The sequence below is a fragment of the Phragmites australis genome, chromosome 18 (genome assembly GCF_958298935.1).
Source record: "Phragmites australis chromosome 18, lpPhrAust1.1, whole genome shotgun sequence".
NCBI classification, from domain to species: domain Eukaryota; kingdom Viridiplantae; phylum Streptophyta; class Magnoliopsida; order Poales; family Poaceae; genus Phragmites; species Phragmites australis.
This window is the reverse complement of record NC_084938.1, coordinates 26,730,844-26,801,159: the sequence shown is the minus strand read 5'-3', so window position 1 is coordinate 26,801,159 and position 70,316 is coordinate 26,730,844. Positions and strand designations below refer to the sequence as shown.

General features: G+C 42.2%; 5 protein-coding genes, 2 long non-coding RNA genes and 1 pseudogene across 12 annotated transcripts; 2 read left to right on the top strand and 6 right to left on the bottom strand.

Moving 5' to 3' along the window:
- Positions 1-11,358: 11,358 nt before the first annotated feature.
- On the bottom strand, positions 11,359-11,832 carry LOC133899563 (uncharacterized). The gene is made up of 2 exons (XR_009906372.1): positions 11,712-11,832; positions 11,359-11,604 (listed from the first exon to the last, which is right to left on the bottom strand). It is a non-coding gene; the product is annotated as an uncharacterized LOC133899563 (long non-coding RNA).
- Positions 11,833-19,689: 7,857 nt separating this feature from the next.
- LOC133899719 (uncharacterized) lies at positions 19,690-24,502 on the bottom strand. Of its 6 annotated transcripts, XM_062340763.1 has the most exons (7): positions 24,256-24,502; positions 24,007-24,128; positions 23,127-23,151; positions 22,917-23,039; positions 22,746-22,832; positions 20,400-20,498; positions 19,690-19,974 (listed from the first exon to the last, which is right to left on the bottom strand). In XM_062340763.1, exons 2-7 carry the CDS (start codon positions 24,111-24,113, stop codon positions 19,897-19,899), a joined length of 519 nt encoding a protein of 172 aa, XP_062196747.1. In that variant the 5' UTR covers positions 24,114-24,128; positions 24,256-24,502; the 3' UTR covers positions 19,690-19,896. The 6 variants fall into 6 exon arrangements, with proteins under 6 accessions (XP_062196747.1, XP_062196746.1, XP_062196752.1 ...); XM_062340762.1 differs by having other exon boundaries at positions 24,007-24,502; XM_062340765.1 differs by having other exon boundaries at positions 19,939-19,974; positions 22,669-22,832; positions 24,007-24,502.
- A 3,922-nt stretch (positions 24,503-28,424) lies between these two features.
- On the bottom strand, positions 28,425-30,918 carry LOC133898658 (uncharacterized). The gene is made up of 3 exons (XM_062339339.1): positions 30,220-30,918; positions 28,594-30,146; positions 28,425-28,515 (listed from the first exon to the last, which is right to left on the bottom strand). The coding sequence occupies exons 1-3, from the start codon at positions 30,916-30,918 to the stop codon at positions 28,425-28,427; spliced, it is 2,343 nt and encodes a 780-aa protein (XP_062195323.1).
- An 859-nt stretch (positions 30,919-31,777) lies between these two features.
- Positions 31,778-43,245, top strand: LOC133898740 (uncharacterized). The gene is made up of 21 exons (XM_062339425.1): positions 31,778-32,194; positions 32,779-33,027; positions 33,652-33,757; positions 33,840-33,972; positions 34,052-34,341; positions 34,882-35,103; positions 35,228-35,355; positions 35,916-35,990; positions 36,208-36,279; positions 36,729-36,794; positions 36,884-36,995; positions 37,975-38,071; positions 40,133-40,292; positions 40,367-40,415; positions 40,528-40,610; positions 40,817-41,025; positions 41,424-41,510; positions 41,615-41,690; positions 41,774-41,830; positions 42,249-42,361; positions 42,738-43,245. The coding sequence occupies exons 1-20, from the start codon at positions 31,856-31,858 to the stop codon at positions 42,321-42,323; spliced, it is 2,685 nt and encodes an 894-aa protein (XP_062195409.1). The 5' UTR covers positions 31,778-31,855; the 3' UTR covers positions 42,324-42,361; positions 42,738-43,245.
- LOC133898741 (65-kDa microtubule-associated protein 8-like) lies at positions 42,428-47,646 on the bottom strand (annotated as a pseudogene).
- Positions 47,647-49,424: 1,778 nt separating this feature from the next.
- Positions 49,425-56,222, bottom strand: LOC133899052 (nucleotide pyrophosphatase/phosphodiesterase-like). The gene is made up of 11 exons (XM_062339963.1): positions 55,884-56,222; positions 52,290-52,381; positions 52,115-52,181; positions 51,847-51,966; positions 51,653-51,745; positions 51,412-51,550; positions 51,198-51,279; positions 50,889-51,021; positions 50,546-50,751; positions 50,022-50,457; positions 49,425-49,933 (listed from the first exon to the last, which is right to left on the bottom strand). Exons 1-11 carry the CDS (start codon positions 56,079-56,081, stop codon positions 49,628-49,630), a joined length of 1,872 nt encoding a protein of 623 aa, XP_062195947.1. The 5' UTR covers positions 56,082-56,222; the 3' UTR covers positions 49,425-49,627.
- Positions 56,223-60,473: 4,251 nt separating this feature from the next.
- LOC133899012 (uncharacterized) lies at positions 60,474-61,233 on the top strand. Its single transcript, XR_009906293.1, has 3 exons — positions 60,474-60,597; positions 60,839-60,976; positions 61,096-61,233. It is a non-coding gene; the product is annotated as an uncharacterized LOC133899012 (long non-coding RNA).
- Positions 61,234-61,591: 358 nt separating this feature from the next.
- On the bottom strand, positions 61,592-65,401 carry LOC133899011 (sulfite oxidase-like). The gene is made up of 12 exons (XM_062339883.1): positions 65,215-65,401; positions 64,572-64,687; positions 64,430-64,492; positions 64,310-64,346; positions 64,117-64,198; positions 63,534-63,652; positions 63,367-63,462; positions 62,688-62,798; positions 62,509-62,610; positions 62,377-62,424; positions 62,050-62,265; positions 61,592-61,960 (listed from the first exon to the last, which is right to left on the bottom strand). Exons 1-12 carry the CDS (start codon positions 65,287-65,289, stop codon positions 61,832-61,834), a joined length of 1,194 nt encoding a protein of 397 aa, XP_062195867.1. The 5' UTR covers positions 65,290-65,401; the 3' UTR covers positions 61,592-61,831.
- Positions 65,402-70,316: the final 4,915 nt, after the last annotated feature.

The following is a 70,316-nucleotide window of genomic DNA, read 5'->3' as shown; positions in this document are numbered from 1 at the left end:
CCTATGATCTGTGAAACGTAATCATCAATCAATACATGTGATGATTTTATGAATCATCACAATGATACATGACCAAGAATCAATTTAGAATAACATCATAATACAACAAAGACTTCAATGAATAAGTCACATACTTACTAATCAATATAAATGATAGATATTTTTTAAAATAACATATTATTTAAAAGTACATAAATATAGATATAATATAAATATCTCTACGATTACCTATACGACATATCACCTTCGCATCAATCTCCCATTCGGGTACAAAAGCTACTAGCTGGTAGGAGTAGTATTGGATTGTACTAGAGTGATTAACTGTGAGCGTGATATATAGTTGTTGTCAGGTGAGCTTCCTTCATTATATTCTCTCTGTATGTAAAGATGTCGGTGTAATACACTATGTAAAAAAAAAAAGACATAAGCGACCGTTGATAATCATCATGGAGACCCATTATCTTAACACATTGCTGATAATTAATCATAAGTGATAGATTATGACCCGTCACTGATGAGGTCATAAGTAACTTGTTGTAATTTTGACCCAACACTTATGACTTGTTCCTGATTAACGATTTTTGTGTTTTTAGACGAAAAGAGTATATATATATATATATATATATATATATATATATATATATATATATATATATATATATATATATATATATATATATATATATATATATATATTCACCCGAGCTATCTCACGCAAGAGCCATCATCACTCGTCACATGTCACTTGATATTTTTTAACACTATTTTTATACTCTGCATTCCATGAAGATCGAACCAGCGACCTACCCTCGCACGTGTAGTTGTCTTACCACCTAACCCTCGTGTGCATTATGAAGGAAGCCAGATATTTTATTTTTTTAACTTTTTTCATCGATTATGACTAGTCACTGATGATTGTTTTTGCCGAATTGTTTGATATTGAATTCAATGAATTGTTGATTTACATACAAAATTTTTCTTCATCCAAATTTGTACAAATATTTTACGAATTTCAGGATATCTCGTGTCAATGATCGCATTTTGAGAGGTGACCCAAAGTGCCTTCGGTAAAATGGACATAACTTTTGCACAAGGACTTCAATTTCGATGTTTTTTAACTCTACGGATATCTAAAAAAAGTTACATCCATTTCTTCGTCACTTTGCATGGATCGGCGAATTTTTCGAGGCCACATTCGGTTTGGAAGATTGAGTCTCTCCCTTGAAGTTTTTGCACCATTTTTAGAACGCACATTTATATCCATAGCCATCACCCCTTACATCAAAATTGAGCAAAAGTGTATAATGGTTCCTATTCTTGTGCTGTTGAGGTGAAAAAATAAGAGAAAAATAAAATAAAAATGAAAAAAATCTGAAAGATAAAGTTCTCAGAAAATTCTTATAACAAAAGAATGGAAAGGCAATAAGGCATGCTCACATACTGAACACATGTAACTAGCAACCCTCTATGTCCATAAATATATACCGTTTGAAACATCGATAAATTAAAGCTTAATTTGATACTCCTTTTCTCCAATCATGAAAAAACTTGTTGTCTTTTTTGCAATAGCTTAGTCAATGTACATTTCTTTTTTCTTTTCCTACTCCAACTGTTCAATAAAGCATTGGGCTCTTGTGCATGCTTATACATATTGGTGAATGATTTAAACAGTTCAAAAAGTGATAGGTCATCTCGTCATTAGTGACGAGTTACAACTTGACCTGTCATTAGTGACTGGCCTACGATGACCTGTCACTGATGAGTTGGTCATAAGTGACGGGTTACAACTTGACCTGACACTTATGTCATCGATGATAGATAATTTTATGATCCATCACTGATGATCTATTATAAGTGACGGGCATAGTTTGATCCTGACCCAAAACTACATAAGTGATGGATCATAGCAGGACCAGTCACTAAAGTTTCCTTAGTGATAGATCCTGACGACCTGTCACTTATATAGTGTCTCCTTTGTCAGTTTTTCACGTAGTAATAGTTACGGGGTGCCCACCTGGTGGGCCCCACATTATGAAGTGTCCGCCAGTGGATAAATATCCTTAAGACCATGGCCTCACCTTGTGACCAAGACAAGGCTCCAGCGATGAGTCCCCTAATCACAAAGCAAAACCCTGTGACCAGCCTTTGTTGGTCGCATGGCAGGTACTCATCTAAATAGTCGAATCATATTTAATGTCAACCACTCAAGTTTTTTCCTTCCCCAGACACTCCGTTTCGGCAAGCAAGGTTGTGGGCAAGCGTGGTGGCGTAGTGACCCGTTCCGTAGTATTTAATTATATGGGATGGCCTCACAGACAAGCGTGATAGCGTTCGGTGATGGGACGAGGAATGCAGCATGACCAGAGCAGGGCGTGTATGCCTATCCTTCATCATAGTAGTTGGCTTTGTCATGATAAGTTAGGAGTAGTTGACTTCATCACGTGTAGGTTTGTCATCGAGTTTGGCACGGTCTATTTGTATGGATATTTTTGCTCCTATTATATAAAAGGGGGAGGACCCGGCTTGTTCCTTCTGAGGTATCAACTTCCTACGACCAGCGACCCCAAGCTTGATTATTCTGAGGTATCACCTTCCTCCGACCAGCTTTCTGTTTAGATTGATATCTTGAATGATGCTCTTGTTAGCCAGAATAAATTACTTAATAAAGCAGTTTGAGAGGTTAAGGAATTCAAATCTAGGCTAGAATGTTCATTGTCTGAGCTTGAGTTGCTTAGGTCTAGGGCTAAGGACGAGGATTGTGAAAGTTGTATAATTGTCATGAGTGAGTTTTTCGAACTTCAGACTTTGCATGCTCAAATCAACAGTTGGCTTCAGACTTTGCATGTTCATCTAAATAGATGAACATCACAACCTCCCCCTAGTGACGAGCATGTGTGCTCTACCCAGAGTGATACCCCAAGGGCAAGTGGCAGGTGAGTAGGCTGACGCCATGCATTTGCCTCAATCGCGCTGCATCGCACTTGGACTTGGGGAAGGTGGGCTCGCTGCCTGTACGCGTCATCAGACGACAGAGGAATATGCTTTGGTGGTAGGAACAGAGGTGGAAACGAGGGGCTCTAAGTGTGGAAGTGTGGAGGTAAGGGAGGTGGTAGAAAGGTTCGTGAAGGACCTCAACGCTCTAATTTAAAGTGTCATCGTGGTATCTCAACCACCGCAGGGCCCGATCCTTTCAAATTTTGAAAAGTCACGCTTGGGGAATCAAAATTGGCTCGAGTCCAGTGCCATTTCGTTTTCTCCCTCCCACGTTCTCTCTCTATCTCCGGACATTTAACCTCCCCTCGGGATGTGATTTCCTGAGTTGACCACTAAGGCGGGATGTGTCAACGACCACTTCCCAAGGCGGACATGCGCTCACCTGGGTCCCAAGTGGTGCGATCGGACCCGACCACGACCACAACCACTCGTCGCACGGCGACCGCGAGACACTACGGCAAACAACTCGGTTCATCACATCCGTGATGAAGTCTAGGGGCTATTGTCGATGTAATAGGTAATGGGTTCCTCACCAGGTGGGCCCCATGCTACCAAGTGTTTGCCGACGGATAGATATCCTCAAGACCATGGTCTCACCTTATGAACATGACCGGGCTCCTGTGACCAGTCCCCTGATCATAGAGCAAAACCATGCGACCAACACCTGCTGGTTGTAGGATAGGTACTCACATAACCAGTCGAATCACATTTAATGTCACACACTCAAGTGTTTTTCTTCTCTAAACACTCTTTATTCGTGAGCAAGGTCATAGGCAGGCGTGATGATGCATTAACCACCAAACATTTAATGCTACGAGATGGCCTCGCGGATAAGCGTGACGGCGTTCAGTGATGTGACAGAGCATGCAGAATGACCAAAGCAGGGCGTGCGTGTCTATCCTTCATCATGATAAGTTAGGAGTAGTTGGATTCATCAGGTGTAGATCTGCCATCGAGTTTGGCACGATCCATTTGTATGTGCATCTTTTCTCCTGTTATATGAAGGGAAGGACCCGGCTTGCAGAATAAGAGGCAAAAAATATATTATATAATAAGTTCATCCAATGTATAAGAAAATACACATAATGTATGACTATTATCTCACAGAAGGTCTAACTCTAGATAAAATCCTCGTATTCTTGAGTCTACTAAATCTAACCTCAAGAAACGTTGATCAGCGCATCCATCGGCCGATATATTGGATTCATTGTCATGTATTATCCCCGACAAAAGAATTACCTAGATTAGCAATATATTTCTTTCGTTTGAAAACTTGTTTGTTAAAGTGACATCTTGAAATGGAGACCATGTCAATGTTCCGAACAACAATTATACTCCGTATTTTAGATCAGAGGATTAAGATCAAACAATGCAGGAAGTTACTTTTCCGCTCGTAGTTACTCAAACATAAGTAGTACCACGAGACAGAGTAAAGTTAGAGAAATCAATGAAGAGAGTACACTTCACTAAATCGTTGTAAACTAAGCAAGGGCGACCGCTTGGTCCAGATCGGTTTAATTTGTTCCAGATCTGTCTAGGATGCAACTAAGCAATACTATTACATCTAGAGATCGACTAAAATCCATAAGTATTTTTATCATCCTTCTGAGGTACTGAAATTTGATACCTCCTTCAATGTATTTGAGTATAATTTAGTGGTAGTATCTTAATGTACCTCTGATGACTGTAAAAGGACTCAAATACATCACCAAGGTTTAGGGCCAAAAATGCATAAAAGCGTGTGGGATTGTTAAGACCGAGAGAAAGGAGTGTACTTCAAGAAAAGATCCAGACTTCGATGCCTATCCTGATCAGAGTAGATCGGTAAAAGCAAACATTTTGAAAGATGTGGAATTTACGACTGACAGGCTAGTCGGCCTAGCTACAATGGCGACGGCGCTCAGAGGATTGGTGGATGGATCCTACGACACGGCCGGCGGCCGGCCGTGGTGAAAACGATGCCAATAGCAACGGAAGTTACGGAACCAAGAACCATGCCAGCAAGATGGTCCTACAGAAATTAGATGAGGATAGTTACTGTGCATGATGGTGGTGCAAAATTAGCTGTAGCTCTGTTGGCTTTTGTTATAAGAAAAAAAAACTGAACCAATCAATCCGTTTCTAAAAATAGCTTTTAAGATGTAAAAACTGTTATTATTACTAGAAGTCAGAAACTGATCTAGAGGAGTTTTGTAGCTTACGAGGGATGATGTTTCACGAAATATTACATATATTATATATTTCATCAGCATCAAAAGCTTATTCAAAAATAAATTTCTATAAACAATAGTTTTTAATAATAATTTTTGGAAAAGTCTCAGTCCAATCAAACAGTCCCTAAGAGCATCTCCAATAATCCATATCAACTAGCTATAAGTGATGCCATATCAGATTTTTGCTTATGCGAAGAAGAAAATGAATTCAGAGAGAGAAATGCTAGCTACTGATCAGTAAATAATTTGCTATAGTTATACTATTAGAGAAGTTAATTACTCCCTCCATTCAAAAATATAGGGTGTGTCTTGTTTTAGAAAAATCTTTAAAATAAATTTTGATCGCTAATTTCTCTTATAATATATTGTCAATTGCTAAAAAAACATCAAATTAAAAGTACTTTAAAATATGAATATGTTTATATAACTTTTGTATACTTCATACATATAATTTAACTAATTATTAATCAAATTTTACAAAGTTTGATTTTTTTTCTAATCAAAATATATCTTATAAAAATGGACAGGGGAGTATTATATTATCTAATGGTGACATATACGACTCTTATAGGTAACAGTTATCTATATTGTTGAATATGCTCTTACTATAAACAATAAACTTGTGATAATAATAAAGGTAGAATTAAAATCGACGGTTGCTCCACGGAGTGTGTACCGAACTGTGTACGATCTGCACCTCAACTTTTACTGTATCGCGCCTTAATTTGAATTGAGCATGCTTAGAAACGACAAGATCCGCACACAGAAACGTCAGACTATAGCTAGCTAGTACTATCATGCTGTATATATGTTCTGCAGATGAATAGATGATAAAAGCACCGGCGCTCGAACGATATGTGCATGCATGGCCAACGGAATCTCGTTACATGATGATATATTGATACGTGTATCGGCTGGCCGGGTGCAATGGAGATGCGACGTACGAATCGAACTTGTAGTTAAATTTTAAAATTTTTAATTACTAATATACACAAAACTATTAAGATTTGACATATAAAAATAATAGTAATAAATTTATCATGAAAAATACTTTGACATCATCTAAATTTATTAGCTTTTACTAAAAAATAATTATAAAAATAATAGTTAAATATATTTATTGAAGACCACAACAATATCCTAAACCAAGTAAAAAAAGAACTAAGGTAGAGTAACTAATACGTACAGATCTGACGTCATGCAACGACGTAACGCCATGCGCTATACATGTAAGTACGTGTGTGCGTACATTGTTCGTGCACTGAACCGGTCGGTACGCGCCCTGCCGCGTGCCGGCATGCATGCATGCGTTAACACCTCTGTTGTACGCACTCAAGAGGACAAAACTAAACAGAGCTAGAAGGGTGCATAGGAACTAGAGTAAATTTTAATTTATTCTGATCATGTTTGAATCATCATTATTCCGATTTTAGTTTCGCCACTGCAGAATCAGCGGCGTACTGTATTACCCCGTTTAGATAGGTTTTTTTTAGTTTTTTTAAAAAAGTTAGAAGCTATCCAAATTTCTAGTTTTTATCTTAGTTTTTTTTGCTTTTGGTTAGCTGAAAAAGCGATTGTGACTTAAATAAACTAAAAGCTCAGAAACAAGTTCTCACTGATTTTTCTAGTTTTTGTGTGTGCTAAAAAATTAAAAATTTATTATAAAAATCAACAAACAAAATTCAACTGTTACAACCGCTTTCTCGGTTAGACGGAAGCTCCCAAGCCGGACCCTACTTAGTCTTGTGCCGCGTGATGCTGCGCCACCGGCTTGCATTTCCGCCGTCCGTACGTCTGTCCGCGAAAGTTACAGTGCGCTCGTCGTTTCCCCGGCGCATGCATGCATGCATGCATTGGGACGTACAGCCACCATGCGCACGTGAGGCGCGGCCAGAAGGGGATCCCGGCCGGCGGCCCACACGACGGCGTGGCAGGGGAGCGGGCTGGCTGGCTGGCTCTGCTACCTCTACGCGGCTAGCCATTCCGGCGCGTGATTGGTCCGGTGGTCCACCGGTCCAGGGCGGCGCCCGCGCATCACCCAGAATTCCCGAGACCATGTGGTGCTGCCGCCGTGCTGGTCCAGTCCAGGGAACTGCTCCGCTCTGTTGTGTTCTGCCGCGACATGGGCGCCATTGCTCTAATCGATCTGCGCGCAATGATTCGGCCAGGTCCACGTGCACCGGGGTGCGAGCACGTATTCTGCTCGTAGTACATCTTCACGAGCGCAAGACCGCCGAGCGGGCCGCGGCGGCGATCTGTCCGGCGGGTGGGGTGGGGTGGGGTCTCGGAGCCGAGCCGACTACAGGTAACCTAGGGGAAGCCTGCATCGATGTGACCACGGAGTGTTGGTCTTGCTTTACTGAAGAAATCACCATCTTAAGAACAACGAAATCATCATCTTGAAAAAAACTTGACGATTCACCAATTTTCGAAAAGGAATAGTAGCATAAACATCAGTTCAACCGCCACAAGGCTTACAAGCAGCGGCTGGTCTAGGGGGAGAGGAGCTCAAGTCCCCCTGCCAGCTGCCACTCCTCTATAGCTAGAGATGGAGCTTAGATCAGGCCAGCATGGGTTGTGGCTCCAGCCTTTTTGCCAAAAAAAATTTAACATCAAGTATGTGTTAGACCTTAAAGCTTCACTTAATCAACATAATAGCTAGCTCTAAGATCAAACACCCTAAGTGCGAAAGCGTGAGGTGTTTACCTGAGTTCGGTGACGCCATCTGATGATGGTGAAGTGGTCTCCGGCGTGATGAAGAAGCTTTGGGCGATGTAGTCGATCACCAGCACGTAGTGGATGAGGAGGCGGCAGTAGCCTTCACCTTGTTTACTGCGTTCTCTTAGGATCGGATTAGAGTTGTGGGGAGGAGATCAGCCTAACATGCGAAAATCTAGTCACATGCCCTACGGGACTCCCCCCTGGTTTATATCAAGCGCAGCACAAGGTAGGACCACCACCATTTGTTGGTTGGGGCTCCCGATCAGAGCGCATGGAGGGCAAACGGTCCTCCTTTTATCTCGGTCACGTCAGGGATAAGGCCGAGATCAATTCCAACATTCTCCCCCTTGATTGAAAGGCTAACATCATAAGCCCATTCTTAATGAAATAGCACACCAAGGCAAAAGATTACAGCGGCTCATAAAATGCCACTGAAACCCAGAACCCATAGTACACTATTTCATCTCGAAATGGAAATTCATTATTCCTAATGGGAGTGGTTGGCATAATGGTCCTCTTATCCAGAATCATAGACTTTCCAATAACCCCATGCCGGCAACATGATCACGAAAAATATGGGGTGGTAAGCCTTTAGTGAGCGGATCCGTAAGCATTGACTTAGTGCTTATATGCTTGACACTTATAGTTTGATCCTGGATTCTATCTTTCACAACGTGATACTTAATGTCGATGTGTTTGGCAGCACCACTCGACTTGTTGTTACTCGTATAGAAAACTGCGGGTTGATTATCGCAGTATAATGTGAGTGGTTTTACAATACTGTCGACCACTCTTAGTCCCGGGATAAAGTTCTTTAGCCATACAGCCTGCCCGGTAGCCTCATAACATGCCACAAACTCAGCTTGCATCGTTGAAGATGCTGTAAGTGTCTGCTTGGAGCTTTTCCACGAGATAGCTCCTCCAGCGAGGGTGAAGATATAACCTGACGTGGATTTCTTAGTGTCTACACACCCCGCAAAGTCTGCATCCGAATAGCCAAAGACTTCAAGGTTATCGGATTCTCTAAATATGAGCATGTAGTTCTTAGTGCCTTGCAAATAGCGAAGGACTTTCTTAACGGCTTTCCAGTGGTCCGGTCCTGGATTTGATTGATATCTGCCAAGCATCCCGGTCACGAAAGCTAAGTCAGGGCGCGTACATACTTGAGCGTACATAATGCTTCCGACAGCTGAAGCATAAGGAACCGTCTTCATTTGATCAATTTCATATTGGTTCCTTGGACATTGATATGTCCCAAACTTATCGCCCTTAACAATAGGAGCAGGCGTGGCAGAGCACTTATGCATATTGTATTTCTTTAGTACTCTGTCAATGTATGCCTTTTGAGACAAACCTAATGCTCCTTTGGACCGATCTCGATGAATTTCAATGCCAAGAACATAAGAGGCTTCACCGAGATCCTTCATATCGAAATTAGAGGAAAGAAATCTCTTGGTCTCAAACAGCATATCCTTATCACTGCTGGCCAATAAGATGTCATCCACATAAAGAACTAAGATGGTGAATTTTCCCCCTTTAAACTTTATATAAATGCAGTTATCAACTTCATTTTCTTTAAAGCCAAAATTTCTGATGACTTTGTCAAACTTGAGATACCACTGTCTAGACGCTTGTTTTAGACCATAAATTGATTTCTTAAGGCGACATCCCAAATGTTCTTTGTCTTTCATGACAAAACCTTCTGGCTGAGCCATGTAAACATTTTCTTCCAAGTCACCATTAAGGAATGCCGTTTTTACATCCATCTGATGCAGCTCTAAATCATAATGCGCTGTAAGCGCCATAATTATTCTGAAAGAATCTTTACTTGATACAGGAGAGAAAGTTTCATTATAATCGATTCCTTCTCTTTGCGAGAAGCCTTTAGCTACGAGCCTTGCTTTGAACCTTTCGATGTTCCCATTAGAGTCATGTTTTGTTTTGTAGACCCATTTACAGCCTACTGTTTTGGCTCCGTCAGGAATTTGTACTAGGTCCCACACATCATTATCGCTCATAGATTTTAATTCGTCGTTCATGGCATTAAGCCACTCAGACGAATGCTTACTCATCATGGCTTCTTTATATGAGTTGGGATCTTCTGTCTTCCCTATGTCATTAATATCCTCATTCATATAAACAACATAATCATTCGAGATGGCAGGTCTCCTGTCACGCTGTGATCTCCTGATCGGTTCATTATGCACTGCAGGACAAGGACTAGGTGCTGCAGGGGACTGCTGAGGCTCATCGTTAGGTATATCATTAGGAATTTCAGAGACCTCAACAGGGGGTGTACTGACGTTAGTTTCTACTGAAGGTGCAACCACCTGAGGCACAGGGATGTGTGACTCTTGTATCAGTGGAGTAGGAACATAAACCCGTTTTTCTTCAAGATCAACTTCCCTTGTCTCCATATCCCCGTTTTCAAGAAACACAGCGTGTCTTGTTTCTACAAACTTAGTGATCCTATCTGGACAGTAAAAGCGATATCCCTTTGATCTTTCTGGATACCCGATAAAGTGACAACTAACTGTCTTAGGATCTAGTTTCCCAATGTGTGGATTAAAGACTTTAGCTTCAGCTGCACAGCCCCACACACGTAAATACTTTAAAGAGGGTTTTCTTCCAGTCCATAATTCATATGGTGTTTTTGGAACTGATTTACTGGGAACCCGATTAAGAATATGTGTGGCTATCTTAAGTGCCTCCATCCACAGTCCAACTGGTAAACTAGAATAGTTGAGCATACTTCGCACATGTCCATAAGCGTGCGGTTGCGTCGCTCAGCTACCCCGTTTTGCTGAGGTTCACCAGGTGTAGAATATTGGGCTACTATGCCATTTTCCTGAAGGAATCTGGCAAAAGGACCAGGGATTTGCCCATATGTGGTATGCCTCCCATAATATTCTCCCCCGCGATCCAATCTCACTACTTTAATCTTCAGGTTGTGCTGATTTTCTACTTCAGCCTTAAATATCTTAAATTTATCGAGAGATTCAGATCGATCTTTAATAGGGTAGATATAGCCGTAACGGGAGAAATCATCAGTGAAGGTAATGAAAGAATCAAAACCGTCAACTGATATCACAGGAAAAGGACCACATATGTCCGTGTGAATTAATTCTAATAATCCTGTGCTTCGAGTGGCCCCTTTCTTTATTTGCTTAACGTATTTTCCTTTAATGCAATCTATGCAGTGGTCAGAGTCGGAGAAGTCTAAGGGTTGGAGAATCTCTTCCCTAATGAGACGCTCCATTCTCCCCCTCGAAATGTGGCCTAAACGACAATGCCACAGTTTCGAAGAAGTCTCATTAATTGTACTTCTCTTTCTCTTATGGCTTACATCATAGATATTCATCGTCACAGGGGATTCATTAAGAGGAAGCATATAAAGTTTGTCTTGTCGGATGGCAAGACCAATAACATCTGAATTAAATTTAAGAATGCATTTATTGTCTCCGAAATTACAATGAAAACCATCATCATCTAACATCGAAACTGAAATGAGATTCCTCCTCATAGAAGGAACATAAACTACATTATTTAATCTAAGAGTGAAGCCATTATTAAGAACTAATGGAAGGGATCCGATAGCTTCAACTTGAGCTTCCTTCCCATTGGCCACTCTAAGACTTCGCTCCCCCTTTCTTAATGTTCTCGCGGTAAGGAATCCCTGTAAGGAGTTGGTAACGTGCACAGTGGCACCTGAGTCAATCCACCATGAATTAAGGGAAAAATCAGCATAAAGTGATTCATCAATGAATGTTATGAAATCATTACCCTTCTTTGCAAGCCACTTCAGGAAACCAACACAATCCTTTTGGTAGTGGTCCTTCTTGTGGCAGAAGTGGCATCCGTCATCTTTAGATTCTTGAGAGGCAGGAGCAGAAGGAGCAAATGCTTTGGGCGCCCTCTGTGCTGCCTTGTCGTGTTTAGCGACGAAATGCAACTTCTTTTTAGACTTGAAATCCCCTTGGAATTTTCTCTTATTCTTAGGGCTGCTTACTTGATTCACAAAATCTTTATTTTCAGCCCTCACCCTCTCTTCCTCTTGGACGCACATTGCGATCAAGTCGCTCATGCTCCACTTCTCTTTCTGAGTATTATAATTTATCTTAAAAGGAGTAAACTCAGGAGGGAGAGAGGTCATAATGAAGTGGACAAGGAAACCCTCAGAGATTTCCATATCCAGGCCCTTGAGTTTGGCAGCCATATCTGTCATCATCATGATGTGTTCTCTTATGCCACCAGACCCATAATTATACTTAGTGTTGAGGAGCTTCTGAATCAGTGTGCTGGCATAAACCTTGGAGGTGCCTTTAAATTGCTCCTCCACAGATGCCAAGTACGTTTTAGCTTTTTCTGAGTTTGGGATTGCTCCCCTTATAGCATCTGATATTGAGTTCCTCATTATCATAAGAGACATGCGGTTGGACCGCTCCCACTTCTCAGAAAGTACATCATAAGTTTTCTTTAATTCATCATAATTTTCCACGCCAATGGCGGGAGCTGTGGGAGCGTCAACCCTGAGTGCATAGTCCAGGTCTAAAACACCAAGGACAACAGTCACCTTAGCTTTCCAAGCAGGAAAATTATTGCCCGTGAGTTGCTCTATGCCGTCAATAGTGGCGGCAATAGAGGAAGCGTTAAGAGCTGGAGAGAAGAATTGGGCCAGATCAGTAAATTTATCATAAGGAAATAATTTGCACGAAAATAACCCTACGTTGGTTTGATTAAAATCATGCAAAAATAAAACTCCAATCCGCATCACCGTTGGGCAGAAAACGGAAAAGAGTTTAAATTGAACACATAAAGATGGCACATAATTACAATCAACTTTGGTCAGAAAGTAATTATGAACCTATATTAAATTGATCGTAAAATTCTCCGGAAATTTTTTCTCGTTGGATCCAATTGAACCAGAGAATTAACAACAATATTTTATGCATTAATCATCATTAATTTTGGGCTAATTTCATTAGATATTCCAGTGCATAAATGAAAAAACGTTAGAAATCACTGGAAATTCCAAATAAATGGAAAAAGCCCAAAACATTAAAGAAAACGGCCCAAGAAGGCTTTTCGGCCCAGCTTGGCCCATCAGCACGGCCTAGCCCAGAGGTTTTCGCGTGCACGTGCCGGCCCGGCCGAGGGCACAGCCCAGCTTACGCGCGTGCGCTGGCCCGAGCGAGGGCGCAGCCCAGCCACCGCGAACGGCCCAATCTGCCTTCGCGCGCGTGCCGGCCCGGAGCTTTTCAGCCGTTCATCGCGATCGACGGCAGGCCGACGAAATCGCCCGGTATAAAAACCCCGTCGGCCGAAACCCTAACCCTAATTCATTTTCCTCTCTCTCTCCCCGAAAAATCCGCCCGACCCGGAGCTCGTCGGCGACGGAAAACTTGGCCCGGCCGAGAGAGAGAGAGACGGCGCCGAGCGCGGCCGCCGGTCGCCCGAGAGAGAAGAGGGCAAGGGCTCCACCGCAAACCAATCGACGGAGGCGCGCGTGCGACGGAGCCCGGGAGGAGATGAGCGCACGGCGAGAGGAGATCTCGTCCCACGGAGGAGGCGAGAACGGCCGGATGAACCGCGCGCGCATGAGGAAGATCCCGCCGGAGGAGAACTCCGACGGGCATGAATAGCGACGGAAAACCGCCGGAGCCGTAAGTCCTCACCCCCCTCTTTCTATTGCTTTGAGTTCTGAGAAATGGGCTTAGGGTTTGGGATTGAGAGGAAAAATTTGGGGTTTAGGGTTCGGATTTGGGGGGGGGAATTGGGGATTTCTTAGGGTTTTTCTTAATCTCTCCAATTCCCCTCCTTCTAATTGCTTAATCCCACTTAATCCGAGCCTAATTGACCGAACCCGAGCCCCATGAATCATCAACACAATATAGAAGCTTAGTTCATGAATGTATAAGCATAAGAGCCGCCTGAATGAATTGACCCGAGCTCGAAATGATTAATTCATGAAAGTGTATACAAGAATTCATCCTAATTTCATTAATCCGAGACATAAACATGAAGTTGTGCATTGATCCGAGCCTAAAATTGAACTTAAATCGCATAATTTATCATCAATGTACTTAAACCGATCAAAATTGGAAACAATTGACCGCTAATTGGCGTCAACCGATCGTAATTCAACATGATTAAGACTAATTGGGTTTGATTAGGAACTAGGATGGCTCTGATGCCAAATGTTAGACCTTAAAGCTTCACTTAATCAACATAATAGCTAGCCCTAAGATCAAACACCCTAAGTGCGAAAGCGTGAGGTGTTTACCTGAGTTCGGTGACGCCATCTGATGATGGTGAAGTGGTCTTCGGCGTGATGAAGAAGCTTTGGGCGATGTAGTCGATCACCAGCACGTAGTGGATGAGGAGGCGGCAGTAGCCTTCACCTTGTTTACTGCGTTCTCTTAGGATCGGATTAGAGTTGTGGGGGGGGGGGGGAGATCAGCCTAACATGCGAAAATCTAGTCACATGCCCTACGGGACTCCCCCCTGGTTTATATCAAGTGCAGCACAAGGTGGGACCACCACCATTTGTTGGTTGGGGCTCCCGATCAGAGCGCATGGAGGGCAAACGGTCCTCCTTTTATCTCGGTCACGTCAGGGATAAGGCCGAGATCAATTCCAACAGTATGCAGCACATGTGGCCTAATTTTGTTTAGGTTAGAGCTCACTTACTCCGGCTACCTATGAACAAGTGTTGCTATCTACGGAACAAGATGACAAACGACTTTGTTGTTAATAGCTTGCTAGTATGGATCGAGGGTCAAATTGTAGTATAGCTATAAATATATAATGAAAGACTTCAATGATGAAAAGCGTCAAAGAGCTAGCTAATCTGTAGTGGCTATTAGTCTGAGACCATGGTTAGTTGTTATTTTGGTGTGTGTGTATAGTTCTAGGTATTATAATATATTAATCTCACTCGAATATATATTTTGAACTAAGTATGGGAAATGATGGCTATAAATTGTGCCATATATTAGTTTAATGGTTTAGCACTTGAGCATTTCAATTTTGCTTTGTTTTTTAGCCCCCCTCGAATTTTTGGTGAAGCTCCGTCACTGTCTATAGCCCCCAAGCTCAACCTCTATTTTTACAAGAAAATGAGAAGAGATGAGACGGAGAAAGATGAGGAAGAAAATCAACCACACCTTCATGACTTTGCTGCGTCCGCCGCTACTTACGAGACCATCCACTCGAATCTGCAGGCAGAATCGATAACAGTTACTATTTACACAATAAATCAACCGTATGCATGCTTGCTGTGCATGCAAGGTAGATCTGTTCCGGTAATCGGAGAGACAGAGAGGCATAACGTACGTCGTTGCGCGCTTAATTTGCAAGTACAGAGGCAGCGGCGGACGTACGAGGGGTTGCTTTGCATGGTCGGGGACCGAGTGCTGTCGAAATATCAATACGAGTACTACACTTGAATGCCTTGGTGGTTACGGCTCTGTGCCTGCACGAGTAATGAACAAAAGGGCCGGTTTGGTTTGGACCGCACCACTCCTGCACTGTTGCTGTTTATTGCTCCAACTAAATGCATCCGATTTACGAAGGCCGTTAAACTAAGTAAATGAGATAAAAAAAAATGAATGAATGACACTTAGAAGGAACCTAAAGCAGAAATAGGCATTTAAATTCATGCCGAAAGAACTCGAACTTGGATAATCTAAACGTGTATCCACACTTGTCATCAACTGAGCCACTAAGTAAAGGGGATGATCGGCGATCCGTGTCTGCGAGGGCACTGGTGTTTCCCTGTGGCTTACTCAGGTGCACCGCCGTCGATCCCCAACCGAGTTATTGCTCCAGATTAATCGCGCTTGCACTCTGGATACGTTAGGTTGTACATGTCCGTAGTGGGGATCGGTGTACGTGGTTTGTGGCAGTGAGGCTTTGCCATTCCATTCTGCAATGTGCAAGGTACTGTGTGTGTTATTGTGTCTTGCACGGTTGCACTAGCCAGCGTCGTCGTCTGCAACCGAATTAATATTGCTCTAGGTTGGTCGCGTTTGCAGTGCTGGCACGCACACGCTAGCCTCGTCATTGCGCGTACCGAGAATCGGTAGGTCGTAAGTCGTATGGCGCTTGAAACTTTGCATTCGTTGCACCGCCGTCTGCAATTGGTTATTGCTTATGATCAATGGCATTTGCAACATGTTCAACCGCAAGAGTATTCGCGCTTTAGTTAAAGGTTTTCCTTCAGAGCTCAAATTCCCGTCCCGAAGTGATTTTCATTCCTTTCAGTGTATAGGAAACATGCCCTTAGGTTGATTGCCTAAATTACATAAGGACATGTATGTGATTTTGGTGATTAATGATAATATAGTCAATAAGATTAACATGTTTGTCAAGTATATACTTTAGTAGGTCTCATGGATGCAACAAAAGAGAAGTCATCGAAGCCGGAATAAAGAAAGGAATGAATTGGACTTGTTCCATGAATTTTGATGTGATCAAATGGGTTGGATTTCTGTATAATTTTGTAGAGTTCTTCACAAGCTTTCAATAGAGCCCAAGATCATCAAAATCGGAGTTCGGAGCGAAAAGTTATGCCCAAAATACAAAACGCAGTTGTGCTGAAATTTGCCTCACCGGATTATCCGGTGCTCACAATGAATTTTGATGTGATCAAATGGGATGGATTTTTATATAATCTTGTAGATCTATTCACAAGCTTTCAATAGAGCCCAAGATCATCAAAATCGGAGTTCGGAGCGAAAAGTTATGCCCAAAATACAGTTGTGCTGAAATTTGCCTCACAGGATAATCCGGTGATCAAAATCAACATAACTCCGGTGCTTCAGAGGAATATCCGGTGCTCAAATCAACATAACTCCGGTGCTCAAATCAACATAAGTCCGGTGCCTCACAGGATAATCCGGTGCTCACAAAATGAACTCACCGGACTAATTTTTGCAGAGAGCTCCAAAATAAACTTATGGGCATAGGATAATCCGGTGCTTTTGTCCGGTGTTAACTAACTCATCACAGGATAATCTGGTGCTCACAAAATTAACTCACCGGACTAATTTTTGCAGAGAGCTCCAAAATGAACTTATGGGCATAGGATAATCCGGTGCTTTTGTCCGGTGTTAACTAACTCATCACAGGATAATCCGGTGCTCACAAAATGAACTCACCGGACTAATTTTTGCAGAGAGCTCCAAAATGAACTTATGGGCATAGGATAATCCGGTGCTTTTGTCCGGTGTTAACTAACTCATCACAGGATAATCCGGTGCTCACAGTTGAGTTTGAGTGGGTTCCAACGGCTAGTTTCTCTGATGTACTCACAGGATAATCCGGTGCTTGTACTACTATCATCACAGGATTATCCGGTGCTCACAATTTTCTGAGCCGTTGGGGCAACGGCTAGTTGGCGGGTTTGAGGCTATAAATACTCCTCCACTCAGTCATTTGAAGGTGCTGGAGTCCAGAGAAGTTCATGTACACTTGAGAAGACATCCAAGCCACCAAAGTGCTTAAGTGATCAAATCCAAGGCGATTAAGCACACCATTAGAGAGTGATTAGTGCTTGTAGGCCTAGAGAGAGTGTAGCTAGTTGATAGCTGCATAGAGAGTGGATCAAGGAGTGATCCTAACTTGTACCAAGTGGTACGCCGGTACCTTGGAGTCTTGGTGACTCGCCGGTAAGCTTGTTGACCCTCCGACTTGGTGTGGAGAGGCGGCAAGGTATTTGTGCGGGGACGCGGAGACCCTTGCCTTTGTGGCTCAAGCTCCGAAGTGATCACGGCGGCGAGGAACCGGAAGAGAGGCTAGTGGTGAGACCTTGCCTTGGTGGTTTGGTGGCTTATCCGGATAGAGGCCTTGTCTTTGTGACTTGGTGGCTCAAAGGCTGTGACCGGGTGCCAACCGGGAGCATATCCTTTGTGGAGCTCCAACGTGGACTAGGGGTGGCTTTCATGCCATCGAAACCACGGGATAAAAATCCTTGTGCCGAGTTTGTTCTCTCTACCCTCTTTACACTTCCGCATTTACATTCTTGCAATTTACCTTACTAGATAGGTTGCAAGTTTCCTTAATCAGTAGAGTAGACACGCTAGATAAACCTAGAGCACATTTAGATAGAAATTGATATAGGTTTATCTTGTGTTATTTTTTGAGCCAGTTTAGTTCTAAGTGTCCTAATTCACCCCCTCCTCTTAGGACGTCACCGATCCTTACACAGTGTCTTAACGATTTTACTTTACGGTTTCCGTCACGAAATTATTCCCAAGATCATTCCCTTCGGGACGGGATTCTATCTCCTTTTCCTTCGCAATTTCTCTCAAAAAGAAACTGTTGGAGACAAGAGAAAATAAAAGTAATAGAAATAGGAAAGAGAATCAAGAAGGGAACGAAATAAAGTAAATATGATTAGAGATGTTTCTTAGAAAGGTACTCCGTAATATGTATCTGCCGGTCGCTTGCAGGTCGTCCTCGTTTTCTTCTCCGGTGCATGCGGCGGCCAAAAGGGCCGGTCCGTACGTACTGCGGCGAGGTCCTCTTCGTCTGGCCACTGTCGGCTACCAAGAAAGGCTTGAGATGTCAAAATCCAAACGTGATCTCGACCTCGACATAGGCAACTGGCTCTTGGGATACTCAGACGACGAAGACGGCGAATACTTCCACGAGGACGTGACAGCTTAATGCTAGCTCTACGAAGCTGGACGTCTGCAGGTTGGACACGAAGGAGACGCAGCGGGTCAGGGAGATAGAGGCTGCTGGGCGCTGGCTGTAGACCGGGCGCTGTTCGTCAGCCGGTGGCCACCGGAGAACGGGTGGTGTCTGGTGTGTGAGCGTGCGTGCGTGCGACGAGGTGGTGGCCGGCCGGTGGGCGACACACTTGCTGCAGTGCTGTGCTTTGCACTCGCCTTGCCAAAAGAGGTGGGGTGCCGTTCGAGCACGCTATGCTCTGGTCCATCAAGCCGATTGAAGCTACGACGAGGCTCACGCACGCGAGCAGCGGAGCAGGGCCCTAATTACCTGTGAGATGTCATAGGGAATGGGGTTGATTGATGAACTAGGATTTGCTCTAAGCGAAATTTTTACATGTGCATGTACACATCTAGCTTATTAGACCCATTCATTTATGTTAAGATTCATGTTGAAAAAATAGATGAAAAAAATTAAAAAAAATCAAGAGATGAATGAATATCAAATGAGAAGTATAAACGGTTGAAATAAATTGTAGATAGAAGGGATAAATGGCTGAGATAAGCTTTGTGAGCAAAGCCCATGCAGTTTTGCATTTATCAGGATCTGCTCATGGTAGCCCGGTTCCAGAATCGCAGTATGCTGATAGTGCCCGCTTGCAACTCGTCATCAAGGATGCCCCGCCTTCCACAGTCCGGAAACATATATTGGCACTTGCAGTAGTTCATCAGCTCCAGGCATATTCAACAGGTACGAAACACAGAGGAAACACGCCTGTAGATCGACCGGCATATATTGCATAAGATCAAGAACACAGGTGTTAAAAGGAAAAGAAGATAATACTTTTCCCTGCTTGATGAACAAAGATCCGGGCTCTCAGAATGAGCTGTGCTGCCTGTTTCATCTTGCAATATGGCTATGACCTGAGACTCTGTAGAACATAATGCGAGGCATTGGCCAATTCCTTCCACTGTTTTGCACTTCTGCCTGAACATCCAGGAATGATGCATCCAGCTCTCATTTTTTTCGATGGTCAGTAAATGCATCGACCAAGCAGAGCTTGCACCATTTTCACAAGTATACATCGACGGGACAAACAAACTTGGCGGAGATTCAGTAAAGATAGCTGGTGCTGGTGACTCCTAGTTACATTGGCTTGCATATTTACAATGTAGCCTTGTCCGTGTTCATCTTCATCAGTATACTGACATTCTACGCTGTCAAAAGAACATGCTCTGGTAGGGGTATGGTGAAACCATACAGTAGGTCAGGTACTCAAGTGAAGCAAATTTCAAGCCTCTTTAAAAGCCAACGTTGATTGTGCCTCGTGTTCTTTATCTTCTGCTACCATCCAATCAAGCTTCGGTCCCTGAAGCAAGAGAAAAGGGGCTAAGTACATGTATGCAAAGGAATGAACTTGCAGGACCAACAAATTAATAGGACCAGTGATAGAATAAAAAATATAATATAACGACGTAATGGAATGTTATGCTTCAATATGCCAAACACCTTTCGTCGAAAAATGCCAATGGCAAATACATATACAGAAGGTTTGGGACATATCCAAATCTTAACTTTCAGACATTTCCAGCACTGTACTATGATTCACTGAAAAATGTACAAGGGAGAACACTGCTAGCGGAAGCTTTTCCTCGTTTTAGTCTTATCAGTCCTTGTGTGTAGCATTTGTTTACGAAAAGCAGTGGGCAAAAGCCCCTACTATATATACTACAAAGGGGGCTTATGCACGAGTAAAGAATGCACAAGCAAATGTCCAACATGTAGAATGCTTACCTTTCCCTGACGAATTATAGTAGGGTAAGTTCCTGTCATATCTACCACAGTAGAAGGATCAGCAATTCTAACACCACCGTCAACAATGAAATCCAGACCCTGAAACATTGAAACATCAAAGCAATCATGCTCTCCAAGCCATCTTTCGGACCTACTCTTGTCCAAATACAACTCGTAATACAGCCACACGTCAAAGCTACGTAGCTAATAGCTGGTTTCTATTCCAGAGAAAATTAACAAGCCACTCGCAGCAAATAGTTATATTTTTATAAATTTATAAAAATAAAAATATCTTAACATGCAGTTTGTTAGTGACTACAGTTCCGGACAAACAATTTTGCTACAATTAAAATCTTTTGCATCAGTTCCTTATGTAAGCTTGAGTGCTGGGTACTCTCCGGACATGCAATTATTTATAAACTATAATGGATCACACTGCAACTGATACAAAAAGGCATCAGATGGAAAGTTTTCTCAGTAATATTCTCTATGAAATAGTAACAATTCTTTGTATTTCATATGTGAGAATTGTAGGTAACAATGTTACAGATGCATGGTGATTTGCTATATATTATGGTAGCAGATGAACACAGCGAGGGGAAGGGCAGGTCGCCCTCTCATCTTCGGGCTTCTCCCGTCGAGAAGAGGCTCTTATCATAGCCGAGTTTGGTGGGCAAAGCCATTTACTAGGTTGATTCTTGATTGAATCCTAAACAAGACTAAGCCAACCGTTTTATATTAGGAGCCATCTAAGTAATTTAGGAAACAGGAAGGAAACTAGAAACGGACTAGGACTCAGAGCTAACCTACTAGGACTTTTTTTTTCTCGAACGCGCAGGTGAGCTACGTGTCATTCCATTAAAGAAGAGTAACAAGATGTACAAACCCACACACCACACCCACACACACGCCATACCACGTCCCTGACCGCATTGCACCTGCCTAGCTGATTCAGCCCACGCGCATTCTAGATTAATATGGAGGGATTCATTGGAAATGTTTAGAAAATGACCAAGAGTACAAGCTTGTACACTCAATTTGATCCTACCAGATCATCCGCCGCCCTAACCTGGTCGGCATCCTTCGGCGTCCACCCAAAGATGGCGGCCAAAGCTGTGAGCTATGCACGTTAAGAGGCAAATCAAACACCATGTTGTATGCATCATGTGCTTGTTGGTCGATACGGTCATGTTCCGAAACAATTCCCAATCTCCGCATGACCCTCTTCTGTGCATCTATCACGCCAGGGCCAGGGGACCAAGATTTGACCCCCGCGACACGATGACTGTGCCAGGGCAAGGAGCCTAGAGGTGGCCCCTTTCTTCTTCCCTTATGGATGACGGGTTGGGCAGGAGGCTGTCCACGGGCCGAGACACTTCAGAGATGAACACATGTCGTGCTGAAGGTGTCTGCGGTGGACCTATACCATCGGCTGGGTCAAGCACAGGCGGGGACCCCAGCGCCTAGGGAGAAGGAGAGGCTGATCTCAGGGGAGAGTTGGAGAAGGTGGCCACTAAGCCCGGAGCAGGCACCGGCGTGGGGATGGTGGGGTGGGGAGCCATCGCACACACCTTAGCATCATCCTTCAAGTGATGCAGCTGAATATGATTTCCATAACTCTATAAGAGAAGTGGAATTATGATGCTGATACAAAAAAAGGTTCTTCAAGCGAGATTAAGATACAACATTTCTATAACTCTATAAGAAAAATGAAGGTACCAGTGGCTCGTAAATATCAGCAATGATTACTGGGTCAAGTATCCATTCATCCTCCGACAAATATTTAACATTGTAAATAAAGGAAAAGAAAAATATTTATAATACTGAGAATGACAGGATAGCAACATGACACCTATTTTTTCTCACTCATAACAAATTCCCTCCAGATGCTAAGGAAACATATGAGTAGTTACAAATACTAGCAAAATCTATGAGGATAATAAAATACCCTTTTCTCTATCGTAAAAGATGATCAACAGTACACAAAGTTCTTCTATTATCACAAGGTAAAATATATTTTTCTGATGTAGCTGAACCAGAATATAGAGCTAGAGCCCTGCAGCATATGGTTAACTATTGGGAATGCTCATACATTCAAGCACAGCATCAAGTACTTCCTCTGAACATTTTAGTGGAGTTGATATTCAGCAATGCAGAACATGCATTGGCAATTCTACAATCCACGATACTTAACCCATAATACCAGTTGACCATAAGCATACCAGGAACAGGAAGTAATGCGAGGGAAGAATATAGTTATACTACAAACCTTGTGCAGATCAAAGGTTCATCCAGATTTTGCAATATTGCTTGGCAGATGGGATTGTCTGGAATTCGAACACCAACCTGTCTCCTTTTTGCATACCTTGTGGACAACCCATGTTTTATGCATTGTTTTGGAAATTGCTTGGTTGCAGGTAAAATAAAGGTGTACTGCACATGATTAAAATAATCAAGTTAATTGAGAAATACTCAAGTACAAACTGCAGTACAAAGTGAAGTAGCAGATATACTTACAGGCCCAGGTATTGCATGCTTGACAGCGCGGAAAATGTTAGCTTGTCCTTGGTTGGTACCTTGAGGAAATCCTATTGTGTAGGTATCGATATCACGTAACGAGTGGCATAGGATGCTCAGAGGCTGCATTGTTCAGAATTAGTATAAGCACATAGCGCATCTGCAGAATCAGCTTCATACGGCAATATTTTACAGCCCTGCTAATCTTGCCTTTGAATCGCCGATGCCTTTTAGTCTGCATCAAGAACAAACATATATTTGCCAATTAGAGCTGAAATGCCTTACTTCATGCGTAGGTGACATGGCAAGAATTGGATTTTCATCAACCATCATAACAAAATGACCAAAGCACGAATTTACCTGTGAAGGCGCTCAATAGACTCATTGTTACTCAGATCACAGACGATGGAGAAGCAGTCAAAAGTAAGACTCCATATAATTTGTGTTCAATAGAGCATTCAAAATAGAAAGAAAAAAAAATGAAAATATTGCGAGCATAGTTCTATATTTCTATCTCCGGGAAGATGGTCAACCAAACCCAAACAATCAAATAGGTCAAATGCACATATGAACTTATCAAGCATCTAAGAGTTTTTTTAGCGCAAGAGTCATGTAAGCTCAAATTCCTTGGAAACCATGGCTGCCCAACACAAAAGACATGCAACAAACATTTGCATAGAAATTATCTGCAAATGCTCAAATGGCTGCGGTTGCCAAGTGTTAGACAACAGACTTTCAATATGCTTCATGGACCAAATTTTATAGGGACAATTGTAAAGAAACCACTACTTCTGATGTTATTGTAAACTTGTCATTAGAAAATTGCAAAAATACCATTAAAATTGTTATTCGATGGTATACTTGCAAAAAATAAAAAACCAGAGAGGTATTTGCAAATGCCCCAATTTTATATGAATGCAAGCGCGCCAAGCCATCAACTGCAGTGCAAAATACGGCAAGCGTGCACAGTGCACCTTAATGGACGCTAGGCATTAGGCAATGGGCACACTCCAGGATATACACATTTAGGTAGTTCCACAGCAACGAGGACTGAAATAAAAGAGGCCAAGCGAAGCGATGAACGGCGTACACAGTGTCAGTAGGGATAACCCCGACGGCGCCGTGCTTGATGAGGTCGATGACGGGGTCCAGCTTCCAAAAGTCCTCGCCGGAGGGCTCCACCTTCACCCGCAGCATCTCTGTACCCCCTCTCTACGCGCGCGCGCGGGGGCAACCCAATCGCCAGAGAAATTGCTCTTAGCACCAGAAGCTCCGCGAGAGGCGAGCGAAATTGGAAATTTTGAAAGGAAGAAGAGAGTGCGGGGGAGGCAGACAATACCGTGAACTGGCGAGCTTGGCGGCGTACTTGAGGCGCTTGGGGTTGCGCTTGTGGAGGGCGACGATGGTGGAGGAGACGCGGAGGCGGGGCGGAGGGGGTGGCGACGAGGGGAGGCGGAGCGGGGACAGGGGGACGGCGCGGCGGAGCAAGAACCGCGAGAAGGAGGCCGCGGGAGGTGCTGAGAGCGGAGGAGTGTCAGGAAGTAGATTAACGTGATCCGCCACCGACTATTGGCACTCACCGCTCGGTGGGCTCTGTACGTAAAAGTGTAACTCAGATGCGAATTGAACTGTCTAGTTTCAAATTAGAGCCTTGCTACACGATTATACTTCTCTTTTTGCGAGAAGCTATACGATTATACTTCTTCCTGTCACAAATATACGACGGTTCAGACGAAGCCCATTAAACTTTTAAAACTCTAACTATTAATAACTTTTAAAATATAAATATTATATATATATATATATATCGATTTGTCTTCAAATATACTTATGTAATATTATGAACTCATTGGATTATATAAATCTATACTAGTTGGAAATAGTAATAAAGTTACGCATAAAAAAATATGTTATGTCTAAAGACCTAAGGGTTAATATTGCACCTTAGTATCATTTTTTCCCCAGCAAGGAGTAACTAAGCTTGATTTGATATATGTAATTTTAGAGGAGACGTGGTATAGCATGGAGTCGCTTTAAGATAATTCCAAGTAAAAGAGGATTACATTTTGTGATTTTCATATATACGTGAGCGGTCTGTGTCCCCTTTTGCGCACCTTTTACTTATACCTTGAACGAATCTACTTGTTGCTAAGATGGCCGTTGAGATAGAGTAAAAAAGTTCCATCGTGCACAAATGATGCTTGGCGTCACTTGATTTGTATTGCAGCGGCTCAGTATCAGTCCCTATCGCGAATGTAAATGGAGCTTGGTGACAATACTCCCGGATAGAGTCGAGTCGACAGGGTTCGAGTTCTCATATGGCATCTCCAAATGAAGACCGCGCAGTAGAGAAGCGCCATAAAAAAATCAGTCCCTGCGCTCCATTCGTGGCGGTTTTGCAGAGTGACTGTCTTGCAAGGATCCTACCTGGCACGCCAAGAGTCCCCGTCTTGCTGGTCGCGCACCCCAAATCTGTTGCCCGACGCCCTGCCATTGATGCGGCCGCAGCTCCCCAAACCCGCCGTCCGGCCACCAATCCAACCCCGTAGCCCCGCCATTTGCGCCGGCCGCAGCTCCCCAAATCGTGAGCACCCTGTCATGGCGAGCAGTGAGAGCACAAGGTCGACGGCCAGCTCAAGTGCCAGACTGGGCACGGCATCGTCATTGTCCACCTTCATGATGCAGATCAAAAATGCATCAGTGCTTGTGCAGATCGGGAGTAAATTTGACTATGAAATGCTACTCTGTTACCGATTGGGACTAAACAAATTTCTGCGCTACCACTACTGCTGCCCTCAATTAAACGTATCTAAGCACAAGCAAATGGATGTTTAGACCTCGTGCTTGCGATGCCAAGGGAGCTATTGCCAGTGAGAATGCGCTAGGGGTGGCAGGATTGGGGTGCCAGCGGTGGGGTTGGGGAGCAAGCTGAACAGCGATGTAGTATATTTCGTAAGATACGATCTTATAAAAAACTTACTTTCATCTGATAACACGTGTTTACTGTATCTTTCTTTTCTTTAGCTCAGTCATTAGATCACAGTATTAATAACATAGATAGTCTTATGAGAATCTTTCTGAACAGAGTTCTATAAAATTTGCTTTCGAGCAGGAGAGACTTAGGAGATAGATAATATAAGATGGGACATGATGGAAGAGAGAAATAGGTGTGACTGAGTCAGCAAACTGACACCACTTAAATCTTAGTTAGCATGGCTACATCTGCAAAACGGTTTTAAAGGCGCTGTGAATGGTTTTGAATTTGAACTTGATTCATCAGAGCAGGAGCTTCGGGATAAAACAACGTAAAAGATGTAGGTCACAACGTACCACCGCAAGTATAACTGTACATATCATAACATACATACAGCGTAGTTTAGAAAGAAAACATAAATACAGTGACATTCTTATAAGTTGTTCAAATTTCCCAAAGTCGCATGGAATATATGAGTTTGGAACCCACATCTGTTTATCTGATTTGATATTTATCACCTTCCGTCCACCGGAAAATAAAAAGGCAACTGCCAATGAACATTTTTCAACTTCACCGTGCCATAACACGCAGCGCAACAGCGCAAGCAAAGCCGGGGAATTTCAGTATTTAGGATTCAATTCGTCTTCCTCTTCAGCTTTGACACCAGTACGTGAGCCTTTCATTATTTGACATCGTGGCACATCAATTTTTCTATTTTGTAACATTTTGATATTTCTCGGCATATTCCATCTCCTTTTGATATTGTGCAGGGATAATAGGCATATGAAATGACCGAAATGTCCATTGCCTCAGTACATGATGCGCCCAGGTCCCCATCCAGATCTGGCCGAGCCATCTCCGTCGCGTCGCCCCCTTTCTCTCCACTGCGCAGCGTCACGCCGCCCCTTCTCTCTCTGCCGCGCTACCCCTTCTCTCTCCGCCACGCCGTCCCTTCTATCCGCCGCGCCAGGCCACCCCTGCTGTCCCCGCCGCCCCTACTGTCCCCACTTTACCACGTGACCATGTCTTTGTCAGGGACTAGAGTCCGGTCCAAGGGACCGAGGATGGCGACGCGGTGCCAAGCAACGACCGGTCTGCCACTAATCCAATGCCCGGAGTGCGGTGTGGGGAAGGTAGTTGAGCTGACGGCTTGGACTGATGCCAACTATGGCAGGAAGTTTTTCAAGTGCAGTCGTCACCGGCGTAGCGTACGTATTTGGCCCCCGTATTTGAGTAGTAAATTGTAATTTTTGGTTGATTTTGAGTTGTTAGATTGTTGATGTATGGAGGAATTCGCTATGCAGGGGGGTGGCTACCCTTTTTGGAAGTGGTACAAACAAGTATGAAGAACATCTTATGGATGAAGGAATCGTTGGTATGGACTCGAATTCGGTTGGTGCTGCAATTTCTGAGGTCCAGGAGGCTACAACAGACTGGAAGCAAGAACTGGAGGCTGTTAAGCAGGAGATTGCAGCGATGAATGAGGCAATAGTGAAGGAGAAGAATGGAGATGATAGCAAGATTGGTCAGCTGCATGCAAGGGTGAAAGCACTGCTGTTTGTGGCTTGCCTGAATGTTGTTCTTGTGCTAATGGCCATCTTTGTCCACCTTGTGAAGTAGCTCAATAGGGATCTATTTCAGTTTGTAAGCAATCAGCAAATGATCACTTTGGGATGGTAGAGTCCCAGGTTGTGCATGTATTCAGGAATGCTTTTGCATGCCAATTGAAATGAAAATGATCACTTTGGGATTATTTGCCACGCTATCTTCTTACTGTGTTTTGATCTGCTTCTTGATTATTTGTTTAAGAACTGGTGCATTTGCACTACATTAACAGTTAGAACATGCCAGATTTCCGTGCTAACTAATAACATAAACACACCACAAAAACATGATCACTATACTTTAATTCTTGAAAACAAATATGTAGTTTCCCTCAATTCTTAACAGGAATATACATTGTGCTTTCAAATGATGGTACTACTTGCCACCAAGTCTGTACCATTGTTCTTTGCTTCAACTAGTGGCGAGCACAGGAGATCATGATTGCCATATTGGAACTGCACATGGTGTAGTTTTTTAGTACAGAAATTGTTCTCAACAGAAATTGAAACCTCAGTACTGCAAGACTTGTTCAGACTTGTTGACATACAGACTTGTTCACAAACTTTGAAATGAAAACGACTTGTTGGCAAGTGCAATAATATTACAAGCACAGAAGATCATTGCTTCCTGACAAAATAAAATCTCATGCCTACAGGTTCATTGTTTCCTGGCAAAATAATATTACAAGCCTGCAAGATCATTGTTTCCTGGCAAAATAATATTACAAGCACACAGGTGTATAGTAGCTTAGTAGGTACTCATGCTTAGGCCTCCTCCACTGCCTTTTTTCCCTTCCTTGGAGTAAGCTTCTTTCTTGTTGTGGTCTTGACTGGAGACTTTGCTGGGCTAGATGGTGTTGCATCTGTAGCAGCCAATGTAATTGCCAATTGCCTTCTGGTGACTGGACCAGGGCTTTGATTGATGACATCCTACATTGTCACCTTTTGCCTTTTAGGAGTGCTAGTACTTGCTTCTGCTTCTTTGCTCGGCCTGTCTACCTTCTTCCTACTGCGCCTCTTCCTGCAATGACAAATACATATAGGATAAGATGATACAAATGACAGTTTGTTTCTGCAACAAGACTTGATTTAGGATTACCTTTTCTTGGTACCATTGAGTTTACATTTGTATGATGACTGCCTATGACCAAGTTCACCACACCTCTTACATAGCACCTTCCACTTGCCCTTCCCTTTTATCTTTCCTTTCTCAAGACAAGATGGTATTCTATTCTTTTTCTGTCGACCTACATACCTCCTTTGGAGTGGTGGCATCAACATGAACCCAACATCAACTTGTGGCCATTGAGACTTGTCAGTAAGGGGAGCAATGACTCCTGCATAAGCTATCCTAAACTTAGTCACAGAGTAGCAAGGATCAAGATAATCTTCCATTTTGTGGTTTCTGTAAGTAGATATGAATGCCAACGCATGTGTACAAGGCTTGCCACTAACTTGCCACTCCCTACAAGTGCACTCATGGTTTTTCAGGTTCACAGCATGTCTGAATACTTGGTGATCAGGATTAATCTCTGTCACTTCAGCTGTGTCCTTTGCTCCGCATATAACCTTCAAGTTGCCCAAACCTCTAGTTTGTGCATTCATTTGCTCAACCACAACTGGAAGCATTACACCTTGCAGCCTCTCACCAATCCTTCTTCTCCTATCGAAAAGCTGCATTATTCTTGCTCTCAGTACATCTACAAGCTCAGTTATTGGGAGGTCCTTCATATCTTTGATCCATGCATTCCATGATTCTGCTAGATTATTGTTAATGTAATCACATTTTATTTGATCAGAAAACACGCACCTCATCCACAAGAGTTTGTGCCACTTAAACAACCAAGGTTGCACACTAGGATCAGCCTCATGTATCTTATTCATGTAGTGCTCAAACACTTCAGTTCTGTAAGCTCTAGCTGCAGGAAACATGTTGCCATAGACAGGCCCTTGGAACTTCTTCACAAAATTTTGCATCAAGTGTCTAAAATACTCTCTATGCTCTGCCCAAGGGTACACCTTCTTAACAGCTATTTCTAAACCCTTGCATGCATCAGATGAAATGGCTAAATGAGGAAGATCACCTACTGACTTATGTAGCTGCTCTATAAACCATGTCCAATTATCAGTTGTCTCTGCGTCAAAAAACCCAAAGGCAACTGGAAACATCCAGTTGTGTCCATTTAATGCTGTAGCTGAGGCAAGATGGCCATTCCATCTCCCATTAAGGGCAGTGGAATCAATGCTTAAATAAGGTCTACAACCATTCAAAAACCCATCAATGCATGACTTGAATGCACAAAAATATCTATTGAAGTACACTTTATCCTCAACTTGCTTCACATCTATTTCTACAACACTGCCTGGTGACCTCTTCTCAACCTCTGCTTTGAATCTGTACAACTCGTGGAAGCTTTCTTCCCATGATCCAAATATATGGTCTACTGCACGTTGTCTACCTGCCCAAACTGTAGAATAATTGAGAGTGATATTGTACTTCCCCTCCAACTCTTCTTTCAGAGCCATAGCACCAAGATCAGGATGCTTCCTTAGTGAAGGTCCAACCTTTTCTGCAATCCATTTTTGTGAAGCCACTTTAGTTTTCACCCTTCCGATTGATGCACACTTGTGACCAAACTTGTTCAGTGTAACCTGGAAAATAACATGGAACCAAGGAATTAGCAATCTAAATCACAAAAAAGTACATAAAGTTAGCAGTTAGTACCCTGACAGTTTTATTGTCTGGGTTCAGTCTTGCAACAATAGCCCATGGGCATCCCTCACTTGTACAATAACCTCTGAAGATGCTCTTACATGATTTCTCTGTCCCTAGCTCAAATTCCCCCTTTATGGCATGTTGCCTGACAGCCATCCTAAATTCATCCATGCTAGGGTACACGGTGTTAACACTCATTGGTGGATCCTCTCTGTCATAATGCACTATAGGCTCCCCAGGAATGTCATCATTCACTGGGATTGCAGCACTTGCAAGCTCATCATCCAATATAATAGGATTAGGAACATGATTTGCATTAGTTGTAGCCTTGGCATTCTCTACTCTCTCATCCTCTGCCCTAAGACCAAGAAGAACATACATTTGATCTTCCTCCATGCCTGGACCATCTGGAACATTGACAATATCAAGTTTAGACCAGTCAATATTTGGTATGTCCTCAACTTGGACAGGAGGCCCTTCAACAGAGGGATCAACAGCAGGCATAACAACAACTGACTCACAAACATTAACAGTACTACCATGCTGGCTGCTTGATGCTCCTTCTGCAATTACCTTAGCAGCCACAATATCACTCATTTGTGTAACACTTGATGTACTGCCCTGATATCCAGCCTTGTCAACCACCAGAACATGCAGAAACATATACCTTGCACTCCACCTCTCAGAGAATGAAAGCAGCAGATCCATGCTACTGCAATACTTGATTTCATCACCACTGTACCTCTCTGTCCCATAAACCTCAATCTCTTGGCAACTACCCCACCTTATCCTTTGAGATATATCATCATGCAGCTTTTCAATACTGCAACTACGATAATCCACATACCAATCCCCATCTTTGCGTGGAACTATAACAACAGTGCCATCGTCTAGTCTAGCGATATACTCACCAAACCGAACACATAATTTAAAGGCTGCATCGGGGTCAATCCTACCGGTACGGGAAAGAGAAAAGATAAACAAGAATTCAAGTTAAAGACAAACATCATCAATATATCATGGCAAAGAAATTTACCCCTCTGGAATCTCAAGTGGATCCATCAACCACTCAGTTCTTCTCGGATTACCATGAATTCATCCAAAACCTGCTCGGCATCAGTGGAGCGTCAGACGTTTCTCCTCTCCCCCCGGACCAAACCAAGAGCGGGCAGGGGAAAGCAAAACAAGAGAAGGGGGATCCCGTAGGGGGAGGGGTACAGGAGGGAACGGGAGTTGCTCGTACCTCTGATTTGAAGTCACGGTTGTTTGTCCCCGCTCAGCCGTCACCGCCGCTTGGAAGGGCCACAAGGAACGGGATGAGGAACCCTAGAACTAGAACTGGGAGTTACGGGGGCAGCGGTCTGGTCATAAGCGAGCAACGCCAGGTTACAGCCAGGGGGCCTTCAGGTTACAGAATAATGATTCCAGGGCACTTCGGTCATAGCAGATCAATCGAAATCAAAAAGAGATGAAAAATACCGAGAAATATCAAAATGTTACAAAATAGAAAAATTGATGTGCCACGATTTCAAATAATGAAAGGCTCACGTACTGGTGTCAAAGCTGGAGAGGAAGACGAATTGAGTCCTAAATACTGAAATTCCGCGAGGTCCGCCCGCCTCTCCGACCTCCTCCGCCGCAGCGAATGCCGGAGCCGCAGGCCGTCCTCCCGCTCCGCGCGCTCCCGCCGGACGCGCCGCTACCCCTCCCCGCGCCGTTCCACCCCCAAACCCCCGCTTCCGCCCCGGCCACGACCCCCAACCCTCCCCCTCCCCAAACCCCCGCCGGGCCGCCCGCCTCTTCCTCCACACGCCCGCCGCACCCATGGGAGATCGCCGCGCGTGCTTGGCTCGAGTCCTTCCCCGACGGCCGCCAGCCCACGGAGCCGGAGGTCGACGCCTACATCGATGCCCACCGCCCTGAACTCCCCTCCCTCCCTCGCTCCCAGCTCCACCAGCGCCTCCTCGCCCTACGTGGCGACCAGGTAATCAGCCGACCTACCCTCTTCCCTCGTTCGCCCCTTCGCGGACTGCTTACGGTTTAGTGGTTTACGAATCATCATGTGACTCCCCCGTGGTTTAGTTGATGGGATTGGTCGACTTGCGCGCTCCATCTATTATTGATTAAGTAAGTGATGAGTGTGGGTGTGGGTAATTTTTGAATCAATCAAATGACCACTGCTTTGGGGTTACTCAATTTTTCTCAGTCGTGGAGGATAGAGCTCTAGTTACAATAGGTTTGTACTAGAATGGTTAGTGAGTTTCGACCCTCGTAATTTGGAGTTGCTCAGTGTCAATACGATTAGCTAGGTTTCATCATTGTGCTGAGGCTGCACGATTAGTTGAACTACAGTAGCTGTTACGCTTTGAACGCCAGGAGCCCTTTGTTATCTTAGTTGGAATATTTTATCTGTTCTGTATACTTAACGTGCCCTGCTGCCCCTCAACGATAACTCTGACGGAACTGACCTTCACCAGATCTATTAGATACATACCTGTCTTTTGGATTCCCCACATTGATCAACAAAACTGAGCTCGGATTGCACTTCTGTTTTCTCCTTTATGTCAGGTTTTAGATGCAGACCAGAGTGCATTTCCGTACAGGTTCCAGCGAACTGATCTTTGGAAGCCTGTGTACCAGTGGTTGGAATCTCTTGAGATGGACTCGCTTGTAGAAACTAAGCAGATATCAGACTGGCTTACATCGAACCCAAAGATAATGGACAGGCTGGTTGAGAAGCATTCAAAATATCATTTGATACACTACACACAGAGAATGCACTTGAAGCTGCTGAAGAAGAAGGGGAAGTTGCCAAAGGTAAATGCATTTCTTAACGATTTGATTGGTCTACAAGGAATACCTTTTATTTTCGTTATATTCATTAAAGTGGCTGCTTGGCATTTTGGCAATATGAGACCTGATCCTCATCTGTTCTGTTGCTTGGATCTAATTTGTCGAATTACTTGACATAAAAGCATAAAATTTTCTAGCTATTATTGCAGTTTGCGCTATTTAGATTCAGCACAGTATTCTCAGTTCTTGCATTTTTGCCCTCATATTATTATTATTAGCTTGTTACAGCAAAGTGAAAGAACCCAGCCTTCTGTAAATCAGCACATAGTTTTGTTTACAGCAGGTTACTTCAGGCTCAGTTTCTTTGTTTATCATGTTTTTTGTGCTTGCCAGTTTGACTGTTTGCAATGTAAGTTGCACATACAAGCAATGATTTGAGGTAACATTACTTGAAGCAACACACCTAATTTCTTGTATGTACTTAAGTTAGTATCATGTCTATTCCCATGAAAATTTCTCTGAGTACATCTTGCTGATCTTTCATATAAAAATTCTCCTTAGTCCTTACATGATCTGGATTTGGCTTTCATTTCTTGTTCCTTTTGTCTGAAGATACTAGCTTCACAACAGCTTATTCTTGAATTACAGACTCTACAACTTTCTGCGGCTAGAACCACAGTCAGGCTGAGTGCTATTCCAGTGACACCAGATGAAAGCACAGTGACATTGCGGAAAACTACACCTCCAGTAACAGGTTTTAATTTCAATATTTTTTGCATATTTTTGAAGTGACACTTTTTAAGTGTCTCCGTAGTAAGCATTCTGCCATTTTGCAGATAAATTTTCCGGTGGCAGTGCAGGCAGACTTCAGAGTGGCGCTGCAGGCAGATTTCAAGGTGGAAGTGCAACTCTTAGGGACAAGAAGACATCATTGTCCAAAAAGAAAGAAGCTTTGCTCAAATATGAACTGTATATAACTAACTCTGGACTATTTGTCTGTTAAGTGTTGTTAATGGTCTGTGCTCACATATTCTTGGATGTGTTTCAGTTTGACAGATTTGCAGAATCAATTGACCACTGTGCTGTTAAAGCAATGTCGTACTGTTGCCATTAAAGAAATAGATTCATCGTATGTGGAATTTCAAAATCCAGAGATTAATGTAAGTATACAAGAAGAGGCCACTACTGCAAGTGCATCAGCCCCTGCAGAGGCAACGGAGGTTTACATTAATGAACAGTCAAACCCAGCAGGAGCTTCAGACAGTGAATTTGGGCAAAAGAGAAAGAGAAACCCTATCATTGTTACACCTGCATGGTGTTATAGTGAAGCTTTGACAGGTTTGCCGTTTTGCTTGATGGAGGATTAATCATCTGTTGTTATGTCCTGTACAAGTTGATCTATGATATATCTTTTCTGGTTGGCTCATGTATACTGCCTCTGTTCCAAATAGTTTTTGATCAGTACTTTTTCAGCCTTCAAACTATACTTTAGTAAAGAATATTTAATATTTTGTGATTTAGGAGTGCATTTGGTGACAAATCTACTAATAATTTCCATGCCATAAGTCAAATCTTTCATGTATATTAATCTTAAAAAGTTTTACAAGTTTGATTGCAAACATTATAAAATGACATCAATTTCATAATGAATGTAGTATTCCTGTCAATCTTGGATATTTAATTTTATTGTGAAGATTAGGCTACAATGTCCTTAGCATGCTGAGATGCAGCTAGGAATGCCCATGTGTTACTTGTTTTTCAAATGTTACTCCAGAATTACATGATTTGTAATGAATTATTGCCTTTTCTGATTATATAATTGTAAATATGTTACTACAGATCTGTATCAACTGACCAAGTGTGGTGACCCCATGGCAGGAACCTTGTGGAATGAACAAAATTCTAGTTCACATAGTGATGGTGCAAGAAGTTTCAATATCTGGAAAGGACACACTAATCCACTATTGAGACAAAAAGATATCAAGAAAAATATATTGTTCTGTCTGGAGGGACGTGAAACTGGTGCCAGCTGGTCTCAAGCTTATTCTTATGGAGGCTATGCTGGACGGAATTGTGAAAGATGGACCCCGTTTCTTGAAGGCATGCTTGTTTGTAGTTTTGTTCTCTAAACAATAGTGCTCAATTGTTGTTCCCCCCTTTCAAAATTCTACCTGCATTTTCAAGTTTTCTGAAGTCATGAGTTATTCTTGATTTTCAATATTAGGATGGAATTCACCTGCAGTCCAGTTTGAAGGGCCTGCGGTACACGTTGTAAGAAAAAGTTACCTATCCTGGAGTCCAACTTCATGTGCTTATACGTCAAGTGCTCCTTCTGCTCAACCTCATGACAGGGTATGAATCTCGTATGTATGTGGTAGTGTAATTAGTGCAAGTTCCAGCAAGTTGTTGGTATCTGATGCTTTGCTTTGACTGTCTTCTCTTTATGCAATTTTAAATACTCTTCTTGTGTCAAAATAGATATTTTGCGTGTTTTCCATTTAAAAAGGTAAGAAGGATACTTGTGTATAAACATTCTGGTGACTTTGCTGGTTGTTAGTTTGCTATATTGTCAGTGACCCATAAGTTCTGGAAGCTTGATAGTTGGCATGCAGTATTAGTATTGCTATAAGTTTCATACAGGAAGATGAATGGATGGGAAAATTGTCGTTAAAGGTTATACAGGACGAAACTTGAATGCTTCCAGAAATGATTAGCACCATCAGAATACCTGGCATGCTGTCTAGTTTTTCTTGATTTTGTTATTAAGCTTTAATAATGTTTTTGTTCCCCCCTTGCCCCCCCCCCCCCCCTTTTTGCAAAACAAAATGGTTCGGCTATGCTTGATTGTGCCCTGTATTTGTTTTCCCTATTTATACATTCCTATATAATTGTTTACTGTTGTGCTCTTTCAGCAAGGTGTACGCAAAGTTCTTGATGTAAAATTTCATCCAGAAGGGCTGCCTCAGCTTGTTTCTAGCTCTAATGAGGTTAGTGCCATATTCCATTCTTGTTGCATTTTTTATTCAAGAATTTCAAGTAGAGTGGGGAGCATTGACGGGACCTGCAAATGGGTGTGACGTTATCGCTGCATCTTTCCCTGTTGCCAGACTCCATTGCAATGTTCTGAAACTCCCTTTTTTCTTGTTCTATTATATTTTGTTTTGCGTTCTTTTGCTTCATTTAAAATATTATTTATTAATTCAGGCACCCAACGAATTATTGCTTTTCAATCTTCTTTCTGGAAGGGCTATTCAGCTTAGAGGCCACAATACCAAGGTATGCCAAATAAGTTTATTATCGTCGCATTTACTCATTGAGTATGTTCTGAGCTAGTGCATCCATACCCCTTTGTCCCTTCCTAGCTGGATAAAAGGAGCTTAAGAGTTAGGGCCACCGCCATGAAAAAAATGAGAAAGGTGGCCACGTGATGTGCTCGAGCCTTTCTCTTGCAATATTTACTTATCATGCTTCATACTTGATTCTTTGTCACATTGCTTCTAAGCATGTCCTATACAAGGAGAAACTGACTGCTTCAATAAGCATACTTTGGTAACCATGGTACTGCCAGATAAGATACTTAGTTATGGTAACCGATCTGAATTTTTACTTTACATTAGAAGCATGTGATTTTGGATTTTGTTATTTCTTTTGGTATCTGGTACTCAATATGCTTACTTGTACTGTGGTGATTAGCGTTTTTAATTAGTTCTAACTATTGTTCTCAGATCCAATCTATCGCGTTTGCAGTCAAAGGAGCAAGCATAGTATCTTGTGCTTCTAATTTATTAAAGGTAACTATAGATTTTGTTCCATACTAATTACTGCAACTGATGTGAGACTAATGCTGTTAATTGCTTCTCTCCCTATAACTGGAGAATAGGTATGGGACTGCATTACTGGGTCTTGTCTCTATACACTGGGTGGTGATGACCAAAATTCCGTGGGGCATACTCAAAAAATTAATGCTATGGCAGTGAATAAATGGCAATCCTGTACGTCTGCTCTTCATCAACCTTTTTTCTTTGTGTCCCCTAGATTCCTTCATTTGTTAATGTTTATAGATGTCCTTTTTACCTTTTTATCTGGTTGCAGAAACCTTTTGTTTTTTTCTAATACTAGTAGTTTGCTTAGACAATTTTTGCTAAATTAAGCAATTTTGCTAGCAGAAACAAGCAAGTTTTAGGGGCTGCTAATTTTATGGTGCCTGAGTGGTTCTGTTTACTGCAAGGTGAAATAAGACTAATGAGTAGGATAGTAGCAGTTTGATTAAGCATGTGATTCTATGTACACGTCCATGGCAATGAATTGAGCAAATGTTTACTCTTAGATTCATAAACCTGATTTATGTTCGTACCAAAAGCTTTGCTTTATTTGATAGACATATAATTCGGGAAATCAAAGTACTAGATACTGACACAAAATGAAGTATTATCCCACTGTTTGATACATTCTGCTTTGCATTCTTATGTTCTTTTGAGAAGATGATCTTCCATAGTTCTATGTGTTTTTTTTTTCTGGTCTGATGCTGTAGTATGAAAAACATACAGCAACCTCATGATAGTTTCCGTGTCTGTGCTGATTAAGTGATTCCCTATATACCATAGCTGGTTCAGCTTATTTTTGTGTATATCTGTTGCTACGATAATGATTTTGTTTGGTGATTTGTGAAATCTCTAAAGAAGATTAGGAGATATTAATTGCCGCTAATGAGGATTTATAAGAACAGTAGATTTCTTTTGTTGCGAGACTGCTTGCCCTGCTGTTTTCTTTGATTTGAAACATCAGTTAAAGGGTTGATCGTGTGGACAAGTTTTTTCTTTGGGCATTCAAAGTATTGTAGTTTGTTTACTGTAAATGTGTTAACTTGATTGATTTGCTTCTTAGTCCATCTGTTTTCTCTCTCTTAAATTCTTCATGTATTATCTCTATTTTATTATTTCTCTTTTCTTTGTTCTTGGTCTACATTTACAGGTCTTGTTGTCACTAGTGGAGCAAAAGGTGATGGGAAGCTTCTACTATGGAATGCCTTAAGAGGTGAACTTGCTTCTGATCTAAATTCTAACTTGAGGTAACACAGGAATGTTTCCTTTTACATCATCTATTTGATTTGTTTTCCTATTATATGTTCTTGTTCTGCCCTACTTCATACTTTTGACATCATAAGTTAATATGATATCTGTGTAGTGAAATATTGATTATTTTTCAAATTTTATTAACTAATGTTAATATATACAACAGTATTTAGGTTGTTCATATGAAAATAGTATTAGTAGATTCAAAAGTACATTCACAAGATATATAATCAAGCAATATATTTGTGTCATAAAATAGAAGGCAGTATTCAAATTAGAACTTACGTGTCTTCTGCCTTGACATGCTGCATATGCATCTTAATATAATTATGTAAATAATACGAGCTGCTTAGTGAGTTAACAAATTTTCAGAACTTGTTCTTGACACTGTTATCTATAGAATCAAATGACGCTATGGGGGCAACAGAGCGAAAAGAAGTCTTATTGCTATCAAGCTGAACTTTTTGTACTTCAGCTTATTGTTGGCTATGAGCCCTTTGGTGATGCGTTTATGGATTTTATAATTGGCTTTCTTATATTTCACACTGAAATGCTAAGAACATTCAGAACATGACTTGTTGTACTAGTTATGTTGATACACTTATGTAGAAATTACATGGGTGCATTTTGCACCTCTTTCCTTTGAGGCAAAAATCATCAGAAAGGGAAAAGCTTCTAGAAGACCCTCAAAAAGGGCAAAACTTCTAGAAGTAAATACTTAAGATAAATGCTTTATGTGGCCTGAGCTTCTGGAGAGGAAGTATCGTCTTTATTATAGATTTTTTGTTGAAGTTGTAAAGTTGGTAAAAACTAATCGAAAGGAATTTGATTGAAGGCTTATCATGGTAAAGATAAATTTGGCCAAATCTTTTACAATTATTTACTATTCATCTCGATTTTGTTCTGGAAATGAGATTAAGGGCATTTTTGTTTTTTGCTGTGGCTTTTCCAAAAGCTGATTCTAGATTTGTGGCATTGGAGAAGCTGATTCTCCAAAGCTGTGGCTATTTGTTATCCTAGCTTTGGATTGAATTTTGATGTGGATGAAGTGTGTAGGGCGTGCTTGGTTGTAGGGCACAACCTTGCCTTGCCTTGCTCGTCAAGGTTTGCTGTTTGGTGGCGACCAAACAAGGTTCCTCGCTTTGCCCGGCAAACCCACCTGGCCGAGCAAGTATTTCCTTGCCTTTGCAGGAGAGCCGATTTGACTCTCCCACGTGGGCAAGCTTCGCTTGCTCTTTGCTCCAATCCCCGCGCTCCTCTCTCCTTGCTGATGAGCTCACCATTGACATCCATGGCAGCCGCCGGATCGAGCTGCTCATGGCCCAAATCGACCTCCTTACCACCAAATCGAGCTCATTTGCGCACCAGATCGAGCCTCCCCCCCCCCCCCCAACCACCCACACACACATGCACCGATCTCCTCACCTTGAACCTACACCAAATCGGCCTCCAGCTCGCCCAAATCTATCTCTTCTTGGACCTTCAGTGGATTGAAGTGCTTCCCACCCAGATTGACCTCCTCTGCTGGATTCAGCTTTTCTTGGGGACTGCCTCATGGCTTGGGAGACAAAGGGGAGGAAACGGACGGTAAGCCAACCAAGGCAAGCCGAGCTGAGGTTCCAAACACGCCCGTAAAGTCTGTAATACATCTAGTGATACTAGATGTATTACAGACTTTACGGGCGTGTTTGGAACCTCAGCTCACATATTGTGGATTCTGATGGTAGAGGTATCTTTTGATTCTGAGAATTGATTCCTAGATTTGGATGTTTGCTTCAGCTTTGGATTTTAGGGGCAGAATCAAAAGCTGAACAAGCTGGGCCTAATGATGGGAAAACTAAAGCGCTGTTTAGCATTCTATTGCGATGCATTTGTTTTATCAGTTTCTGTTAAAAGCTTGTGTCAAGTCAGTTATGCAATCTGTTGATTTGTATGATAGATGGTGCAAGCTTATAGTGTTCTTGGGTTCACATACTTCTATTTTATATTCTTAAGCATATGAAATCCCAAAATGCTTAAACCATCCTCAAACCCTGTGAATTTCTGTGTTAATGTAGGCCCCATGATATGGTCTATCCTTCAGTTGATACAATGGAGTTCTGTAGTGAAAATCTTCTGATATGTGGAAGTGACTGTGATTATGGTGGCTCAGCTGTGGTGCAATTATGGGATATTGAATCTCCAGAATCTTACTTGTCTTTCTCTGCAAGTGATTCTGTATGTACCCTTTTCTTTTGTATCTAAGTGAGACTTTTAGAGGTTTAGAGAATGCTGACATATCTCCTTCACAGTATATTACTTCCCTTAAAGTCAACCCTGCTGGCAACACTATTATTACCGGTTATGTACCCTTTCTCTTTCTTTTTTTTTTCAATTGTATTGTATATCCCTCTATTGCAGCCACAGTAAAGACTATATAGCTACTGTAGTTATTGATACCTCCAATATGCAGGTTCTGGTGATGGGACTGTTGGCTTATTTGACATCCGTGCTTGTTCTGCAATTAATCATTTATCAGTTGGATCTGGTTTTGAGGTATGGGTGTATTGTTGCATAGAATTTGGAATTACTGGCTGTAATTTGAGTTGATCATGTGGAAATTATGTCATTTTTTATTCTCATCTAATGAAGGGTGCATACCATGGCTGAAAGTGAATATTTTCTTTTTACATCTGATCTCTCAGTTTCACTAGCATATTTCTTCTCTGAGAACTGATAGTAAATATATTGCTGCTTAACAGGTTACATCTGTATCATTTAGCAACTGTGGCACCTATTTTTCTGCTTCTAGCGCATCAAATAACACATTGGTTTGGGATACAAGACTAGTCCCGATAAATCACAGCAAGAATGTTTCACGAAGCAAAGACATGCGTTTTTTTCGACCTTTACATTGCTTGAGCCATGGGAGACAGATGCCTACTGCAGAATATACAAGTCAACTGCCAGGGTAATATAAATGTGGCATTAATCATTACTGCACTTAGCAATTAACTTGTTTCTTGAAACATTGATGGTAATTTATGAACTTTAATGCTGAACTTAACAGAAGTCTTTTATTTTAAAGTAAAATTTAGTTTTTCACTGGATGCATGATGTGCTGTTTCTGGTAATCTGACATAATTTTTTGTCGTCTGTTTTATTTACTCTTGTGAAGTATAATCTGCTCAGGAAAAGTAGAAAACATAACTACTGTAAAAGCCGTATACTTGTATGGCCAAAATTCACCCTTTACAAGGAAGAATGTCATGTTATGCTACTCAATGCGGATGAAGCTGAATCGAGCATTAAAGTTGACTGTTTTGTTTCCAAACTTTGTATGGACTTTGAGTATCTTCTTTGTTCCAGTCATGTTGATGAGGGTGATCAGGGAGTAAATGCCACACAGTGGCTGCATAATGAACCTGTACTTGTTACTGTAAGTGGTGATGGCAGGTGCGTACTTAACACAATGACTTGTGCATCATGTCATTCATCAATCTGCCCTTATGCTTACAAAGTTACAAAAATGCTTAACTACTAGTCTACTCTGCGTGTAGCATTGGAATGTGGGATGTTACTTTAGGTCAACCTTGTGTCAGACATATTGTCACTCATACTCGATGTGCTAATGCGGTGAGCCAATATTGCAATATTTTCGTGGGTGGGTCCTTTAGCGTACCTCTTTTAATGATTTAATTTTCTGGACTAAATTCCAGGTTGCTGTTGCCCCTAACGACGAATACATCTCCACAGGAGGAAGCGATCAGAAAGTTGTGAGTACTTATTTGGCTTTTTAATTTCTTATGTTGCTCTATGTTGCATTGAAATAGGTGTGATTTGGATTGTTCCCGTGCTCTGTATCAATAGAACTAAACAGAAAGTGAAAAGCAACACAATTATATTGTCGATATGGTTTACTGAGTAGTAACAATTAGAAAAATAAAAAATAACTTGGATAGCATATTACATGAACTGAGCATGTTTTGAAGATGATATCAGCATGTTTCTACTCATCATACCATCTGTATGAGTTTTCGCCTTTATGTACACAACTGACTAATGTGATCCCTGAAAAGGTAATGATTGTGACAAATGTAGATTAAATTCTTTTCATTCGTGGGTTTCGGCAGATGAGTGTTTGCCTTGTTTTTTAAGTTCAGCTGGTTCTCTTTCTTACTATTGGCTTGGCAGGTTTTATATCATAATAGAAGTGGGCGTACACATCTAAATTGGCGTCTCTCGCACCCTCTGCAAGCAAATGATTAATATGCTGCCAGAAATTCTAGAATTTTTCCACCAAAGTGGTATGCCACCTTTTTCTTTTGTGCTGTCTTGCAATGATGATCACAGGAAGTTTCAGCTCACAAACAGCTATAAAACATGCTTTACTGAATCATACATCATAAATATATAAATATGGTATCGGTGCATACAAACCTACTGCTATTCATTTTTCTAATAGCTTTAGGCAGTAATGTTATCTTCACATATCAGACAGGCAACTTACTATAGACATCTAAAGGGGAAAAAGAGAGGAAACAAATCAAATTGGTGAAAGGCCTTGTTTTATCGTGGAGCCTGATGTTTTATCTTCATGAGAAATTGAGCAGCTTCTGTCTTTTGCCAACGCGCTCTGCATACCTGTGTTCCTAATATTTTTTGCATGCACATCTTTTTCAGCTGAGGAGTTCTGAGTCTCGTTGTTGAACTTTAGTACAAACTCTGCTGCTCCAGATGGATGTGGAGCCAGGGCTGGTAGCGAAGCCTCTGCTTGATGGACGACTGAAGCTTGTGTTGGGTCTTAACATCAATGAATTCTCATGCCTCTTTACAAGTAGAGTCTGTATCTTTTTATTCTCCTGTAAAGAGAATGTTTATGAAACCAACATCATCCTGACTAGTAGTGGCTTTGTATTCTTAGGGTCTGTTTGGAGAAGGGGGGGGGGGGGGTGGAATCCAAATCCTTAGAATTTAGTTTGAATTCGGACTAAATTCCTAGAGCAATCCCCTCATCCAAACACCCCTTTTATGTTAGCAGAGAGTATGATCCAGGTTAGGCAATTCTCTGTACCATCAACCAGTGGAGTAATAACTACTCACCCGCTGCCTGTACTTCTCTTCTTCCTTTTCTTTGAGTGTCAACATGTAGTCTTTCAGCATTGCCAGAAGCGGAAGCTGCAAAAGCTCATGTTAATCAGTTTTGTTTAAGAAATTATAAGGGCTTTCTATTAATTGGAATCAGTACCTGACAATCAATCTACCTGAACTTGCATGGCTATTTAAAACTATTTTTACATGTTTCAAATTAAGACAAGAAATGTGTTCTCAAGGTTGTTTTTGCAGTTAGAGTTAACCATGCAAATACAGACTCCATACTAGCTCAATGCATAGTGATCAGATAAGTATTTTGACTAGAACATTACAAGCAGGTCTTGATGGTTTGTGCGTGCCTGCTAATGTACTTATTGTGCTGAAGTGAAAACTGTAGGATGGTATAAGTGCTTCACATGCTCTTTGAAACTATTGGTTAGCATTATTGTTGAACTGTTCTGTATTGTTGTGGTAGAAATACACCCCAACACTGAGTAGTTTCTTTATATTTTTTGTCCAACTGGTTACGTCTGCAACGTTTTACTTTTGAAACTGTATTTGTTGCTTTACCAGTAGCGTTTTGTGGTGTCTAGAATGGCTACTTATAGAATGCTTATTTATCAAATAACCTTTTGAAAGACTTCTAATGTGAGGCAACACGTGGTCTTTTTGGTTCTGCAGTATTATGCATTTTCGTATGAGAATCACAATTACTTCATTCATCATATTTTCCAAAAAATTGTGTAGGCCCTGGTATTGCTTGGTTTGCAATAGTTGGGCACACAATGTTATCCATTTTGTCAGGCAGTGCGGACTTTGGACTTATATCCCTCTTGTGTTAGGCTCTAAGAACCTTTGGTTTTTTACAATGCTGAGTAGTTTTCTTCTGGTAAGCCGGCTTATTCTTGTTTCTCTTGTATCATCATTGTACAAGCACGGCATATGTGGCTTTGCCTGTTTGTATACGATAAGGTTGCTTCTATGCCTTGCTGTCTGCAAGCTATACTTCTTAGCACCAGCCTAGAAGTATGTTGTCTTCACTACTGCTGTCTGTAAGTATGTTTGCTTTCAAGACTAAATTCCAGGTAGAGATAATTATCACTTGGTTTCTTGCTAACTGTCCAATTCTTTGTTGCACCAAGAGTTTAGTTTCAGCTCTCAAGCCCCTCTAATGATGGTCTTGGACGAATGCTCTACCTACACATGTTCTCGTATAATTACAAACTGTTAGAATTGAGCATACAGCCTCCCTTCTGGTATTTAGCTGTCTGCCCCTTTTTCTTTTTGGAGAAAAGAAATTGCTGTTTTTCACCCTACTTTTCACACACTTGAATTTTTGGTCCAGGGTGTGGGGCGGGGGGTTTACTTTATTACTTCTGTTTGATGCTGCATGCATAATTTATGTTCACAAGGTTGCTTAAACAGGTGAGGGCTATGAGTTGAAGAAGCTGACATTTACTTACTTCTCGCCTCCTTATCCACAGTGACTGCACAAGATGCCTTACCTCTCTCTTGCTATGAATTCGGAAGGTGCCAATTCAAAATACATCTATGCTGTGCCCCTACAATTTAATGATCCTTTTCGGCACCAAAACTTTAGAGTGTACATTCGTTCAATATTTTGTCTTCTGTGAAGTATGAAAAGTAGATCCTTTTCAGATCACTAAAAATTATGTTTATGATACCAAATGGCCAGAAACCATCAGGGAACTGACCAGCTGCAGTAAAAATTAGAATGGACCCTGAACTGTATGTTTAAGCAATCTAGGTCAGTCTAGGATATATAACGTGTGGCAAGTTCATTTCTAAAATCCAAGTATTGTATGAACTAGGATTTTGTTCTGAAATCCAAATATCATATGAAGGATTTCAGATTAGGTAATTCTGTTTGGAGTCCATGAGCTCGCACCTCATCATAGCAGAAGACCTTGTTTCTCTCTTGTTCCCAGAATTGTGTCTTGGCCATTAAGTGTTCAACCAAGCCTGCTCGCTTTCTAGTTAATATATGCTGCATATCAAATTTCCATTTTACTTTGTAGTTCCAATACATACCTGGAATTTTGTTTACTATAGCTCTAGCACGCTCTGCCCGTTTCAAGTGCTTGTGAGCTCCTCTGCTTATTGAATACCTTCTCTCGTCCTGTAGAGAAAACTATAATAAACTTAATGAAATCAAACTTGAAAAGAAGGCATATGTATATGGCTATGGTCATCAGGCAGCCTGTGCACCCTGCTGTATTCTTCTAGCCATCTCTCTTCGTCACATGAAGCCATCCATTTTTCAACCTTGTCCATTATGTCTTTCCGGCTTGTGGCCTCCTCTTTTGCTTTGTATATATATTCATCCATTGTTTTTAGTAGATTGTCATGGTCCACATGTCCTGTACATGTATTCCCCAAATAGTCATAGTCAATGCAGTGGAAACTAAAAAATATAATCCAGCCTTGAAAAAAGAGAATGACATCTGATTGGCGGGACAGACCTGACATTATCAGATCCATTATATTGTCGAGTTCTGTTTGGTAAGGCATGTCCATGTGTGATTTCTTGCAAGTTTCGTCAACCTCTGCTCTCTTTTTTAGGAATAACTCTTTCATTTTGCTTGCCTTCAACTGATCCAGTCGCTGAACTTCAGACTCAACCTATTTCATTCAATTTGGTAAAATTGAAAACCTATCAGCTGCAAGACAGTATACTTTTTTGTCGTAATTCAAGCTTTTTTTGAAGTCTCTGGGATTTACCTGCTGAATTGTCTCTAGTGTGAGGCTTCCAGGACCTAACATACCATTTACGGAGGTCAGTGCAAATATCTTAATTTCCCCATATGGTTGGCGCTCCTCCATGGCAGTATCCAGAGTATTCCATAAGTTTGTTAATGCTTTTACAAGGTTATGGAGCTACAAAATAATACCTGAATTAGTATGCAGTAGGGCATGCATTTCATGTTTCTTGTTTTAATATTCTCATAGTATATTTCCTGTTAGGACTAGCAATATCAATAACTTGCTTGTGCTATAAGCACATTGACGAGTTGAACATTTGAGATTTTATAAGAAGTCTAGTGAAGTATTTGGTAAATGTATTTAGCCAGTTTGCTTTATGGTATTACTGAATTAAATATGCCAGAGTTCTTTTCAATATGTATCAGTCTCTGAGAGCTTGAATGTATTCTCTGATCTTCATGCTGCCACTGTTAGTATTGACCTATCCAAGTGAATTGTGGCTGTACTCGTTGCTACCAGAAGGATAAGAAATCACCTTTTCCCTTCTATTATTCTTCTCTTCTTTAAGCTGCTGAACAGTCATCTTTAGCTTTTTGAGGATGTCATCACTGATGTTCTTCGTCTGCTGTTCATTTGGTCCATCTAGCAACCTTGGGTGAACATTCGCAAGTATCTTTGAAGGATCCATTCCCATAACTTTCGCAAAATTGTGAATTAGAACTTTGTATTCTTCAACTTTGCAGAGGCGATCACTCTGGAGAAGATAAAACTCCGAAATCAGATCCAGTGCTGCTACAATATATTTACTATAATACATGTACCTTTTCTCTTTTCAGTCTTTGCAATTCGCTTCGGTATTCCTCAAGTTTCTTCAGTGACAGATCTTCTTCATTCACGGTGACAGCTTCATTCTCCGAGTGTCCTGCTATTTCAGAGACAATCCTTCGTATCTCAGTTTGAATCTCCATGAACTGCTTTACTCTGGCTTGTTTTCTCATCTGCATTTCTTGTAGGGCTGGTGTAATGGAATTCAGCTGCTCCTTCAGAGTGCCTGTCATTTTGTCAGGCTGCATAAAGAGATTTCAGGTTAGCTTCAAACTGTTTCTTGTTCGATATGATCTTATGTTGAGACCTGTAAGATGCAGATATTACTCGGCCTGGGGACGATCTTTCTCCAAGGGAAAGGAGTAGATTGGTAAATTCAGCCTCAGATTCAGCCAATGCTTGATGTAGTTGAATCCGGGACATATTTGCTTTATTTACTTTTCTTCTGTAAACTTCTTGGCATTCCTGCTCCAGCTCTTCCTGTATTCTTTCCCTCTCATCGCTGCCTTGCCCAACTTCATCCCATATCATCTAACACCATACAGAGTTTAGTAAGCATAAGAACACCTAAGGTTATTATGGAAGAAATCTAGATATTTTGATGAAAGAAATTTGCGCACCTTCAGTTCTTGAAGCAAGTAGGCACACGAAGACTCTGGCAGCGCAGCACCAGGAGCTTTTTCAGTCATCCTGAGTGATCCCATCTCAAAGATCTTCTGACAAACTTAGAGCAAATATTTTTGGGGTCAATCCAATCGGGCGCAGTACATGCTTAGAGCCTTAGTGCTAGCCCTGGAGGGCACCAATTTTTCAAGTGTATGACAGAAAAGCTGCAAAATATGGTGGTGGATGCTGTGAGCGGCTTTAGATGCTGGTTTTGCTTGCAAGACACGTAGCCTATGTGTGGTTGGTGTCGCCATGAGAGCTGCTGAATCAAAGCCTGAAGCTTTCGGAAGAAGGGTCTTGCTAGCTGCTCTGTTGGTTCACTAAATTTTTAATAATGGCCTTCTTATTTTAAAAAAATTGGGCTGGTCTGGTCTCTTCAGACCTTTCTTCTTTTTCATATGTTTCTAATGAAACAAAAAGATGAGTGTGCCATCTCACATTGATGGCTGTGCCGCATCTTCAATGGATTGAAATTGAATTCCTGACTCCCGAGGCTTCCAATGTGAGTTGAGCTTAGACCATCATCAATCGTTTTGCTTCGTTTCGTTTTCTTCCTAACCTAAAATTCGTTTTCAGATGAATTCTCTTCTCAAACTCGTTCTCTTCAAATTTCTACATTTCAATAGCATTCTCTTCCTTATTCTCTTTTCAAACTTTTAATATTCTATTATTTTTTTTAACTATCACGAGGCATACAATATAGTTGTAATATGTTGTACGTATACACAAGAGCAGCTTAGTCCGGATGCACTTTTTTCTCGGTTGCACAGAGATAGAATCCCGCATCTATCTCAAGCCAAATCGAATTGTTGTTTATCTGATCCCGCATCTATCTGATCGTGCCTTTTCCGGCATCAATTGTTTATGTGAATTCCAGTTGAAGAGGTAACTCATCATCTTATGTCATGGCGTGCCGCTAGGGATGTAAATGGATACTCGATGGTTAGTTTTGTATCATTAATTAGTTTTTTTAATTTAATTATGTGAGTGAATCTTAGTAATTTTTTTATTTTTAAATCGACTCAATGATAAAAAAAATACACTTGCATCATTTGCCGCCCCCTCCCCCTATCCCTGCGGTGGCAAGTCACGTTATGGAGGTATAGCAGCGTCCCATCCTACCGCGATGCCGTGCTCGTGTATTAAAATGGCCTGGCAGCGAGCTGTGCAGGTTGCGGTTGAGACTGTCCATCCGGAACGTCAAACAAACAGGAGAGGAAGGTTGCCGGTGCTGTATCGAGCATCGGTTCAGGTCTCCAGGACAAAGAGCTTCCGCCAACCAGGTCGAGTCCGACGGCACGGTGTGGGTTTTTCTTTTTCAGAAATAGGATCAGATAGAGCAAGATGGTCAGTCCAGTAACAGCTGAGAGAAAGATCGCCTCCCATTTGTCCGTGGAGGACCGATCTCCATGCATGGGGTGGCGTGCCCCTCCCTCTGTTTGGGGAGCTTTCAACAACACATAGAAGTTGGCTTCGTACAGAAGTACTGCAGGTACCGTGAATCTTGAAGCTTTGATTTAGCGTGCGGTAGGGCCTCTTGGCAATTCAGGTCAGGTTCGGGTTGATTATGGGCCTCTCATTCAGATGCTGGGAAGAAATACTGAGGGTGCCAATGGCGTCTCTTCTCTGCATGTCTGTAGGCCATCCGAAAGTAAAAAACTGTTGGATAAAAACGCATTTTCAGATTTATTTAATTTCTAAATAGAACATCAGCAAAAAATTGATAAACTAATGTTGTGATGCAGCTATTGCTCGGTACGACAAACATGACTAAATAAAAGTTATTGAAGACGATGGTGAACAGGAAGCAGACCGTAGTAGGTGTCATGTGCCCTTCACCTCGGCAAGGCAAGGCGAGCAAGCTTGTGTGCTCTTCTAATCCTCTTATACACATGTGCCAGTTGGATGAGAACATAACTCCTTTTAAGTTAATCATCCTTCACCTCTCTCCACCTCTACTAGCAATATAGGACTAAAACCTTTTATTTAATAAGCTTTTGAGATTTATTAAGAATTATTATCAAAACAAAATGGGCTAGACCCATATATCCCAACAAAAACTGAAGATTACTTGACCACTCGCTGAGCAGTTTTTATTGCGCGAAAAATGGAAGATGGAGAAACAGAGTTCATGATCGCAAGAGCCGCGACCAGGGCGAACAAGGACACAACAGATTGATCACTCGTGACCGCACCAAACACAAGTTCATCTGGCTCAGCTGCTAGATCAAGCCATCGCCACCCTGCTCCTGGCTAGCACTGACTTAGGTGGCCAGCGTGGTGGGGAAGCAGCTGTCGTGCACGCAGCTGAGCACGTCGCGGTAGTCCCTGTCGATGGTGAAGGAGTCGTACACCTCGCCGTCGCTGCTCTTCTTGTACTCGAACAGCAGCGACGAGTGGTTGAACGACGTGAGCTTCACGAACCCAAAGTCGCGGTCGCGGAAGATGCTCCACTTGGGGATCGCCGTGGTGTAGTCCGATAGGTGGCTGCCTGCTCCGCCGGCAACCACAAAGATGGTGCCGTTCATCGTCCCGGAATAGTGGCTCTTCTCCTTGGTCATGCACTGGCCCTGCTCGTCAGATATTGCAGGTTATACAGGGTTGTAAAGTTGCAAGTCTATAGAAGCCCGTTCGGAACAAGAGAATTTCATTGGGCACCTGGTAGACGGGGCAGGTCCTCTCGTAGTTGTGGACGTGGCCGAAGAAGGCGATGTCGACGCGGTACTTCTGCCACAGCTTCTGCAGGCTCTCGCGGCCCTCGGGCTCCTCGAAGGAGCCCTCCATGGCGTACCAGGAGTTGGAGGAGTAGCCCAGCACGCGGTGCGCCGCGAAGATGAGCCACGGCTGGTGCTTCCGGTCCACTGTCGACAGGCACTGCTCGATGAACTGGTACTGCTCCGTGCCTTCCCGCCAGTCGTGCTCAGAGTCCGCGATGCAGAACCGGAACATCCCGTAGTCCACCTTGTACCAGAAGTTCGCTCGGTTCTCGGCCGGGTAGTAGTACATGGTCTCCGCCAGCACGCCGCACTCGCCGCCGGAGTCCTTGACGTCGAAGAATCCCCCGGTGTTCGGCCAGTCTCTCTCGTGGTTGCCGCTGCACAAGATCGCCGACGCATTGTCACACATTTTTCATGCGGTTTCCTGCACTTGCGGTGCTTGCACTTCGGCATGCAGATCGGTACCTGGCGATCATGTAGGGCTTCTTCGCGGTGATGGCCCCGACCTGTGCCGTGAACTGATCCCACTGGGAAATGTAGCCGTTGGCGTAGGGCAGGTCGCCGATGTGGAACACGATGTCGTAGTTGTCCAGATCCTCAACCAACCTATCGGTCGTGTTCAGCGACCCCGGCTGGTAGTTCGCGAACTCGTTCGATCCGTCCCTCTCAGCCTGCACAAAAAAAAAAAAACCAAATCAATACGTGTAAGTGTAACACATCCTCCTGCAGCAAACCCTTTTTAGTTTTCTTTGACATCGTACTTTGTGGATCAACATTAACATTCGTGTACGAATCATAAGAAGTTCACCTTCCCCATGTCGCCGAAGACAATGATGCGCTGCAGCGAGTTCTGCCCCGGGAACGGCGGAGCACGGAAAGCGTAGTGCTTGCCCCATACGACGGACCCGTCCTCGAGCTCGTGTCCAACCTTGTAGTAGTACCTGCCCGAATCACAAGTCCAACAGAGTACTCTTGTGAATCTTTAGTTTTTTTTTTTTAAGTTTTGGATCATCCTAATAATTCAGAAAATATAAAACTTGCATCTTGTCTAACCGAGACAGATGCATGCATGGCAATGAACAAGCAGCAGAGAGCAGACTTGGATGTGGTTACTCACTCTTTGTTGGGCCACAGGTCCCGCAGGAACGCCGTGTGGATGAAACCGGGGTCTCTCCACCCGATCGTGCGCGCCGGCTCACCTGGAAACCAAACCAACACGATCGATCAGCGCGTCTCCCGTTGCTGGAATCCACGAGATTTTGCGCAAAAACGACGACGGGTTCAGCATCAGCCAGCCAAGGCATTTTAATCGACCGGCCGGCGGGCCATACCGCACATGCTGCCGCGGCTGAACGTGAGCGTCCCGGCGGGCGTGCGCGTCGGCCGGGCGCCGCCGCCGCCTACCAGGCCCCACTCCACGAACGGGTACGCCTCGCTGATGTCGTAGCCGCTCGTCCATGTCACCGTCATCTGCAAGCACCACGAACGCCCGTGTCACCTGTCAGATTCTGGACGGACGCCAACGCGACCAGGAGGGCTAGCTCGATCGTGCCCGGCCGTCGCCGGCCTCACCTCGTCGTGGGACTTGCCCTGCGCGAGGCGCGGGAACACGGGCGCCTTGGGGTTCTTGAACGCGATCGGCTCCGACACCGCGATCAGCTTGGGCTGCACGGATGGATGCGAAAACGCTATGTAAAAAGGTTCGTCCTGCACTGGCTGGTTGATCGGCGACCGGTTTGCCATGCGCGGAGGGCCAGGGAACTCACATGCTCGAGGCCGCCGGTGAAGAGGGCGAAGGAGAAGTCGGACCGCTGGTTGATGAGCTGGAACCTGATGCTGCCCTTGCCCCAGTAGATGTAGTTCGCCGAGTAGTTGGCGTACTGATACTGCAGCCATGCATGCAACAACCGATCACGTTTGAATGATATATGCTTAAGCAAGTGCAGAACCGAAGATTAGTGAACTCAAAGCATGGAATTTGGCAATCATCGTGTGGCAATCAAGCGGGCAATCGAACAGATTTGGCAAGTTAACCTTGATAGGTGCCGTGCAGAGCAGCGGTTCTCCAGGGTGCCTCGAAGGGTTAGGGCACGTACCCGAGCTGCCACACGATGACGAAGATGCGTCAGCCATCGATGGGTTTGGTTACCTTGTAAATCTGTACGATTGAAATTTCTGAGAAACGAAGAAGGTAGATCATGAAGCTTACATGAAATCAGCTGGAGAGAAAACGGCAATCCAGTCGTCGGCGGATTGGTTTGCCCGGCCGTACTTCACAGTCACCCATTGGGTGTCTTCTCCCTGTCAGAGACTCAAAAACTTTGACAATTTGATCGAGAAGCATAGCATGTACACTGTGTGCCATGCAAAGATCGATGCAATTTACGAAAATGGTTATTTTTCCTGTTATATATAGTGCGCATTTGACTAATTTGCTGAGTTTGCTTTAGTTCTTCTCTCTTACAAAAGTTGCAAACACTAAAGCAAAAATATTCAAATTGGTAAAATTTATCTATTATATTATTATTTGATATTGGTTGGGCCGCTCCCTACTGAGGTACGGTTTCGGTAGTTGATCGAAACATACACGAATCGAACCAATATATGTATATGATACTGCTACAAGTTTGGAGCATAAATAATTCTCTTTCACTAACTTTATTTCTATCTCTTATTATATTTTTATGCATTTTGTAACTAAATGGCACTAACCTCATAAAAAAGCTAAATAGACTAATTTTTAATTAAAAGTTATCACGACAAAGTATTACAGTGAGACTAACCACGCTAATAACATGGACCAACTTGCTAGTTTTCAAAAATATATGAGTATCAAATTAAGCACACCCCTCAACCTCAGTTAATGAAGAGGCTTGTGTACCGTTTCTTGGAGCAGGTCGATAACGAGTGCTGCACGTCCAAAGCAAATGTCACATGCAAAGCGTAGCTAAATAACGAACAAATTGACCAAGTTGCTCTGATTTGTTTATGGGTCTTTGTGGCCCCGACTGATCATGATGGTTCATGCGTGATAATAATGATTATTGCCTTATAGAATGAGATCCGAAGCATACGACGAATGTTCCGAGTACATGATGACGTGATCAGGCATAGGGATATGTTGAATTTAGCCTTATATCGAAAATTAACATGGTAGAGAATGATATAAAAGATAAAGGATCAATTATCTATTATGTTAGTCCTTTTAGTTGAGTTGACCTAAGACATTGGTCATGACTCTAGTTGTACATGTGTGTATAGTAAGTCTATTGAGATCTGGGATAGGGTGCCAGCTCATACGTATAGTAAGTTGGGCTAGACTGATGCACACTCTAATAAATGGTATTAGAGCCTAAGGTCGGTAAATCCGGAGTTTCTCCAGGGTTGCACGGTTATGGGTGAGTTTGAAACCTCTTCAAGGTACATAAAAAAACAAATAGAGCGGTTACAAAAATATCAAGGTAGCTACATCGGCTCAATTAATGTGAGCGAGATGTTTCTCTCCCCTACTTACCTAGATTCTAAACTCCTCTTTGATACTAGCAATCGCCGTAGATGCAGTAGAAGCCCTGTGGTTGAAAATTTGCGTGTTTCGCTCATTCCACAGGATCCAGGTCACAAGTATCAAGATGGATTTCATAGCTTTTTTGGGATACCAATAGACTCCGTGATTGCGGACTACCAAGCGTGAATCGACTCCGCCGACGTCTAAGAGGTCAGGGCGATCCCTGGCATTGAAAGCCACTGCGAGATGGAGTCCCATACTTGTCTGTTGAATCTGCATTCAGCGAAGATATGAAGCGTCGCTCACATGTGTGCTAGCACAAGGGGCAGTAGGCGTTATTGGTCCATTATCGTCTACCTAGCCTATCAGAAGTCCATAGGCGATTCTGAAGGGTGAGTCAGGCGAAGAACTTGTAGGGGGGGGGGGGGGGCAAGCTAACCAGACCAGCGCATGGAAGTTGGTTTCTATTGATCCGATGAACTGCACTTTATAGGCAGAGCTTGCTGTATACTCCCCTTTATCAGAGAGCTTCCAAACGATAGTATCTTGATAGTCTGGTTGTAGTTGGACGGCGTTCACCTGCACCCATAGTTGCACCAGCTACTGGAGGGCCTGAAGGCTAAGACGATGTGTCGGAATGTCACGTAGCTAGGATTCCAGATCCATGGCATCCTTTACAGATTTTTTTCCTATTCTTTGTGATTTTGTAGACGTCGTGTCACGTGCAATGTCCTTTGGCATACAGCCGTGAAGCCAAGTTGTGTTCCAAAAGTTGGTCTTTGGCATACGGATCGAAAATGGCAAGCCAAGGTATTTGATCGGGAAGTGCGATCGCATGACAGGGAGAGTTCCAAGGACATGATCAAGGTTGATGCCCTCACATTTTATTGGTGCCACAATTATTTTTTGAAGGTTCGTCTGTAGTCTAGTGGCATCACCGAAGCAGTGCAGGATTCGTGAGAGGAGTCAACATCCTCCCAGCTCAGCAAAATGAAGATCGCCGCGTCGTCAGCATATAGCGAAGTTCTTAGCCTGGTAGATCTCCCTCGAAGTGGAGTCAAGAGGTCAGCATCTGTTGCTTTGTCTAGTATACTATTCAGCGGGTCGATTGTCAGTATGAAAAGAAAGGGCGATAGCAGGTCGCCTTGTCTGAGGCCCCGACCATGCTGTATGGGTGGGGAGGGGATGCCATTAGTAAGGACGCATGATGTCGAAGTTGAGAGTAGCAGAGTAATCCAGTCACACCACTTGGGAGGGAATCCTTTTTTCTGCATGAGGTAAAGAAGGTAGTCCTAGCGGATGGAGTCAAAGTCCTTTAAAATGTAGAGGTTAAAGAAAAGTATCAGGGTTTTTGTTTGATGAAGGCGACATCATAGACCCCGGAGGTACATGTAGTTGTCGTGTATGCTGCGGTACTTGATGAACGCGCTTTGGCTTTGGGAGGTGATGGAATCTATATATGGGGACATACGAAGGGCAAAGATCTTGGAGATGATTTTGGCCACGGCATAAATCAGGCTGTTGGTCTATAATCTAACCCTTTTCAGGTTTTCCTTTTTCGGGATTAGGATGATGTTGGCCATGTTGATTAAGGTAAGCTGAGAGCAGCGAGACTGTAGAAGGTGTTGACTACCTGGTGAGATCGTCCTTCACGATAGGCCAACAGGCCTTGAAAAAAGCTCAAGTGAAATCATCGGTTCAGAGGGTTTTTTCGGTGGCAATTGTTTCATGGCCTCGAGAATCTCATCCAATGTAAAAGAGTCCTTAGGGTGGTCAAGGCCGTGGGACTATAGCTAAATTGGCACAGTTGAGCTAAAATATCTCGCTGTCCTTGTCCTATGGCCATGGTAATGGTGGAAAGAGAGGAACCCAAGAATATTTCACAGATTCTCAAATGCTTCGTCGACTTTCAGGTGGGCTTTTCGCCCTCCGTTGCTTCGTCGATTTTTTTTTTTTTTTTTTTTTTTTTTTTTTTTTGGTGCTAGCCGTGTGATCTCATCACGAGTGCGCTTGTGACTGTACTGATTTTTCTTATGCTGCGGTTTCAGAAAGGAGACAACTAGTACTCCATTTGTTTAATTGTTTGCAATCTATCCTTTTTGGGAAACTTGACAACTAACAGTCTAACATATGCATATATCTCACTTCAGTGCTCATCCTGCTCCCAATGTCAAGTTAACCAGACGGTTTAGATCGCTACTGGACTGAAATGTCTACACCCCAACTTAGTCAGATCAAGCTAGCTGATGATTCAGAATGGATGAATGGAACAGCTAGTTTAGCGGTGTGTGTACGTACCTGCTTGCCGAGCAACGACGGCGTCGCCTTCACGTACGCCGAATGATGCAGTTCGACGGTGGCCTTGTGGACAGCGATCTTGGACAGCGGCTGGAACCCTTCTTCCGGCGACGCGCTGGCCGCCGGCAGCATGGCCGTCGCCACCGCAGCCAGCACCACCAGAGCAACCGACACCGTCGCCGCCTCTCTCTGCCCCATAGCAGCGGCTGTTGCACACGCTCGCGCAAGCCACTTGGAGCTGTGGCCTGTGGGCTGATGGAGTGATGAGAAGGCACGGCGCCATGGCCTGGCCCTTTTATCCAAGAGGCGCCGGTAGGGAGAGGAGTAGAAGAGGACGGAACTAGTTGCTGTAGTTGCATGCGCCAATTGGCAATTGCACCTTAAATAAATCGCCCGCGTGTTGCACGCGCCCATGATTTTGGGGCTCCATCGATCGGCTCTCTTGTTTTTTTGTCAGCTCTCAAGCCTAGCTGCATCACTGTATCTGACTGGATGCTGATCCTGTCTGTACTGACGACCTTTCCGCAGGCAGGATGAACACACTTCGCTCCAGATTTAGCAGTTACTATCTTTCGTTCTCGGATAGATATCGTTATAAAATACGTTCAGTTAAATTTTAAAAAATTTAACTACTAATATATATATAATTATTAAAATTTGGTATATGAAAATGATAGTAGTGAATTTATTATAAAAAATACTTTGATATTATCTAATTTTTATTAATTTTTATTAAAAATAATTATTAAAATTAATAATTAAACGTATTTATTGAGCATCGTATTGATGTTCTAAACGGTAAATAAAAGAGAAGAAGGTAGTATATATTCGTTTCTGTGAGTGACTTTGCAGCCCAAAATGGGTGTATTTAATTGCTTTCGTACTATGCATTGTTGGTTAATTGTGCGTTGGCGCGTTGCTCGAGTTGTTTGATCGTACCCAGTTGTCCAGTGGCGTTGATTGGATAGCTCATCGTCGTATCCCGATCCATCAGTATCAGTCAGCATGGCGACGGGCGCAATGTCAGGTAAAAATACAAAATTAGGTAGTATATATTTGTCGAAATAGGTGATATATAGTTGTATTTATTAATTTAGTATATGTATTCGACGTATGATGTATCGAAAATAAATTTTCAAAATATGTCCAAATGTACCAAAAATGTGCCCAAATAAGTTTAAATATGCCCAAAATATACACAAAAGTACGGCTAAACAAATTTTAAAAGGCTAGAAACGACGCGAAACTATGACAAAAAAGACGAAAACTATTTTTCTATATTTAAATCTAACTTTTAAGAATTAAAACTAATTTTATATGCAACAAAATATATTAAAAGCATTTATTTTATCAAAGAGAATATTTTTAACTTTATTAGAATTAATCTATATTTTTTAAAACTATTTTTCAAATTAAAACATTTATTATAACATTTTTGGAATAATTTTTACACTAGAAAACATTAAATATTATTTACAGAAATAAAAATATATTAAAACATTTAATCATTTTATATTTTTTGGAATTTTATCTAAACATAAAACTTATTTTTTGGAATAATCTATTTTTATGAATTATTTTTCTAAAGAAAAATTGAATTACTGCGCAACGCTGATATCAACACGCTGACTGGACATGCTGACTAGGACTGCCATGTGGTAAAACCGTCACCACGTCATCAAAACTACCGAGAAAAATCACTCCGGGGGGTAAAATGGATGGTATTAACAGTTCAGAGAAGTAAAATATAGGTTTAAAAGTTCAGTAGATTATTCGGATAAATATGATAATTTAGGAAAGTATAATTAACTATTCCATAAAAAAATATCACTCACGTTGGTCACCGGTGGGCATCATGTACCCATATTCACTCTCATATATCCACTACCATGTAAAGGTGCATAGGATATAGCATGGCCGCATAAAAGTATGTAATATGAATTTCATCGATTAAAAATACATCATACATATAAGTGATATGCATCTTAGATAATTAACAAGCATCTCATATATACATTACATATAACATTATCTCGTGTACTTCACACATACAAACATATAGTTGAACAATTAAATAAGGTGCAACCTATGAGGAGGTCCATATGTCATGTACTTAAGGCGGGTTTATGAGTGAATCGGACATGGATGCGATATTTTTTAAATTCATGTATGTGTACTCGTTGAGTTTAAAATCAAACGGTCACTCAAACTTGTAGGCAAATAATACAACTCAAATCCACATCTATTAGAGTTTTTATCCATAGACACGCGGGTAATCTATACTCATTACTATCCATATATAAGTCGATCATGCCTATCAGAACAACGAATAAGGACAGAAAGTGTGGTGCTCATAGATCAGTGGGGATAAAAGAGTAGGAGCACACTTATAGCATGGTGACTCATAAGAGATTGGCTACATTGCAAACCAAGCTGCAGTCTGCAGGCATGCACACATGGCTAGATTTAAAGGGGCCTAGGGTCCATCGAAGATTAGAATTGAAAGAGAAGAAGAAAGGAGAAGAAAAAAAAGAGAAAAATAAGTGGAGGTGGAGGAGGAAAAAGAGAGTCTCTGCACACCAGACCTTTGTCTACCACTGCATGCACAGACGAATAAACCTCACAGCACGTGTTCCACGAGCGCACGTGCTAGCAATACAGTAAAGGCAAAATCAGATTGTCAGTGTTTTTTAAGGTGATTTGTCAAAATGCATGCCACCAGCAGTTTATCAATTCTCAGTTGGCATTATGACAACTGAATCACAACCCTGTGGAATTATGATAGATATAAACGCAGATCATCAGTCGCTGATCTTTTGCATCGGCGCGTGAGTCTCCCGCTACAGTGGTCAGCAGCTGACAGATCATCTCACAGTGTGGACACCTAGGGTGCCACATTGTCCACTGATATTTTTTTAGACACCGATTAATTAATACTTAGTACCATATCCATTTTTAAGTTATCGTTTAAGACATCGATACAGTAATTAATATATATTTTTGACTATTACTTTTATAAGTACTTATTGTAGAAATTTATTGGAAGTAGTCACTTAAAAGTATTTGTCATGATAAATCTAATGGTACCATTTCATGTTATAAATCTTAATATTTTCATGTGTTTGAGTTTTCAAAGCTTCTAAAATTTGACCGTGTACATGTTCCTAAATCATATCTATTCGAGAAGAGGTAGTACCGTTTATTGCTTCTTTCTTTTTAGAGGACCATATCGTGTTTCTGAGATGATTTTTTTTCCGAGAGGATTCTGAGATGATTAGCCTCTGACCTGATCTAGCGCCATGGGTTCATGGCACAGCCTTCTACGAGGCCCAGTAGCTCCAGTGGGCCTTAACAAACCAGCAGCCCTCGGTCTCCTCTCACTGGACCGATTTCTTGAGAATTTTTCTTATTTTCTTATTTTTATTTTTCAAATTTAGTAATTTTAGGCATTTATATAGTCAATTTTTTTTTTGCGAAAGGGGATAGTATTATATTAGAAAGGAGCACAGAACATCCTCAGATTGCATATAGCACCCTGGACCATCCCCAAATTGCATACAACACCCTGAAAACGAACGAAAATACAGAAGAGAACAAATACGGTCGTCCCCACAATCTTCATCCACTCCGATGGCCTCCGTCAGTCCGCCAGCACGTTCCGCCTGTAGATGAGCAAGAACAGTGCAGTGCAAAACAACACAAGCAACGAGCACTCCTCCCTCTACTCCTTCCGACATTGACAAAGAAGACCAAACATTATGAAGCCGCAACATTCAGTACCCTGTCGGAGCGCATCTTCACGCTGAACGAACATCGGCATCTTTCTCGCGACATCCGAAAGAGGAAACACACCACTAGCACCTCCACCCTTAGCTGCACCAAAGATGGAGGCCTAGAACAAGCATCGGCGCTGTCGGACCGTGCGCCAACAAACCAAAGACCAACAAACTGCAGCATATGGGATGAAGAACCAGCCCCCAATCACAACCAGCACATACACACATACATCACACAAGCACCTACAAACCTCGCATAGCCCTCGCCAAAGACTTCAACACAAATGGTGATCTCACCGGAGACAGCTTGGAGACGCAAAAGCTCGCATGTCGTCGTCGTTGGCGCCTCCACTGGAGGAACCAACAAATCAACCAGAAGAAAGCTACCAAGTAGGCCAGAAGCCGATAGCTTCCTTCAGAGCTTAATTGACGGACGACTGACAGGCAGACAAGCACCATCAGGAAGAAAAACACCACCAGCCGGAGTGGCAGGAAGATGCTGCGAAGGATCAGGTAATGGCGATCGCTAAAAAGTGAGTCGCTTATTTGTCACTTAGTTTTATAGTCACTTAGTCAGATGGTCTCATATTTTATTAGGACGAGTGGTATTATAATTAAATGGTCAATTTTTATAGTGACAAATCATCAATTTATTGAAAAATATCTTATGCTTATGTAAAATGGATTGAATAGCTCATCATTTAACGGTTGATGGCATGTTCATAGCTCAAATTTTATTTTGGTATTCGTGGTATTCGTGCGTTGATGATCTGATGTCAAGCATGTGCTTAACTGCTTATTGTTATCTCGATTGTTTACATCTCATGTTACCGAGTTGAGTTGTTCCGTAGGTATCTGTTCCGCATTCGGGGACAGCAGAATGCCACTCGAATCAGAATGGGAACAAGTCAGAACAGTCAGCTGCTGCTGCTAAAGAGGTGTGTAACACTTAAAACACAATTGTTGCGTGGTGCTTTTTCATGAGTCTTCTGCAGTTTTGCTGAACTTGATGCTAGATGCTCCATTATCCTTTTCATAAGTGAGAAAAGAGTTCAATGGAAGGTTGACATACCTTTCTGTTCGCAGAACCATTTCAGTTATATACCTGAACTGCAGTGAGGATATCTGTTATGTAAGATGAAAGATCTGACCAGGATAAACTGGTGTCTGTTTCTGCAGCTTCAAAATGGTACTGCATCAGCTAAGTATTCCATAGAATCAGGAGAGAAAGAAGTGAAAAAGTTTCCATTAGCTAAGGATTCTTTAGGCACAATACTGAAGGATCTATTCTAAATCATGACCCAAATGCCAAATGCTGTAAGTATGCATGCTCTGTTGTAAACTAGGTGATTTGCTGATATATTTTTCCTGTCTTTACAATTCTAAACTTTTTGTAGCACTCAGATTCTAAAGTTTTTTTCTCAACACTTTTGCAGGGCAATGACAGCGGGCATGAATAGTAAGCAGGAAGCACTTAGACATGCAGCTTTTTCTTTTGGTTAGCTCGGCAGAATTTTGCAACATCAGAAGTGGGCATGTTCAATTTCGTTGTGGAAGTTCGATCTCGATCGTGCTATTCACGGCAACTGCATTCCGTTCCTGCCAAGTGACAAATGTCAATTCAGAGAATGTTCTTGTAAAGTGACGCCTGTTTAGGTCCATTCGTAGCACCACTGGATGCTTCCATTTTCACTGCTAAGAGAAGATATATCTTCACCTCTATGCAACTCCTATACATGTTAATTCAGCATCTCTACTCTTATATCTATACGTTCTATAATTTCAAGCAGCAGCTTTCTTTCCTTATTTTTCATGCTCAACCTGCGATGTGAAGTGCGCCTCTCTTCCGACAGTTGCCATTTTGCACAAAGCAAGTGATTATGTGCTGCAACAGTAATTGTTAATGCAAAATGCAATGATAATCTCTTGATATCAGATCAACCAACAGCAGCAGTTATCCACAGTGAGGATAAAACAGGAGCATCAGGTGACAGTACATAGAAGGCACCGAGAAACTCAAATTCCATACCAGCAACACAACTCCAACACTTCTGATGTGGTCTGATGTGAGAACGAAGAAAGCAACAATGACTTATTATTATTTTGGTGAAATGATGAAACTTGTAAGGATCACCACCATGCTTGTTCCAAGTGATCAGCAGTGTGCATATTTCACATCATGGATCTTCCTACGCATGCTGAATTCTGTATTTTGATCCGATGCCAAGATGTGTTGAGGATTCCTCTGAGGTTCCATATGTCTTCCACATTATCGGGTTGAACATTTGCAGCTGAGTCCACCTGTAGTCCAGAAGATGCATTTTCAGTCTGTTTTATGCAAAGCAGTAAAAGTTGGTTGAAAAAGTGCGTTTGTGATGGATTTCACTTACCGCCTTAGCTACTATCTCAGCATTTGCTGGTATGTCTAATGTAGCCTCGAAGAGTACCCAAGCCCACTTATCACTCTGAGGTCCATCAGATACGTAAGGCATGTTGTCTTTCTGATATCTATGAGCCTCAACCCATGTTTTACCCCCATCAACAGATATATCCACTCTCTCAATGCCCCGGCCACCACCTGAAAGTGCATATCCAGCAATTCTTGCCTGCAGCAAGCAAACATAGAAGAGTGTGAATAAATCTTATTCCAAATTTGTTCATAGTATGTATGCAGGATGGAGTCACAGAGTACACGTTATTATGGAAATAATACTAACCCTCCCTTCCTTGATAACATCTACATCTTCCAGCGTGCAGATAGCAGACTACTTGATCAAAAGTAAGTGAAGATAAGTTATCCAGAAACATAGCAGAACAATTAGCATAGAAGAATTGATAATGTGGTATACCTGCACAGGAAAGTCCATTTGTGGCCTTCTAGTTGACCAGTTAATATTGTCCCAGTCCACGGAAGGTGGAAACATTTTGTAATCTTTTTGCGTAAAAAAACCCTGGTTGAGAATAGCAGTCAGTTTTGAACATAAAAAACTAAAGATGAAAAGGCATTGCATTCATATTTTCAGAAAACCTGGCATTCTTCCTCGATTATGTTGATACTGTCCAGCCATTTTACAGAGCGTGCACCAATAACACCAGGTACAACAACCCGGAGTGGGTATCCATGGTCACGATTGAGGATCTATACATGTAAATATATAGCAAGTGAAGTATGGAATACATCCACATTAGAATTGCAACATCAGGAAAGTATAGCAAAAGTACAGGGTTACATTATAACTCAAGCAAAGTATTATTTAACATCAAACATTTCAAAATCTTGTGCACCAGCGCTTGGCGAGAGCAGTATCACATTAAATTATTACATACTCCTTCAGTGCCAAATAGGACTCTGATGAATATTCAAATTCGGTAAGAGATTAATTCAGGTATTATTTGTACTCTAGCCGTTCTGTTTGTATTACAATCAATATTAATACAGCATGTTAATTTAATATTACAGATAGTTACATACGTGGTTAGTATTATCACTCTAATTGACCAGAAGCTACTTCAAAGGGAGAAATCGTATTATGTAATAATAAAGTAACAGAACAAGATGTTAGATTTAACGAAAAGGGAACAAAGAAGTAGAACTGGGACAAAGGCATAACGAAAAATCCACTTTCTGAAGAATAACTTGAACATCGTACCGGAGACTATGTAAAATCAAATCTCAATTATGAAAAGAAAGGTCAATGTCTGCTCACCTCTCCATTCATTTCATATGCAAGTAATACATCAGCATCAGGATCTGCTGCCTGCTTCAATGGGATGGATGCCGTATAAGGACCACCTTTTTCCTCCTGAAACACAAACATGAGATCAGTGGTGGCCATAAAAGCTGCTGCCAGTCAATACGGACCAACATACTCACTTTACACTTGTCAACACTGACAAACTCAACGTGCTTCCCTCCCAAAGATGTCACTGAACTGAGTTTAGGTATTCCAACTAGTTCAAGGACATCACATAATTTCGCTCCTCCCCAAGTTGCTGGAATGATACAGAAGATTAGAACATAGTAGAACCGTTTTAAACTTCCAATCAACAAGAAACACAAGTGTCGGTTTGTACAGAGAAAGTTTGATGAGGACATACAGAAGCCAACCATTCAGCACTTTCTTTATGATTCTATTACTGATTCAGTAGAAAAAATTGAAAGGTAAAAATGATTTTTTTTGGTTCCAGTCTATAAAATTAGGAGTCCAGAATGGAAGTAGATAAAATTCTACGGATAGTAAAAAGCAGCAGATCTTGTAAATCCCCTACATTCATATGATCACTATCTTTGTACTTATTATAGTAAACAAAATAAACTTACACAGTAATAAAATGCATTTTATTATGGATGCCATTATGCGCTAAGACAAGTGCATCGGGATGCATTTCAACAACCTTGAAATTAAATGCATTCCTTAAGTTCCGAACATTATAAAACAACATGGCACATCTCTTACCATTTCCAAGAGCAGATATGTCCCACCCAACACCTCTCACTTTCCGTACCTTACTCATCGCAGTCCTCCTGTTTCCCGCACACTGTTCATACCAAAATCATATTGCTACATACTTAGGTTACTAGAAATACCAATAAATTAGTCATCATAGAAAGATTAGGGGGACAAGGCATATATGGTATCTGAAGAAAACCTGTAAAGTTGCCGTGACATTGTACTTTGGCAGAGCCCTGAATGCAAAGTTTATGTCAATTCTTTCCTCAAAGTCAAAGGATATTCATGTCACATGATAAGATATTAAGGAAAACATTACCAAATGTCAGCCATGGATAGCTGAATAGGCTTGTTGACAAGACCAGTGATGGAAACACTGTATCTGTTGACCCAATCATGTATAAATGTAAGTGTTTGTAACATATCATGATGGTAAATCGAGGTTCACTTTCTGCAAAAACCTTGAGAGGTCCTCGACTTTAGGAATTGGTCCATGATTCCTCTTGTAGAAAAAATCCACCGGGGTGATGTAGGATGAAACTAGTGCTGATCGGTGAGGCTCAGCATTAAATGGCTCCTGCACATGAACATAATGCAATCAGGTGTAACCAACTGACAAAATTCAGGGATAGATCCAACTAAACCACACACTTATTCAGGAATAGCTCTTCTAATCTACACACACTGAAGTAGGCTGGCAGCGGACAGAGAAGCAAATCCGAGTGCATGCATCACCCCAATCCTAAATCCGTTTGCCTTTGTTTCTCAAGCTGGAACGGGAATCCATTTGCACACTGACCCTGACTGGAAATCTCCCTACCCATCCACTTCACTAATCTACGCATCAGCAGCACGTCTACGCACAAGGGCGGTGGCACTCTACTGCACAACATAAACGGCGGTGCCATGATCCCCTTGGACGCATCCGGGCAAAGCGAAACCCTCTCACGCATCCGGCGGACCGGGCCAAGCAAAGTCGCCAACGAATCCGCGCGACCGGGGACACCACAAGGCACCCAAATCACCCATCAATCCCCGGCGGGCACGGCACGGCACGACACGACACGGACGCGAGAGCAAGGCGGGGCGGGGGGCGGGACGGACCTTGGAGTTGATCTTGAGGGCGGGGTGGCGCGGCGGCTCCTCCGCGTAGTTGGACGGCGCCGTGAGCCCCGGCATCGTCACCCTTTCGATCCCCTCTCGAGGCTTCGCGCTCTCTCGTTTGGTTCGCTGCCGCCTGCACAAAATGCTGTGGTGGAGACAACGGCCCCGAGAGAGCCAGCGCCTCCAAGTGGGCCTCCCGTTTTGGTGTGTGGCCCGCCACTTCCCGACCTATCCTTTCAGTGACATGAGCTCCATTTGGGTTTTTCTTCGACAAAGTAGTTTGAATGAAAACAGAATGAGTAAGTTATATTTATAAAATGTTTAATTGGATATTTTTATTTGGATATTTATTTGTTTTACTGAATTTGAGACTGTATGAGCAGATATAATAGATGAGATTGTGATTGGTTACTCGTACGAAAGATGATTTTGTAATACTAACAAATGAGTATCATGCTGCGGAATAAAGTTTGAATCAAGCTTCACTCACAAATAAGAATGATATCATATACTTGCACCTACCGGGTCCGACTGTAACAGTGAATGTAGACAACTAAACATGATTCTTTTTAATTCTACGCATCCACTGCGCTAAAATAGGGAAGATACGGAGAACCAAACACACTTGGTGGATCCATCGTGTTCTCGGGGAACTTTGGCCTCTTTTATAAATCCACAATATGTCACTCAATAACTGTATAATCCTTAATATGTCATATATTATATGGATGCCATGTGGGATCTGGATTTACATGCTATCGATATAATAATGATATAAAAAGAACTTGACAAGTTGTTCGGTGGTAAATATTTTTTTAAAGTTTCAAGAATGGGCCTAGCATGTTGCACTATGTGGGCTTTTAGCCCATTCTGTGGTGGGCCCTGATTTCTGATCCAAATATATGGGCATAATAGGGCGTAATGGATCATGCAATCTGGTCGGAAGGAGAATTTTGATAGTGTTTTGAATTTTAAGAGTATTGGGACTTAGTATCTTTTTTTTATTTTTAACGCTCTTTCAACAGACGACGGAACTCTAGATTTGTACTCTTCAAAACAGATATATATATTTATAATTTTTTTGATTTAGAAATATATCTCCACTACATAAAAAGTTTTTAACAAGTCATGTGCACACCCTGAATCCCTCCCCTATTTCTGTGCTCCCCGTGTCAATAGGTGGCCCATCACGCGCGTGCATCTGTCATACGCTTCTTCCTCGCCTCCATCTAATCTCTTTGTTCCCGTCCCCAAATCATGCAGCATCGCTACCATCCCCAAATCTCGTGATTGTTTCCCTCGCTTGCGATCCCTTCTGATTCCTCCATGATGTCGTTCCTCTCCCCTGAGCTCGCTGGGCCGTGGTGGCGCACACGGGGATGTGATGACGGGTACAAGGAGTCAATCCTCCGCTACATCTACTATTATCGTTGCTATGCTTGTCATCCACATCCTTCCCAGTGTCACATCCGATTGGATCCACTCCTCGGTCTACACCTAGACATGCTCGTGCTCCTCTTCGACATGTTGTACCGGGGCTTCTTCCCTACCGAGCACACCCTCTCCGCATGAAGAACCATCCAAATAGTATTCCAATTAATCATCAAGACGATCATTTACTTAATCACGAACATGATGATTAGTCAGAATATCAATTCGGTAGTCCTAGCACATGTTTTGTGTCCAAGATCGGAATACATGTATTTCTAATATATAGCATCATAACAAAGTTTAAGAAAGTGCGAGTAATTAAATTATATTACAAGTTCTTAAGCATTCAACCATTTATATAATTTACAATAAAAGATTAGAGAAACTATGAGAAATCAAATAGAGGAGTGTCTTGGTTTGCATGTGATGAGATATTGACAACAATTGATGTGTCTTGAACTTGGTTAGCATGTGTTTGCGCATGCTTGTTCTTGTTCATGTCTAACTAGAGTTGTCGGTATTTGAAATTGACGAATTCTTCTCTCTACGCAGAAAAATTACACACACCGAAAGTTCTGGTGTGAACATCAGATGTTCCGGTGTTCACTGGAAATTTCGGTGTGAGCAGTGTATACTCACCGGACTATTCCTTGCAGAAAGTAATTTTTTGGGTGAAATTGGAGATCAATGCACTAGAAGGTCTGGTGAATGTGGTGTCTACACTGGAGGGTATCATCGGAGTATTTTCAGTATTAAAGCAGGAATGAAAACAAACACCAGATGGTCCGGTGATAGACTTTAAGAGCGTCGGAGTATTTTCTGCAGAGAGGAGATTTTTGGCGTCAAGTTTGATTATGTACGCCAGATAGTTCAGTGCTGAGATTGTGAACACCGGAGAATGCATGAGACCTTTTGTTGCAGAAGGGTGGTTCGGTGGATTGGCACACACCGGATTATCCGATGATGAACATGAGATTATCGAAAGTTTTCACGGGACATTTTCTTGCAAAGAGCAAAGTTTTCCCATAACATATAGTGTTACACTCACCGGATGGTCCGGTGTTTATGAGCATAACACACCTGAACATCCAGTGTTCACGTTTTTTGCAGGATGTGCTCTGAGTTAAAATTTTTGATTTTATGCTAACATAGAGATGTTTTGGAGTGTGTAGAAATGTGTTTGCTTATCTCAAGGTGTGCAGGTGACGGATACAGCTTGGTGCCGGACAATCAAGAAGGACTGGGCGGAGTCAAAGATGATCATAGCTGTACACATGAAGATCAAGCAAAGTATAAAACAGAGAATGAAGATGGAATGTTGACAAAGTCAAACAAATGGGATGCTGGTGCAAGTGACAAAGCGGCTCGAGGGATCGAGAGTGGGAGAGACTTGCCGGCGGTCAAGATCGCAAGACGAAGGACATACGTCATCATCGGAGCGCTAGCTTCAAGTGGAAGCAAGTGACAGCTAGTTACGCTTTGAGAAGCATGCTAGGGTTTCACGGTTTGGTCTCAAAACTGTGGGAGGATTGGAGTAGTACGTGGCACCATCATGAAGCTTGCATCGAGACAAAGCTAAGTCATAAAGGCACCACGGTCGTCCGATGAATGGAGAAGAAAATGGACTAAAATGCCTCAAGTGGTAGGTAGAAGTGTACTAAAAGAGAGAGGTATTTTAGGAAAAAGTTAGAAAGCTTGTGGTCAAATTTTCTAGACCTATAAATAGAGGATTAATTCTATGTAAGAGGATGAACTAACATTTGAGACCCTTATGCCACCCATATGAGAGCATTGTGCTAGGGTTTTAGTCGAAGGGAGGATGAGTGCTTAGTATATGTAATATGCGAGAGTTTTGAGAGAAAAATCTTTATAATCTGCCTAAAATAGGGCTGATCTCTATGAGTAATGAAATTTATTTTGTCTCATATGTTTGAATTCCCCTCCTTCTAGTTTCCCTCTCTTAGTTTTTTTACCTTGTGTGCAAGTTTTTTCTTTTTAGTTTTGATTTTCGTTTTGTTTTTTTGGCTGAAATTTTAGCACCTTGTGATGTCATTTTTCTTGTTGCTAGAGGCATAAAATCTGCATACACACGTTTATGTGATAAGGCTTTGAATTCTCTTACCTCTATACAATCAACTTGTAGAGTTTCATTGCTTGGTGCTCATCTTTTCTTGTTTCTTTGCTAGTTATGTTTTTCGAGTGCTAAGACATATGGATTGATCTTAAATGTAACCTATAGTTCATATACCATCAATAGAGTCATGTTGCCTCGATTTTCTCTTGTTAAAACTTCTCTCGATTTTTGCTTCCGCTTGAGTTTTGATGTGCGTTAGGTGTTCCAAATAAGAGAAGGTCATCGATCTCGCAAAAAATTATTGAGACACCTATTCACCCCATCTCTAGTCGCCAATCTCATTCCTACAAACTGTGCAGTGGAAAAGTAACACCTAACAACATCAAAAGCTAGATGAAGTCATATGCCCTTAGGCTCCACCCAAAAGCACGTCACACGAGTAGTTTGCACTACTCATTCCCATCACTTATATCGGCGGACATGAAATAGCCAAACACGAGCTCCTCCTCACCAGTAGAACCTGAAACAGTAGCGTGCGTACGAAGGTACTTGCAATACTTAATCCATAATGGGCACATATAAATAACCCAACTCCAAGGATTATGCATTGAGTCATTAGCAAGAAATATGCCACAAGGTTAAGTAAATTTACATACATAAGTAACATTAACACCCATGTGCAAGCACCTATACTTAACCATATATACTTTTCTACTCTGTAACCCTCGACTTGCATATAAACGTAAATGAAACCATCTCATGAATATAACTGTAAATCGAACCATCTCAAACACATCTCATCCAACCATACCACACATCCTACATTCGTAACTCTACGACTGCGGCAAATGGACAGAAGCATGCTCATTATCGAAAGCTCAGCAATTCGAATTGTTCTTACACCCTGCAGGGGGTACAACTTACCCACACGACTCGAGAATCATTCGGCTTGACTGGCCACACAGGCCTACACAAGAAGATACTCGTGTTAACCTTTCTCATACCCGGAAATACCCACTTGCACATGCCCCTATGGCACCAAGGTTAACGCAAGCGTGTCCCGGACACATTTGGCTCCCTGCCACCTTGCTTCTTCTTTTCTTTTCTTTTTATCTCTTACATGTCATAGGAACGCATGGCAAGCGTCAGTACGGTATACGGTAATCGGCTTGTCTTACCATTAGATCAACATATAGTTTGTATGGAAAGTGGTAGAGCCAACTGCAACAACGAACGGTGTTTAAACTATACAAGCGGTCTAAGGCATCCAGGTTCCTCTCCTGAACTACACTGAGGAACTCCTCCAGTGAAGAAGATATCCCTAGCACCGCTCACATCTCACCTCATACTCACAACTCATACAACTGACATCATTATCATTGTGTTTGTAAACAATAAGTAAGCTCTAAGCCCGTGAACAATGGACGCACCATTGCTCGACTTCTACCGAAGATTTATGCATTGCTAAGTATTTCGAATAACTCTTAACTTAAACATCAATAAGGTTAACAAAGCTACAAGGATATGAATAATCAGCAACTCAAGGTAGATATAATATAATTCAATATAGGTCCTACCCATATGAACCCGACGTCGA

Coding starts and splice junctions, on each gene's coding strand:
- LOC133899719 (XM_062340762.1), bottom strand. CDS start 24,113: ATGCTGCGGGTGAAGGTGGAGCCCTCCGGCGAGGACTTTTGGAAGCTG. Junction 23,040..23,126: donor AAGGCATCGGCGATTCAAAG/GCAAGATTAGCA, acceptor TGAACAATGCAG/CCTCTGAGCATCCTATGCCA. Junction 19,975..20,399: donor CTATAATTCGTCAGGGAAAG/GTAAGCATTCTA, acceptor CTCTTGCTTCAG/GGACCGAAGCTTGATTGGAT.
- LOC133898658 (XM_062339339.1), bottom strand. CDS start 30,918: ATGGATCTGCTGCTTTCATTCTCTGAGAGGTGGAGTGCAAGGTATATG. Junction 30,147..30,219: donor CAGACAATAAAACTGTCAGG/GTACTAACTGCT, acceptor GTTATTTTCCAG/GTTACACTGAACAAGTTTGG. Junction 28,516..28,593: donor CTCAATGGTACCAAGAAAAG/GTAATCCTAAAT, acceptor TTGTCATTGCAG/GAAGAGGCGCAGTAGGAAGA.
- LOC133898740 (XM_062339425.1), top strand. CDS start 31,856: ATGCCGGAGCCGCAGGCCGTCCTCCCGCTCCGCGCGCTCCCGCCGGAC. Junction 38,072..40,132: donor GATCTAAATTCTAACTTGAG/GTAACACAGGAA, acceptor GTGTTAATGTAG/GCCCCATGATATGGTCTATC. Junction 41,691..41,773: donor ATACTCGATGTGCTAATGCG/GTGAGCCAATAT, acceptor ACTAAATTCCAG/GTTGCTGTTGCCCCTAACGA.
- LOC133899052 (XM_062339963.1), bottom strand. CDS start 56,081: ATGGGGCAGAGAGAGGCGGCGACGGTGTCGGTTGCTCTGGTGGTGCTG. Junction 52,382..55,883: donor CGTCGTTGCTCGGCAAGCAG/GTACGTACACAC, acceptor AGTCTCTGACAG/GGAGAAGACACCCAATGGGT. Junction 51,967..52,114: donor TCTGCACGGCACCTATCAAG/GTTAACTTGCCA, acceptor GCATGGCTGCAG/TATCAGTACGCCAACTACTC.
- LOC133899011 (XM_062339883.1), bottom strand. CDS start 65,289: ATGCCGGGGCTCACGGCGCCGTCCAACTACGCGGAGGAGCCGCCGCGC. Junction 64,688..65,214: donor CCCTCAAGATCAACTCCAAG/GTCCGTCCCGCC, acceptor GTTCATGTGCAG/GAGCCATTTAATGCTGAGCC. Junction 64,199..64,309: donor ATGTCACGGCAACTTTACAG/GTTTTCTTCAGA, acceptor TGGTATGAACAG/TGTGCGGGAAACAGGAGGAC.